The 72089-nt window shown below is 36.1% G+C and overlaps 4 protein-coding genes across 6 annotated transcripts; 2 read left to right on the top strand and 2 right to left on the bottom strand.

Annotated features, from left to right (window-relative positions):
* The first annotated feature begins 38543 nt into the window (after positions 1 to 38543).
* LOC119082840 (organic cation transporter protein-like) lies at positions 38544 to 50499 on the top strand. 2 transcript variants are annotated; one of them, XM_037192497.1, is made up of 7 exons: positions 38545 to 38779; positions 38874 to 39264; positions 47647 to 47778; positions 47841 to 48073; positions 48133 to 48276; positions 48334 to 49123; positions 49187 to 50499. In XM_037192497.1, the coding sequence occupies exons 2-7, from the start codon at positions 39244 to 39246 to the stop codon at positions 49409 to 49411; spliced, it is 1545 nt and encodes a 514-aa protein (XP_037048392.1). In that variant the 5' UTR covers positions 38545 to 38779; positions 38874 to 39243; the 3' UTR covers positions 49412 to 50499. The 2 variants fall into 2 exon arrangements, with proteins under 2 accessions (XP_037048393.1, XP_037048392.1); XM_037192498.1 differs by having other exon boundaries at positions 38544 to 39265; positions 47654 to 47778.
* LOC119082841 (bacillopeptidase F-like) lies at positions 45127 to 56589 on the bottom strand. Of its 2 annotated transcripts, XM_037192499.1 has the most exons (3): positions 55152 to 56589; positions 51966 to 51971; positions 45127 to 45136 (listed from the first exon to the last, which is right to left on the bottom strand). In XM_037192499.1, exon 1 carries the CDS (start codon positions 56559 to 56561, stop codon positions 55152 to 55154), a length of 1410 nt encoding a protein of 469 aa, XP_037048394.1. In that variant the 5' UTR covers positions 56562 to 56589; the 3' UTR covers positions 45127 to 45136; positions 51966 to 51971. The 2 variants fall into 2 exon arrangements, with proteins under 2 accessions (XP_037048394.1, XP_037048395.1); XM_037192500.1 differs by lacking the exons at positions 45127 to 45136; positions 51966 to 51971 and adding an exon at positions 48492 to 48503.
* On the top strand, positions 52306 to 53800 carry LOC119082842. The gene is made up of 3 exons (XM_037192501.1): positions 52306 to 52522; positions 52868 to 53020; positions 53088 to 53800. The coding sequence occupies exons 1-3, from the start codon at positions 52514 to 52516 to the stop codon at positions 53709 to 53711; spliced, it is 786 nt and encodes a 261-aa protein (XP_037048396.1). The 5' UTR covers positions 52306 to 52513; the 3' UTR covers positions 53712 to 53800.
* A 7462-nt stretch (positions 56590 to 64051) lies between the features above and the next one.
* Positions 64052 to 65461, bottom strand: LOC119082855 (bacillopeptidase F-like). The gene has a single exon (XM_037192519.1). It carries the CDS (start codon positions 65459 to 65461, stop codon positions 64052 to 64054), a length of 1410 nt encoding a protein of 469 aa, XP_037048414.1.
* Between the last annotated feature and the right edge of the window lie 6628 nt (positions 65462 to 72089).

Raw genomic sequence — 72089 nt, 5'->3', positions numbered from 1 at the left:
CTCTGCTCTGCTTGCGATCAGGTCTAATGTTTCTCTGCTGAGTTTTGATTCTTTCCCTTGGACGGATTTGCATTTGGATTTCATGAAACCCATTATTGTATCGACGATTTTGGTATTCAATTCGTCCAATGTTTCACATTGATTGTTGACGTTATCTAATTCGGCAGTCATTTTCGTAGCAAATTCTTCATTTTGTGTGTAAAGCCGTTGTACGTCAATCCTTTCACTTTTCTGAACTAGTTGTGATCTTTGAAATCTGGTATTTAACGTGACTCTTGCACGAACCATTCGGTGATCACTACCGGTTGAAAAATTGTTTAGGACCGTAACGTTCTTAACGGTTGACTTACAGCCAGTTATGATGTAATCGATCTCATTTTTCGTTACACCATCTGCACTAGCCCAAGTCCATTTCCGTTGAGGCTTTCCTGCAAAAAATGAATTCATTGCGTACAAATTGTGTTGCTGTAAGAAGTTGAGTAAAGTATTTCCACGCTCATTTCTTTGATCGTTGCTAAAACTACCAACAGAAACTTCGGAGTCTTCTTCTCGTTTTCCCAGCTTCGCATTGAAATCACCGATTAGATATTGGTAATGTGAAGGGTTTTCGTCCAGAGCTTTCTCGACATCTTCATAGAATCTTTCTACTTCTTCGTCATCATGGGTGGACGTGGGTGCGTAAACCTGAATTAATTTGACACTGTATCTGTTATTTATCTTCAGGCTTACGTATATCACTCGATCGGATATGCTTTTCGTGTGAATTATGCGATCCGACCACCGCTTGTTTATGAACAATCCGACACCGTGCATCAGCATCTGACTGTCACTTCCTCGGTAGAAGAATGTATGCCCTGATTGTAATTTCAGGCATTCCTCTCCAGGTTTTCTCACTTCGCTCACTCCCACAACATCCCATTTTATCTTTTCTAGCTCTTCTTCCATTTCTTGCATTTTTTGTCTTGACGACAATGTTCTGGCATTATATGTGGCAATGTATAATTCGTTATGGCTTCGTTTGAAGGTTTTTAGCATTAAAACACCACGCTTGCTACTGCGAGTTGGTGAGTATGAAAGCTTTACTTTGCTCGCCCCCGGTAATCCTCGAGCTCTGACCCGCACATTTCTGCACGTTCCGGGACCACCGTGCCTATCAAAGTGCACAGTGCCCGACGGGGTAGTGTTACTCTTTTTGAACATTCTTTTCCATAAAGCTTTGCCCATTCTTTTGAACCTATCTGAGCAAAAGGTTATTCGTCCTTTAAAAGCTTAACCTAGTAGCTAATAAGAATTCTGGGATCGTTCTATCCTTTGGCTTCCTGATCGTGTTGTTTCACCTCAACGTTGGTCCCTTAACCCCAATTCTTTCGGCTTCCAGCTCACGATTCATTCAACCTTAAGATTGATCTATCTAATCCTATCTTATCTACTGCTACGTCCTCGTTAAACTTCATTCCCTCCACTCTTTTTCAAACTGGCTTGGGACAGTCTTTGGCGGTGTTGTACATCTTTGAAATTGCGCAATTACGAAGCCCCTTCAAATGTAATATAAATTTCAAGTAGCCCTACAATTTTAATTTATTGAGTATAAATAATACTACACTTATCGGCCTCAGACCTAAATTTAAAAAAAAAATAACAACATTCTATTCGGTGTTCGATTACGTTCCAAATGAAACAAAAATTACGAAAAACGAAGGAAGTTTACTCAAGTTATATGCAAAATACACATAGGACACATAGCGGCCTTAGTCCAAGGACCCAAATTTAACAATTTTTTCAACAAAATTCTATTCGGTGGTCGATTCGCTTAAAAATGAAACAAAAATTCGGAAGAACGGATGACTCGTGTTATATGCAAAATACACATAGAGCCGAGTAGCCTTTCACTTCTAAGGCCCTAACTCACGGTCCACTCACCCGATTTTAAAAAACGCGTTTTTCCTGGATTGATATTGACAATAACTATCATTTGCCGTTTCATTCACATTTTCATCGTTTATTTTGGCGTAGATATCCCCAAAAGACATTAAAACACTTAGGCGGCCCTAACTCATGAAGTACCGACCCGAATATGCCCATCTTCGAACTTAGCCTCACTATTTCGACTATCTTTCAGGGATTTTTTTTTTTTTTTGAAATCGGAAATCGGATTTTCCTCAAGACATCGACGTGACGGACAGACAAATTTTTTTTATTGCGGATTCTTCATCTATGAACATAGGCAAACACTTTGCCCTTACCGTATGCTTCGAATTCCATCAATTACACACGGCATCGTAATCCTATGAGCCCCTTCGTACTTCGTACGGGGCTAAAAGGGCCCCAGTGAGACAGTAATGTACTATACTGCGTGATTTTAGATTGACTGGACTTGTTTTGTTTTCGTTCTACTACTTGCCGATAGCAATGGTGAATAGAGTGAGGACATTTCGACCTTTTCGACTCAGAACGTTATTCTAAGCAAGAAGTTGTTCTGCGGTATGTTGGTAAAATTAATTTTGTCATAATTCCCTTGACTGAAAGTCAAGGGTCTTACGCCAGAAAATACCCTAAAATGTTGGTTACCACACAATGTATGAAATGTTATCAAAAACGTAATTGTTTGTTACCATTTTTTTTTGTCATCACGATAACTTGAGTAATTCTTAACCGATTTTGATGATTTTCTTTTTAATCGACGAGGAATGGGATTCCTGAGGTTAAGTTCGAAGATGGGCCATCTCGGAATAAGGTTCTGGAAATTATTCCAGAAAAACAGGATTTTACTCTGTTGATAATTGATAATTTAATGTGTTATTCTCCAGTGACTGGAGAAAATAGTGAAAAATTTAGGTTCCCAAAATTATCGATTTGACATTTGGAAGGTCAAGTTCGACGATGAACTATGTGTGAACAATTCGTCAAAAGGTTTGCCAGAAAATACTAGGTCCCACCTGTTGGGCGGGTCGGGTCCCTTGACTGATAATTTTTCCAAAATAATTAACCAATTATATTACACTATTATAAATATCTTAATTTATTTTAACTGATTTTTTCATCTCATATCAGATTAATCGTCTACAACGTGACAAAGAAGCGCATCCGATAAAGACACAATGAAATTCTATTGTGTTTTAAAGCCTTTTTCAGTGATCACATTTTCATTGAAAGAACGTTCGTGCATATTTTTCAAATATACGTTGGCTCTCATCGCAATTTTACGAGTGTAAAAATCTTACCAAATCAAAATGACATTTGACACCGCCAAAATTAACTGCTTTATTTTTTTCTATTACTCTGCTTGATACTTTGCCGCAAACTGCTCGCTCGTCCGAGCTGTCTAATATTGCAATACGATACCGCAACTCGTGTGAATTACGACCCTCGCTTCGCTCGGGCCGCAAACTTCACACTCGTCAGAGTTGTCTAATATTAGGTTTGGTCTAATCGCAAACTTCTCGCTTGTCCGAGCTGTCTAATATTGCAATACGATACCGAAACTCGTGTGAATTACGACCCTCGCTTCGCTCGGGCCGCAAACTTCACACTCGTCAGTTGTCTAATATTAGGTTTGGTCTAATCGCAAACTTCTCGCAAGGCCGAGCTGTCTAATATTGCAATATGATACCGCAACTCGTGTGAATTACGACCCTCGCTTCGCTCGGGCCGTAAGCTTCACACTCGTCGAAGTTGCCTAATGTTAGAATTGCTTGACTTTTGTAATACTATATACTCACTGTATAGATATATGCTGCTTGTTAGTTATCAAATATAAAAATCAACTATCAATTATCAAATACCAATAATCGAATATCAATGATATTGTTCATTTATTACATTGCATTTCTATTTTTTGGGGTAACTTCCGAAGCGTTGTTCACACATAACTTATCGTCGAACTTAACCTTCCAAATGTCAGATATATAATTTTAGGAACCAAAATTTTTCACTATTTTCTGCCAGTCAAGGGAATAAGACATTAAATTATCAATTGTCAACAGAGTAAAATCCTGTTTTTCTGGAATAGTTTCCAGATACTTAGGCCCACATGACCTATCTTCCAACTATCTTTGTGTGGTTACAAACATTTCAGTGAAGGGAATTATCAATTACCAATAATTATCAATTATCAATTATAAGCAGCGTAAAATGAATTTTTCTGGAATAGCTTTCAGATCCTTAGGCCCGACATGGCCCATCTTAGAATTCCATTCCTCGTCGATTAAAACAAATTTTATTAAAATCGGTTAAGAATGACTCAAGCCATCTCAAGTCGTGACAAATAGATTACAAACAATTACGTTTCTCATAACATTTCATAAAATGTCACAACACATTAAATTATCAATATTAATTTTCAATTAACATGTATTATCAATTATCAACAGAGTAAAATCCTGTTTTTCTGGAATAGTTTCCAGAACCTTATCCCGACATGGCCCATCTTTGAAATTAACCTCAGGAATCCCATTCCTCGTCGATTAAAAAAAAATCATAAAAATCGGTTATGAATTAATCAAGTTATCGTGATTACAAAAAAAATTAGGCTACAAACAATTACGTTTTCCTTCACATTTCATACATTGTTAGGTTACAAACATTTTCTGGCGTAAGACCCTTGACTTTCAGCCAAGGGAACAATATTATTATTACCAATTATCAGTTATTACAGTTACATTTTATATAATAATATCACCACAACACATTAAATTATCAAAATATCAATTATCAGCACTGTATTATCAATTACAATTATCAACAATTAAAATTATCAATAAAATCATGTTTTTCTGGCATAGTTTCCAGAACTTTATCCCGACATGGCTCATCTTCGAACTTAACCTCAGGAATTTCATTCCTCGTCGATTAAAAAAAAAATCATCAAAATCGGTTAAGAATTACTCAAGTTATCGTCGTGACAAAAAAAAAATATTTCAAACATTTAAAGTTTTGATAATTTTTCATACACTGTATGGTTACTAACATTTTAGGGTATGATCTGGCATAAGACCCTTGACTTTCAGTCAAGGGAATAAATGCAACAAAATAATCGATTTGATAATTGATAATTAACAAGCAGCAGATACCTAAAATTACATATACAGGGTAAGCAAATAGAATGCTGTAAATACAGCTAGGTCTTTTTTTGATTTTTGTTGTGATTGATTCATGCCACACATTCAAAACTACAACGGAAGCATCATTTCGTCTAAACAACTGCAAGCAGAGATGTGGCTAAACAATGTTTCATGATCAAGAGGTACTTTATGCACGACGAGCAAATAGCAGCGGCCCAGAAGTACAGCACTGTTTGAAAGTTGACCATACTTTGACAGAGATGGCTCAATCCTACAAAGTTTTAACTTATTTGCTTACGTTTTTGTTACAATTACAAAAATCTATTGAGAAAATATCAGTCACTCAAAAGGTGCATTAGACAAAAAAAATAGTTGAAGATCTGCAAATTTGTGTCCACACATCAAATAATTTTCCTTGGTGCTAAATCGCTTAGTTCTCTTCTTTCAATCAACTGTCTTCAATTTGTCCATAATTAGTGATCCTTAATTAGTAATCGTCCGTCCATAATTCCTTTCGCCTTCTCGCTCGTCCGTCGCCATGTAAATAAGCATCTAACACACTAACGCTAAATTAAGTTGGAAAGCCGTCCGTTGCTGCAAGTGAAATATTATATTATATTTGTAATTTGTATTTTTTTGAATAATAAAGTTCGTTAAGTTAAGTTAAGTCATCCGTCCATAATATTTAAATGATTCAAAGTTATTTGTAAGCTAAATTTTGGTAAAATAAAATTTCAAGAAAAAAAGAATAAATAATTTTTAATTAAACATAAAATATGTCCTCAATTGTCCTTTCCTTCCGGACCTACTCTTACTTCACTAAAAATGTTATTTTAGAACAAAAGAAACGGTTAAGCTTAAAGCTTTACATCGCTGTTTCATACATATTGTTGTCTAATGGATTTTTAATTAAACCAAAAATTTGTCCTTTCTAAGTACATTCGACTAAGTATTTTTTTTCTCAAATTATTTATTTCACACGCAGAATGCGTCACCACAAGAGAAATCAGTTACTTTGTAAGTTATAACACAAAGAGGTGCGTCACCTTCACCCTGATTTTATATAATATTGACAATTATGACGCTTTTTTTATGAGATAAATATTTCATGTACTGATGTTGAAAAAGATTGTTCACAGTTGAGCGCACATGGGAACTGCCCCCAAGGCCCTGCCTGTGCCCTCTTTTCTTCCCGTAGGAATCGGCGAGGAGTTAGGTCCGAAATGTGGCAACTTTAAGGAGAGTTTGCTTATAACTGATACACAATGATCGTATAAACAGTTTCTCATTGCCTAACAAGGAGTTAGGTTAATTGATCACCTATCGAATGATCGCTAACCCGAAAGAAATTCAAAACTAATGTGAACTATATACAACGTATACCGGCGGCAATGAGTGGTAAAACAAGACACATTCGCTACACATGTATGTGCTATGCAAATGGATCAAGTAAGGACACCTATCTTACCAATACCGGCGGCAATGAGTGGTAAAACAAGACACATTCGCTACACACTTATGTGCTATGCAAATGGATCAAGTAAGGACACCTATCTTACCAGTGGAAAGTTCACATTAGATACGAATTTCTTTGTAAAATTTGCTGTTACACATCGATGGGTGACAGAGAAATGACAACAGATGGTGTTGTCCCGGCCCAGACATCCGTTATCATTTCTCTGATGGCTTACAATTGACCTAACGTTGCGTCCTATCTACCCCACCCAATGTGGCAATTTTAAGGAGAGTTTGCTTATAACTGATACACAATGATCGTATAAACAGTTTCTCATTGCCTAACAAGGAGTTAGGTTAATTGATCACCTATCGAATGATCGCTAACCCGAAAGAAATTCAAAACTAATGTGAACTATATACAACGTATACCGGCGGCAATGAGTGGTAAAACAAGACACATTCGCTACACATGTATGTGCTATGCAAATGGATCAAGTAAGGACACCTATCTTACCAATACCGGCGGCAATGAGTGGTAAAACAAGACACATTCGCTACACACTTATGTGCTATGCAAATGGATCAAGTAAGGACACCTATCTTACCAGTGGAAAGTTCACATTAGATACGAATTTCTTTGTAAAATTAGCTGTTACACATCGATGGGTGACAGAGAAATGACAACAGATGGTGTTGTCCCGGCCCAGACATCCGTTATCATTTCTCTGATGGCTTACAATTGACCTAACGTTGCGTCCTATCTACCCTACCTAATGCGGCAATTTTAAGGAGAGTTTGCTTATAACTGATACACAATGATCGTATAAACAGTTTCTCATTGCCTAACAAGGAGTTAGGTTAATTGATCACCTATCGAATGATCGCTAACCCGAAAGAAATTCAAAACTAATGTGAACTATATACAACGTATACCGGCGGCAATGAGTGGTAAAACAAGACACATTCGCTACACATGTATGTGCTATGCAAATGGATCAAGTAAGGACACCTATCTTACCAATACCGGCGGCAATGAGTGGTAAAACAAGACACATTCGCTACACACTTATGTGCTATGCAAATGGATCAAGTAAGGACACCTATCTTACCAGTGGAAAGTTCACATTAGATACGAATTTCTTTGTAAAATTAGCTGTTACACATCGATGGGTGACAGAGAAATGACAACAGATGGTGTTGTCCCGGCCCAGACATCCGTTATCATTTCTCTGATGGCTTACAATTGACCTAACGTTGCGTCCTATCTACCCCACCCAATGTGGCAATTTTAAGGAGAGTTTGCTTATAACTGATACACAATGATCGTATAAACAGTTTCTCATTGCCTAACAAGGAGTTAGGTTAATTGATCACCTATCGAATGATCGCTAACCCGAAAGAAATTCAAAACTAATGTGAACTATATACAACGTATACCGGCGGCAATGAGTGGTAAAACAAGACACATTCGCTACACATGTATGTGCTATGCAAATGGATCAAGTAAGGACACCTATCTTACCAATACCGGCGGCAATGAGTGGTAAAACAAGACACATTCGCTACACACTTATGTGCTATGCAAATGGATCAAGTAAGGACACCTATCTTACCAGTGGAAAGTTCACATTAGATACGAATTTCTTTGTAAAATTTGCTGTTACACATCGATGGGTGACAGAGAAATGACAACAGATGGTGTTGTCCCGGCCCAGACATCCGTTATCATTTCTCTGATGGCTTACAATTGACCTAACGTTGCGTCCTATCTACCCCACCCAATGTGGCAATTTTAAGGAGAGTTTGCTTATAACTGATACACAATGATCGTATAAACAGTTTCTCATTGCCTAACAAGGAGTTAGGTTAATTGATCACCTATCGAATGATCGCTAACCCGAAAGAAATTCAAAACTAATGTGAACTATATACAACGTATACCGGCGGCAATGAGTGGTAAAACAAGACACATTCGCTACACATGTATGTGCTATGCAAATGGATCAAGTAAGGACACATATCTTACCAATACCGGCGGCAATGAGTGGTAAAACAAGACACATTCGCTACACACTTATGTGCTATGCAAATGGATCAAGTAAGGACACCTATCTTACCAGTGGAAAGTTCACATTAGATACGAATTTCTTTGTAAAATTAGCTGTTACACATCGATGGGTGACAGAGAAATGACAACAGATGGTGTTGTCCCGGCCCAGACATCCGTTATCATTTCTCTGATGGCTTACAATTGACCTAACGTTGCGTCCTATCTACCCTACCTAATGCGGCAATTTTAAGGAGAGTTTGCTTATAACTGATACACAATGATCGTATAAACAGTTTCTCATTGCCTAACAAGGAGTTAGGTTAATTGATCACCTATCGAATGATCGCTAACCCGAAAGAAATTCAAAACTAATGTGAACTATATACAACGTATACCGGCGGCAATGAGTGGTAAAACAAGACACATTCGCTACACATGTATGTGCTATGCAAATGGATCAAGTAAGGACACCTATCTTACCAATACCGGCGGCAATGAGTGGTAAAACAAGACACATTCGCTACACACTTATGTGCTATGCAAATGGATCAAGTAAGGACACCTATCTTACCAGTGGAAAGTTCACATTAGATACGAATTTCTTTGTAAAATTAGCTGTTACACATCGATGGGTGACAGAGAAATGACAACAGATGGTGTTGTCCCGGCCCAGACATCCGTTATCATTTCTCTGATGGCTTACAATTGACCTAACGTTGCGTCCTATCTACCCTACCTAATGCGGCAATTTTAAGGAGAGTTTGCTTATAACTGATACACAATGATCGTATAAACAGTTTCTCATTGCCTAACAAGGAGTTAGGTTAATTGATCACCTATCGAATGATCGCTAACCCGAAAGAAATTCAAAACTAATGTGAACTATATACAACGTATACCGGCGGCAATGAGTGGTAAAACAAGACACATTCGCTACACATGTATGTGCTATGCAAATGGATCAAGTAAGGACACCTATCTTACCAATACCGGCGGCAATGAGTGGTAAAACAAGACACATTCGCTACACACTTATGTGCTATGCAAATGGATCAAGTAAGGACACCTATCTTACCAGTGGAAAGTTCACATTAGATACGAATTTCTTTGTAAAATTAGCTGTTACACATCGATGGGTGACAGAGAAATGACAACAGATGGTGTTGTCCCGGCCCAGACATCCGTTATCATTTCTCTGATGGCTTACAATTGACCTAACGTTGCGTCCTATCTAGCCTACCTAATGCGGCAATTTTAAAGAAAGTTTGCTTATAACTGATACACAATGATCGTATAAACAGTTTCTCATTGCCTAACAAGGAGTTAGGTTAATTGATCACCTATCGAATGATCGCTAACCCGAAAGAAATTCAAAACTAATGTGAACTATATACAACGTATACCGGCGGCAATGAGTGGTAAAACAAGACACATTCGCTACACATGTATGTGCTGTGCAAATGGATCAAGTAAGGACACCTATCTTACCAATACCGGCGGCAATGAGTGGTAAAACAAGACACATTCGCTACACACTTATGTGCTATGCAAATGGATCAAGTAAGGACACCTATCTTACCAGTGGAAAGTTCACATTAGATACGAATTTCTTTGTAAAATTTGCTGTTACACATCGATGGGTGACAGAGAAATGACAACAGATGGTGTTGTCCCGGCCCAGACATCCGTTATCATTTCTCTGATGGCTTACAATTGACCTAACGTTGCGTCCTATCTACCCCACCCAATGTGGCAATTTTAAGGAGAGTTTGCTTATAACTGATACACAATGATCGTATAAACAGTTTCTCATTGCCTAACAAGGAGTTAGGTTAATTGATCACCTATCGAATGATCGCTAACCCGAAAGAAATTCAAAACTAATGCGAACTATATACTACAACGTATACCGGCGGCAATGAGTGGTAAAACAAGACACATTCGCTACACATGTTTGTGCTATGCAAATGGATCAAGTAAGGACACCTGTCTTACCAGTGGAAAGTTCACATTAGAATCAAATTTCTTTGCAAAATTAGCTGTTACACATCGAAGGGTGACAAACTTCCCTAACGTGATGTCCTATCCTTCGCTAAATTATTCATAACAAACTAAACCCTACAAATACCCTACTCTACCCCTTTGCGTTTTCACGGGCTTGGGACTGTTAAATAACATGTGAAGCGTGCTATTTAGCCGCATTAGTAGATATTGCTGTCATTCAAGCGACCGACATTAAAACCTAGATCGCAATATAAGTATGCACACAACACATATCAACTAGCATAGCAAACAATATCAGCACAACCAAACATACAACACAGTGCAACAATTCTCTTCTGTATCCTTATTATACATGAGTGGCTCTCCGGATAACAAAAACAGCAGTACTTTGCTTTGATTGGTTTACTCTTTGACAGCTGATCACCGACTAAAGTATGTCCTTGTTTCGGCAGAGATGTTTACTCTTTGACAGCCAATCATCGACTGAAGTATACCATTGTTTTTCAGAGATGTTTACTCTTTGACAGAAAATCATCGACTAAAGTATGTCCTTGTTTTGGCAGTGATGTTTACTCTTTGACAGCCAATCATCGACTTAAGTATGTCCTTGTTTTCAGAGATGTTTACTCTTTGACAGCTAATCATCGACTGGTAATCATTGTTTTGGCAGAGATGTTTTCTCTTTGACAGAAAATCATCGACTAAAGTATGTCCTTGTTTTGGCAGAGATATTTACTCTTTAACAGCCAATCATCGACTGAAGTATACCATTGTTTTTCAGAGATGTTTACTCTTTGACAGCCAATCATCGACTGAAGTAAACCATTGTTTTTCAGAGATGTTTACTCTTTGACAGACCATCATCGACTGAAGTATGTCCTTGTTTTGGCAGAGTTGTTTTCTCTTTGACAGCCAATCACCGACTAAAGTATGTCCTTGTTTTGGCAGAGATGTTTACTCTTTGACAGCTGATCACCGACTAAAGTTTATCCTTGTTTTGGCAGAGATGTTTACTCTTTGACAGCTGATCACCGACTAAAGTATGTCTTTGTTTTGGTAGAGATGTTTACTCTTTGACAGCCAATCATCGACTGATGTATACCATTGTTTTGGCAGAGATGTTTACTCTTTGACAGCCAATCATCGACTGAAGTATGTCCTTGTTTTGACAGAGATGTTTACTGTTTGACAGCCAATCATCGACTGAAGTATACTATTGTTTTGGCGGAGATGTCTACTCTTTGAGAGCCAATCATCGACTGAATATCCTTGATTTGGCAGAGATGTTTACTCTTTGACAGCTCATCACATATTGAAGTTAGTTTATAGCATATCAAAAACTAAATTATTGTATCGCTGATAGTGATTTAAGATGCTTAGGAAGTTTAAGAATGAAAAATAAGCTGATCAAAATTACATTGCAATAATTGTCAGTCAAGGGACCTGACCCACCCAAAAGGTGGGACCTAGTAATTACACCGCACTGCACCTCATTTTGTCAGCCGCCGAAAACTTGACGACGGACGGCTGTTTGAAACCCTGATAAGAAAAACTTTGTTTGACCTGTAGCTAAAACTATATGTTTTGCCACATTTTTGATCAACAGAGTACCTTAAAACATTGTAAAATCGAATATATATGTGTCAGTCACGAGTACGTTTCGATGTTTGGATGTGTTAGGTGCCTTAACAAAGTAGCAATATATTCGTATAAACTTAGTACTACTTAGTAGTCCTGTCTATTAAATCCCGATTCTAACAAGAAGAACGTCTAAAGATTCTTTAGTAAAGAAATGGGACGACTAAAAATAATTTGTCGAAGCAAACTGCTCAAAAACACACGAGAAAGTCTACGAGTATAATATAATTGTTTCCGAATTCATGAATTACGTATCAGAATCCAATGTAATCCAACGAAAATCAAACCGAAAATATTTCACATGTAATCGATCATTTTCGCAAGGGGCAAATTGGTATATAATGTTCAGTTTTCGCATGGGGCCGGCAGTAAAGAATATTTTTGCGTCCACAACACAGCCACTTGTAAGCAATTAAAACATATATTCCCCATGATAACGAAATCGAAATTACCTGTCCTCCTGTTATGCAATAATTTTACATTAAATTGAACTGCACAAAAATTTACCAAACACAAAGCCTTAAAATTACATATGTTATGCGGGTTATATGCGTGATTGCGACGTATGCACAGTGCACTGCACACACATATTTATATGTATAAAAAGGGGGATACACTTTGACATTGTGACATAACATTTTATCCACACAAAACATGACCGCAATCCGCAACTAATTTAGATAATGGAATAGTGAATTAATGTGTTTGAAGCGAAATTGTGTGTTGGATTTAAATTTAAAAAAAGAAAAAATAATTGAAATTTTTTAGTGGGCATAATTAGTATGGCATGACGGTTGGTTACGATTCCGAGAAATTTCCGAGGTTTTGAGTTTGTACATGTTTTGAAGGCAAATTGCACAACGAAAGGACTGAAACAGCCATTCGGATAAATAATTATTTAATTGAATTGTTTCCACTTAGTCATTATGAACGAATATGATTCGATGCATAATTTGCAAATTAATAAACTTTTAAGCAGCGATTTATCAATCGGACCGTATTCAATTTTATGAAATTGGGTCACACCAATTACCCAAATCGTAACATGAAATACACTTGTAGAAAAGCAGACCGGGAACCTCAAGAGATGATGCAGTGTTATTCGCATTTGTCGTTTTGTACACACTCATTTATACTGAACACTGTTGGTATATGAATATTGGAATAGAAATTCGGAAAGCATCATGGGACAGTACATATACGTACTGCAGAGCAGCAAAGCTAAAGTATATTTCGCAATTAAAATGTGTAGTACGAACGAGCATGTTTTGGAAGTGCACTTATCTAATTAAATTGTCATTAGTTGAAGTCTTTGTTAGTGCTTGTTGAATATGAACGATGTCCGAACGAAACAAATAAATCGAATCGATCGGAATCAACCAATTAGTGAAATCCATTTTCGAGTTCATTCTAATGTTCCTGATAAAAGTGCAACGGAACACGAGCGAGACTATTAGTCTAACTCTGATTTCTTATGAGACCGTTAGGTTTTTAGTTTAATAAAGAATTTCTAGCTGTTTCCCATTAATTAAGCTGTTATCATTGACACAATTTCAGAGTAATTCTTCGGAATCCTATTACACATTCATTTGCCTTAATTGCCTTAAACCGCCTGATTGTAGATAAAAATAAATATTTTTTTTTTGTTCTGTTGTTGTTATGATTAACATTTTGCTGGAACCGTCATCAAATACCTAATTATATTTGAACATATGTTGTGTAATATCTGTTGCTGAGCAATTTAAAATGCCCCGCGTATATTATACAAAAGAAAATCTGTAGCATTAACAGGTCCAACATAGCCTACAGGAAAATTACATGTTTCTTTTATTATAATTTAGTCGCGGAGACATATTTATCACACCGTTTGGATTATAAGGATAATTATGCGTTATGTGCCTACGAAGCCGTTTATAAAATATATTGCGATAAATATTACAATATATTAGAATGGGAAAAAGGTGGAGAGGTAATTTAATTTCATCAAAAAATTCGAATAAATTAGATCGTAATCATAATAAATACGAGAATGTCAAGAAATGCTTTTACGCGGCTATTTACCTTCATAATACGTTTAATTATCGGAATACTTAATACTTGAAATTTTTTAAAAAACCGGATTTTCCGTCACACAATTCGGTTGCAAAGTTAATACGAATTTTGCGAAAAGTTTTCCTATTCATTTTACCGTTTTGGCTCGAAGCTGTAGATTCTTTTTTTTGATAAGACTCTCGATAGAGTCATTTTGATATGTTGTTTCACCTTGAATAATAGACATAGACAGAGATGTTTTCAATTTTTATATAGTTTCCAGATGGTGCGAAATAGCTGTTTGAGTTCGCACAAAAATATGATGCCAATATTTGAGGCAATATGACAGCTCTAACAGATCTGGTTTGGCGAAAAGACTTGGAGAGTCATAAAATATTGCGAGTCATATTATGTGACGTCATTTGTGGTAGATGCGGGAAAACAGGAAAATTATCCCCTTCAAAGACCTTTAAATACTCAAATTGTGGCAACAACAACTTTCACATCATTAACTATTTACAACAATTATATCATCTGAAGATTTAAGTAAGAAAATTGCACAAAACGAGGAGATCCGCTGTTTTCCTGACTACTTGCTACTGTTCCACGAACCCAATTTACAAATACCATAGAGTTTCTGATAAGTCCCGTCAATACATATCATTTGACATAAAACATAAAAAAATCGGTATTTTTAACCCTTGTATGAAGCGGAAGATTTATACATTGTGCTCTCCAGTGAGCGGGATTACGGCATCAATTCTCTCGACATTGTATAATTCACCATTACACTGAAAGATGTCGCTGCAACAGAGCCAATGTAACCAATGTCAACAGAAAAATATTTATTTTTTTACTCAACGGATTTTAGTCAAATAAAATGTCATCATATAGTATAGCGCATGACCTTTGGAGTCCGGAACAGTAATCAGTTTTTTGATATCAACAGATCAAAAACTTGATCGATGGAAGTAATAGACTCGATAATAATACTGGTCAGATGCTTGCCGTCTGTAACAGGTTAATGTTCCGGAGTTCTGTGATCCTGAGCTATAAATACGTGGAGTTATTTTTCTGTCGACATTCACTTTGTTACGTCGACCTCTTTCATTGAAATAAAGAATCGTATCTATCGGTAGAGTTATTATAAAATAGAGAATTGAGGCCGTAATTCATCTCCTGAAGGAAGAGGATTTATTAGGCGAAACGCGCTGCTATAAAAGATTCACACAACTGTAAAAACAATCAAACAATACAATCGAAGGCATAGCTTTGGAGACAATACCACAGGAAGATGGAAGAGGTCAAACAGCCAAAACTAATCGGTTTTTAACCCTTTAATGAAACGGAAAATTTCTACATTGCGCCTGCCGATAATTAATTGCAAAGCACCTAGCAGGGTAATAGAAAAAAATAAAGTAGTACTTTAATCGAAGTATGCGAATATTTCCATATCTTTTTTCTCATAATGTCATTGCAAAATTACCATTAAGGCTGCTAATGGTATTATTGGTATCAAAAAACTACTCTATTTGACGTGTAAAAATCTCTATTACCCTGCTAGGTGCTTTGTTAATTGGCTTCAAATATGTATGCCCAAACCGAGAGGCAAACCACTCGATTTGCAACTCTTAGCAACTCTTTTTTTTCATGTGCAACTCTTTGCAACTCTTTTTCTGTGCAACTCTTTTTCTGTGCAACTCTTTTGCAACTCATTTCGTATTTAACTTGTTTTCATCCAAAAAATGTAAAGAAAATCAACAACATTTGTTAAAAACAAAAAAAAAATTAAAAACATTAAACGTTCCTAGTAGGGATATTGTAAAATGCCGACATCGATGTTCCTAAATATGAAATGGAACCGATAAGGGTAAAATTTACAACGATTATCGGTAAATTATCGGCAAATCCCATTGATTTCAACGATGTGGAATGCAAAATCAATGGGCGGGCATTCAAATTCAATTTTTCTCATCTTGATTGTTCTATTTTTGTCAAAAACGGACATATATTCAAGGCACTTCAAGCATGAGCAATACTCTCAATAGAGCACTTAAAGTCGACAGTGTATCATATAAATTTTGGCACTGTAAAAAAATTTGGCAGGCTGACAGCTGTCGCTCGAAACACTTTTTCTTGAAGTGCGTTGATTTGATCAAAGAATTTTGCAGTGGTGAAAGAGAATGTAGAAAATAGTGTGCCCTCATCGAGCTCACTTAAATGAACTGGTTTATTCCTAGTAAACTGGACTTTTACATACAAATTTTGATATATCAAGACTTGTTGAATAACTTTCTATTTTCTCTCTTTTATCGCTCTTTTAACACTTTAATAAAGTTGAGTCAACAGTGTTCACTATTTGTAGTTCAAGTAATCGTTTGAATAACATTTATTTATTTATTTCTTCCGCGTGCAACTCTATTTTTATTCTCGAATGCAACTCTTTTGCAACTCATTTTCAGCGTGCAACTCCGGTGCAACTCTTTTTTTTCGCGTGCAACTCCGATACAACTCTTTTTTTCGCGTGCAACTCCGATGCAACTCTTTTTTTTTCACGTGCAACTCTTTGCAACTCATTTGCAACTCTTTTGAGTGGTTTGCCCCTCGGCCCAAACGCACTGTTATGTTTTGAAGACTACTGTAAAAATAAGCAATAAAAACGAAGTAATAGATTAGGATATAGGACCTCAGGAAGAAGCCAAATATCGAGAAATAATCGGTATTTTAACCGGAAAACGGAAAATTTCTACATTGTGAGTTCTGATGAAGACCTATTGGCTTATAATTGCCATACGGCCAAACACAATAAGCGTTAAACGACTGTTAAAACATAGCTAACGCCGACCCGTACGAAACACCTATTTGTATCAAAAGCCTTTATTGTGAAACTCTTCATTTCTCTTACTTCATTTTCTTTTCTGCTGAAAAGCTATTCGCGCTTTAAAATCACTTGCTTTATCCACTCTTTGCCTTGCTATCATCAACAAATAAATTGCCGGAGGCAATATAGACAGCCCCATACGAAGTCAAATTTCATAAATTCCTATTTAAACAGCTATTTACCGCTATATTTACCTATATTTCACTATAAATAAACATTCCACAAATGAATTTGCTATTATATAGCTATCCATGCCTGTATATTGCTCAATATAGCTGTATATAGATATATATAGAAGTCCACATACGGGATTCCTAAAACCCCACACACATAATCAATTACTTCTCTGTTAACATAAACTCTCTAAGTACCATTTTTCCCAAGATATTTCAATTTTACTAAAATCCAATATGGCCGCCGGAAGCCATTTTGTTAGGAGACCTGAAATAGTACTGACGATTCACATTCGTTAATACCTTTCAAACAAAAAAAAATTCACGAAATTCGGTCAAAATTTACTCGAGATATTGACAAAATACTCCACGTTCACTGTACGGCCGAGTAGCCAGATAAGAGCTCACTCCAAGAGACCTAGCTCACGCTCCGGAGAACATAATTTCATAAACTTTTTTTTCCCGATTGGTACGGTACCTATCCAATAAAGCTAAAACAGACGAAATATGTTCAAATGTGGCCGACCTACAAGCAAAAACTGCTTGCCGCCCTGTGCCTGTTTCACACAAAGGGCTCTAACTCACGAGTCGGTCATCCGATTTCCATATTTTTTTTTTGTCGATCGGTATTGTAAATACCTTTTATTGTACCATTTACAAGTGTAACGTTTAATTGTCCGCAGATATCGTCGAAAAACACTTAGGCACTTATTGGGCCCCAGCTCTGGAGAGGTCGATCCGAAATCACCCATCTTCGAACTTAGCCTGTCTTTTGATAATATCAAACGGGAAAAAAAAGAATTTTAGAAATCGGACGTGTTTTACTCAAGTTAGAGAACGGACAGACAGACGGACATTTTTTTTTCACTGATTTGGCATCTCTGGACAACCACAATAGGTTTCCCCTTACTCAGGGAGTCCAATTCGACGTGTTACAAACGTATGCGTAAACCTATGAGACCCCAGTACTTCGTACGGGTCTAAAAACACCATACAATTGAAGGCATAGATTACAAACATCTAAAACTTATCGGTATATTTTACCGCTCCAAGAAAGAGAAAATTTGTACATTGTGCCTACGGATGACAATTTGTTCGTTTTTAATGCATAAGCCAACAGCTCTGTAATAAGCGAAAATGACTGTAAAAAGAAACATTATTACTGGGAGTTGCGGGAAGAAGAACAACTACATGAGTAGTAAGACTTAAATTATTTGCCGCAGCATTTACGTGTACCGATTGTTCAATATTCAATTATAACCAAATCCATACAATAGTACCGAATTGGCAATATACTCACCGAAATTCGTCATTTTACTATATTTCAGCCAAAATAAGAAACCTTTTTTTCACGATCCTGAATACAACGCGTAACTCGATTTTAAACACATTTTGGTTAAAACGTAAGCACTATGAGTGCCATTCAAGAATGTTAAGAACTTCCTGAATTCATTGTTTTCCCAGCAATTTGTTACTGATCGATCGATCGATCCGAAAGAAGACAAATTTTGTTGGGATAAAACATGGAAAACGCGGAAATAATGATTATAAAAAACACACTCCACTACAATGAATGTCGGATAATTTCTTTTAAAAACGCCTTTTTTTATTAAGTATGACCCGACCTGACAGTATCAATTCAAATTTGTTGAATCAGAAATTTGCATCTGAGAATGTAAAAATTTACAGAACAGAAAAACAAAATCAAATTCATCGTATGCGAAATCCGAAATAAAATATGAAAACTAGTAATTGGTGTATCGTAACATCACAACAATAATTCATCACATTGGTATTTATAACATTGAGCACCACCCGATAATTATTTTCAAAAGAAAACAAAAATTCTTTAACATTAATTTCGCACAGTCAATAATCAAATATTCGAATCCAGCCCGCCGCGCCGTACTGACAAAAATACGCAAATTTAGTACACAATGACATCAAAGTTGCCAACGTAAACCGTCAAATGCGTGTATAAATCATGTCGAAGTTGTTTTGATTTATCAAGTTGAAAACAAATTATTTGTTTCAAAGATTTGCTCTGAAAATTTTAAAAACGCAAATTTGCGAACTTATCAGTGTTGTTCTTTATAAAAGTGTTCAAATCTGTGAAGTGTGTGTGGAAAATTGCCGAGATTTGCAAAGAAAGTGATCAAGTTAATTCAGAAATTACGCAAATTTGCCGATCAAATATTGCAAATTTGTACTGAAAAAGACAAATTTGCCAACCTTTGCTCGGCAAATTTGCGGACTTCCCACAATGATTTGCTTAATCTGATGGTGGATTTGTATTCTCGCATCCTTGAAATATGGAGATTTGCCCAGAAAATATTGAATCATTTCCTATTTTCCTTAAATTTGCCACTTAACCATTCGGTGGCAAAGCCATTTGTTCTACGACATTATAAGTAAAAAAAAGCAAATTTGTTTCAAATCTTTTCGCTCAAATGTCTCGTTTTTTCGGTATTTTTCCTTAAGTTCAGTTAAGTGTAAATCAAAAACTTGTGGTAATTGATGGTATTGAATGAGCATGAGCGAATGGTTTTTGTGCGAAATTAAAATCAAAGAATTTTCTTTTCTTCTGAAAGTAATTATCGGGTGGTGCTCAATGTTTTAAATTCCTAAGTGATGAATTTTATTGTTGTGATGTTCGGATACACCAATTACTAGTTTTCATATTTTATTTCGGATTTCGCATACGATGAATTTGATTTTGTTTTGCTGTTCTGTAAATTTGTGCATGCTTTTGTCAGATGCAAATTTCTGATTCAACAAATTTGAAATACTGTCAGGTCGGGTCATACTTAATAAAAAAAGGCGTTTTTAAAAGAAATTATCCGACATTCATTGTAGTGGAGTGTGTTTTTTATAATCATTATTTCCGCGTTTTCCATGTTTTATCCCAACAAAATTTGTCTTCTTTCGGATCGATCGATCGATCAGTAACAAATTGCTGGGAAAACAATGAATTCAGGAAGTTCTTAACATTCTTGAATGGCACTCATAGTGCTTAGGTTTTAACCAAAATGTGTTTAAAATCGAGTTACGCGTTGTATTCAGGATCGTGAAAAAAAGGTTTCTTATTTTGGCTGAAATATAGTAAAATGACGAATTTCGGTGAGTATATTGCCAATTCGGTACTATTGTATGGATTTGGTTATAATTGAATATTGAACAATCGGTACACGTAAATGCTGCGGCAAATAATTTAAGTCTTACTATTCGTGTAGTTGTTCTTCTTCCCGCAACTCCCTGAAGGCCCTTCAGTAATAATGTTTCTTTTTACAGTCATTTTGAAGGCAAAGATTAGTAGAAAACACCACATTAAGTGGGAACATCTACCCTACCTGTTCTCATCAATATCATTATGAGGACTCTGGTTCTGAACTTTAAAATCTCTTATTCGTTTCCAGTATAAAATTGACTACGGAAATTGACTCCACGAAATACAATTTCACTGTCAGAACAACATATTCCGTTTGAATAAATAAATGAGAATCAGGAATAACTTTTAACAATAATTAGATATTCATAAAATGTCACCATGGACATAAATATTTGTTTAGAAATCTTAGCTTGCAGATTTAGGCAAAATTAAACAACTGAAAAGTGCACTCAAATACTCCGTTCATTTGCATAAATAGTTTTGCATCTAAATCAAATTTGTATACAAGTTCAAGTAAAGTTTAGCAATTACACCATAGAGGTATATACACAGCACGATGATGCGATGCATAAACGTATTCCATATATTTTATGAATACCACAGAGTTATTTTCAGCTTATGTTTACAAACATCAGCGTGATGATGTTCTTGTCTTTTACAATATCTGAATGCATTCATTACTCGGTGTAAGTTTAAAGATAAACCGAGAAGTTTCAGTAATTGAGAAAGTATTTATACGTCTGGTGAATGTAAGAAAAACTCATGACTTTCAGCGAGAGAGAAAAATTAACATTTTTACAATGAGCTGTGTGCTGAAGCAAATGAGCTTGTCAGTCTTGATGATGGGATATACCAACAGAAAGAAATGTGCCAATAAGAGGACGTTCATAAATAGAGGGAAGGTATGGTAAAGAAGGGAAGAGGAGTGCAGGTCGACCAAAGACCAGATGGTGCGATGCAGTCCTATCAAATACTTCAAACAATCGGTGTCACACGTTGGGAAGCATTAGCCGCGGATAGGTCCGGTTGGAGAATCATGTTGGAGAAGGCCAAGACCCTTAATGGGTTGTAGTGCCGGTATAGTAAGTAAGTATGGTAAAGAACTCAACTGCTGGGAGGTCGGTCAACAATGAGTTCAAATCATGAACTACATACCAGAAAAGTATTACAGTTGATGTCGGTGAAATTCAGGAATAAAATACATTCAGCTGTTTATCAGCTGGTCCACTTATACAAACAAAACCTCTCATACACCTTCATACGGTCTTACTACTACCGTATAATTTCGACTGTATGAGGGCGTATGAGTAATTTTGTTTGTGTGAGTGGACCAGCTGAATGAAATTCATGTCTGAATTTCACTGGCGTCAACTGTAACCTAAATTTATGCCAAAAAAATAATGAAAAAATCGTCTGAGCATCCTTATTGAACTGTGTTGAACAGAGCTTGCCTTGAGAGATAACCGAAACCGAAACCGGTATTTACGAACGAACCCTAAAATTAATTATTTGAAAGATCGGAACCATTGAAAATCGAAAAGTCTGCCAGTTGCATTTAATTTCATTCAGAGATTTTACTTGGCAGCTGATGCTACACTGCAACATCCTACGTGCGGTTTAATTACTTAAGACAAATTCTTAGCTTCTTATGAACTCAAAACAATTTTTTAATTACATTTAACTCTTTAAAATGGAATCCATTCGAGACTCCCGTGGCCAGTTCATGTGGGTGCTTTTGTTACATCGACCGTTCATGAATAAAGAAAAAAATCCTTCTATTATATTAATCAAGTAAAACAGCACCGAGTTGAATATTTGAAATTTCCTTTTACAACACCGAACATACTTTGTACCTGGTACCTATTTGTTAAATCACGATACAAACAACGAACATATTTTCTTAACAATCCGTACAACGATGCATATGCCTCAATGTGATAAAACCCTGAATAACAAAAGCATTTCCATTTTCGATACAGTCCTATATAACATTCATCTTGTGCTACAAATTTAATAATAGTTTCACTTTAACATCCGATTGTTAATTGTATTGAACGGAAACGGTATAGCACATTAAACTGACATCGTATGGGAATCTGACCGGTAGCAATATATAATGTGCTGGAACAATACACATTGAACATAATATGATAGGAAAGCATTTCGATGAGTGTTGCTAAATACGTTTATCCATTACGTTCATCAAAATAAATGTGAGGGTATGAGCCACAAAACCGAGAATAACAGAGTTTCGGCTCCGTTATTCTGCCTTTGAGCCAATCTTATGCTGATTGAGTGGATGTTTGTTTTGATCTAAATGTATTTGAGGAATTCTCTGGATGATTATATTTGCGTGGTTAACAGCTGCACATTTCTCAGAATGTCAGGAAGTTTTGATATTCTCACAGCCATACGAAATACCGTGGTTAGTGAATTTACAAGAGAGTTAAAGTTGAAGCATCAATTTCGAGCCTTGAACTAATCATTATCATCCTTACGATGTCAATACATTCATTTAATTTTCTACGGCATTTTCTCTGCAAATCTGTATACCAGGGCCTATTTTACGGAAACATGTTTCTCAAGTTTTTGAAAGTTTCCAAAATGTTTCTGAAAAGTTTCTTAAAGTTTCTAGAAAAGTTTCCTTAAGAAACTTTAAGAAACTTTTTGGATTTAGCTTGGAGTTAGTGATATGTTTGATGCTATTTATAAATCTATTAGAAAGCCGTTCAACCAGTATGTAAAACACAACCGACCTTTTGTAACCACTCCAAGAAGTAAAAAACAACAATTCCAGAGCTATTTCTAGTTCCAGAGCTATTAATTTTCTTCCATTTTAGATTGGGTGAATTTTTGAATACATGCGCAATATCATAAAAACACTGAATAAAAGAGTCAAAATTTACGCGAAACAACACGTTTTAGTCTCTCTTTATATGGACGCAAAAAAACTCCTAGGACGGGAAATGATGTTTTTCTGAACAATGACATCGTGAATGTACAAAAGAATCATATACGACATTACATGCGACATCAATAAATGTCAATTAGGTTTTTTCGAGAATTACTTTAAATTACGTATGTGTGTGTTGCCTTGGCTTCGGTTCGAACAAACACATACATACTTACGTAAAATTAATCCTCTAGAATAGTCACACTCATCCAGGAATTTCGTATGTTCACTTTATGTGATGTCCCATTCGTCCTCTTTTATGAGGCCATGTCCTCTTTTTTCGCCTCGTTCTTCAATTTCGCAATAATTCTAAGAACATCACTTTTTTCGTAAAATTCTTTTCTCTTTTGTCCTCTTTTTCCAAAAGAAACTTTTTTTAAGTTAATTTGACGCATGACCAGACCACAGACCAAAAATGTAGCTCGATCCGTTCGCCTTGTACATTACGTTATCTTATATACTCGAACATAAAAGTTAGGAATTTTACGAAACAGAAAATTGTGTGACGTTTTGAGAGACACCCAAATTCTCGCAGGAAAGAAAATGAAATAAAGAAAATTTGACAAGGTAGAAAATAGTACTTAGTTCGCATAATATTCGGCGGGTGATATCACAATCTTCTAGATTTCAATGTTTAATTGTAGAGAGATATTAGAATTCTTGACTTACAACATGAATTGCTGTGTGAATTACAGAAGACCTGGACATAGTGCATGAAAAAGTTGTAATTCCTCGTTGAAATCTCTACTTTTCCTCCACTTTTACTCAATATTTCATGTGATTATTGACTTCGGCCTCGCCACGAATCAACAAAATTCACACGAAAAGTGGAATTTTCAACTTTTTATTCTTGCTATGTAATGGGTATTTACATGGCAAGCGATAAAAAATGGATGTGTAATCGAGTGGCGTCCATACAAAAAAATTTTTAGCCCTATGAGGTTACCAAAAAACATCTCTTTAGTTGAAAATATTTGGAAACCTTCCTTGTGACAGCTCATTTCCATAGCGAATACAGGAATAGAAAAACTTCCAGAAATAAATTGAAATTATTGCGAGTTGTCGCTGGTGCACATATTTCTGAAAGAGTTTTCCCTTTAGCGTTTTTATTTATGTGACGAAATCAATAAACTAATTTTCAATAAAGCACTGCAAATCTACTAGTAGCTTCCATCATATCGACAATAAATTTATTTAAATTTCGAATGCAGTTTACGGTACGAATATTTTCAAAAAAAAAGGAAAATAAATGTACACACAGGCAAGTATATATTGGGTTGGGCTTCTTTGCTCTACAGTGAAAATATATCAAACAGCAAACAGCAGTAAAATACATCCGTGCACTGAATTCGCCATATGCTTATAAGCATTTTTCCAAAATAAAATAATGTTTTTTTTCTTGCTTTTTATAAACATTCTCATCGTACGTAACTAGCAACAAAGTTAATTTTCCACTCGACGCTTCTTTAAAATTTTGATATTCAGTTTTAATAAATGTTGGCTGTGAACGCTATGTAGAACTTTTTCCTCACATTGTTTTACTGGTGTGCACTATTTTAATTATTTTTTTCTCTCTCCTTCGGAATTTATTATTAAAGGAGATAATTTAATACATTCCAACATCACATAGTTGAGGTTATCATTAAACAAAACAGAAAAAAAATAAATAATTTCCTTACTGTTATTTAGAACATTATTGATCGTTCGTTGCATGCTGCATACAATGGAATTGGTTGTATATGGTATGCAAAATGAAAACATAAATAATGTTCCATCTTCTTCGTCTTCCGAAAAAAAACATGGTGAAATGATGTGGTGCAATTTAATTAAATTACAGCACTAACTCCTGAAAGCGAACGAATGATGTGCTTGCTATTTTTATTTGCAAATTTTGCGCAACATTATTTTAATCGAAATCTACTCACAAAAATATACACCCCAAGGCCTTAAAAGCTACCATCCATCTGTTATCGACAACAACGACGTAGGCTTCTAGCTAATATTACCTTATATAGCGAAAAAATATGCGAAAACAAATGACGTAAAGAGGGACTCTTCTGAAAAACAGAACACCGAAATCGGACGCATTTTCTATTGGAATTTTTTATACGTGCCCAGTAAGGTATTTGACCCCAGAAGCCAAAACCACTTTCAAAACAAGGCATCAGAACATTTGGAGCTTTTGCGGAAAGTAGAGCTTACGGAAGTTTGGTTGCATCTGCGATTCAATATAAGCACTTAAACATTTCAACTTCTCATAATTCGTCGTAGATGCTTCCAAACCCCAATAAGACCCTATTTGCCCTGAAAGTATATGCAATTACCATTCTAATGACACCCCACACGACCATGTACGTTTCGTGTACCTCGACAAATTTCTGTAAGAAAAGTGTAAGTTTTCAATCTTTTTTCGGTTGAAAACTTCAACTGTACATATCTCAGTGTGGATGAATTTTAAACCCAATTTTGTATGTACTGTATTTGACCGGAAGTACATGTAAGTACCTTTCAAATGACACCCCACACGACCATGTACGGCTCGTGTAACTGGAGAAATTTTTGTAAGAAAAGTGCAAGTTTTCGGTTTTTGATGACCTTTTACCAGCCACACAAGCTTCGAAGAATTGTTTTGAAAGTGGTTTTGGCTTCTGAGGCACGTATAAAAAAATCCAATAGAAAATGCGTCCGATTTCGTTCTTCTGTTTTTCAGAAGAATCCCTCAAAAGACTTATTACCGAACATTCGGGTATACTGTAAACGAATGAAGTAGTAGATTTGACGAATGTGTTTGCTATAAGGCGAGTTTGTACATTTGGTAAGATGATAAACGCGTGGACTTTGGATATGTATGCACGCGCAGCCAACCGAAAACTTAGCGACTGCTGTTTTGGACAGTTTTTCACATCTAAAGTAATAGACTAGAAATTTAAATCAAAATAAAAACCAAGGGAACATGTATCCCAGCATTACGATTGACGAGTACAATTTCGAAGCCATCCAGACATTCAAATATGTTGACTCTATTCTGTACGTTGAAAATGATATAAGGGAAGAAATCAAGACGAGAGTTAGTAAAGGGCACAAATGTTTCTACCCAGTCAAATACTTATTCAGAAGCACACTTTTAAGTAGGAAGTTCTACCCTGGTCCGACCCATCGCAAAGCTCAGTCAGAAATCTTTGGGGTTGATACGACAGTTGGAGCGGTCCAGCCAGGCAAAATATGATGGGCATGTTACATGACTCGAATAAATGGAAAACCGTATACCACAGGAAAAGTTGTAGAGAAAAGTGTTGACGACAACATAGCAAGAGTAAGTAAGTAGGAGCTAGGTCCATTATCAAAAGAATCTTATCTCGTTGCTATTTTGACCCCATTATTATCCATCATTATCCCATTTGTCCATATCCTTCCTCTTGGTCTTTTTATCGGTGGTCTCCAGTTCATGATGGTTTGGGTCCAGCGGCCATCTGTTCGTTTCGCAATATGTGTACCTTGGTCACAAACTGAAACTAGGTTTTGACAACCAAACTGCTGAAACAAGCGTAGAATAGGCCTTGGATGGACAGGTTTCGGGAAACTCAGACTAATTTTCAAAAGCAAAGTGAATAATAGTCTGAAACGGAAAATAATCAAGTTGTGTGTCTGGAAGGAGTGCTAATGTATGGAGCGGAGACTTTCATGTTAACATATGCATCCGAAAATAAACTGAGAGTAGCACGAACAGTCATGGAAAGAAATATGTTTGGAATTCCGCTCAGAGACAGAAAGACAAATTAATGGATACGACAACAAACAAAAGTCGTTGATGTCGTGTAAAGAATAGCGTTTTTAAAGTGGTAAGTGCAGCTGGGCAGGACATATTGTGAGACAATTTTTGAACAGGAAAATTTGTGACCATTGCCAATAATTTGGCTATCATAGGCGCCAATAACTCAATCAATTCGTGTGTCATCGAAAAGACAATGTAAGAGACAGATTTAAAAAAGAACGAACAGGAGAAAAAAACAATTAGTGAAAGGCAAATAGCTGATCTAATTGATATTGATAAACGATTCATTGAACAACAGAATCTATTTCAATTCATTCACTTGAATTAATTTTATTTTGATTGAAATGGAAAACGGCAAAATGGATTGGCAAAATCAATACGGTCTAGCTCATATTTTTTTCTTCTTTGCAATCCCAAATTGATGTTTCCTTTTGTAGCACAAATAAGATAGCCATCAGGGAGTCTATAAAAATTTCTACTAATCCGGCTATATCGAACCCAATCGTATACAGACGGTCGCATCTATATAATACAGTCGTTGAGCAAAAGGATACGCTGTAGTATTTGCATGAACTTGTGACTAACACTAAAATTAATGGTTTCGAGTCTCCATGGAAGGAGTGCCCATCATGGTACGCATATTTTACGTAACAAAACGAAACTAAAAATTTTCCTTTTGAATGTCAAATTTATCGGTTCGGTTCATTGCAAATTTTAATTACCCATCCTCCAGGGGAGTCTACATTTTATCTGCAGTTCACAAAAGTCAGTGAATTTAAATGTAATAATAACAAGCCATTGTTACTAATTCGTTAGACAATGGTCTTGCATGTATAACCTTCAATCATAGCGCACTCGATTGCAACAGAAATGGTACATTACTGACATAAGGATTTATATAAGAGCCGTGCACGCATAAGAGCGCTTGCGCGAGTACTAGTACGAGGCTCTTAAATGGCAGTTTCCACGCTCAGTGAGAATTCACAATTTGTACTAACACACAGGGACTGTCGTACTAGTGTTAAAAATATACATTTACCGGTATTTTACAGAAATTTGTAGGATTTTTGGTTGCTACCGGTATTTGGCGTCATTAATCTTTTGTTTTCAATGTAAAATAGCGCGCAAAGCGCTATTTGTATACCAATTTAATGCACTTTAGTAGCGGTTTGTTCGAAAAATGTTTGCCTATCGGTATGATGTTTTGGATTTTTTTACTAAGGAAACGTTCGGAACGGTGATATTTTTAATTATTTTATATTAATTTTTCAATCAAATTTAACTTAATCCGTGATTAAAATAAAGTTTTGCCCTTCTTCTTATTTTTAAATTAAGTAATGGTTCAAATTTAATTATGAAACTATAAGAAAACACCTTTGCCGTCGATGACTGCATACAATTTTTCTCACTTTAGAAACGTTCGGAACGACGATTGATTTTGTCGTACTTGGCAGATTTTGCATAAAAATTTAGATTTTTTTGTCTTAATATGAAGATTCATCCTCATTTATCATTAAGAAACAGTTTTCAAATCATTTCCAATGTTTGCAATATCTTTATTTTGTATTGAAAAAACACCATGCACGAAAATGTTACAAAAGAACATGCCAAATACATCCTTATAGTAAAGAGGTATTTTATCACAGTAGGCAACCAACTCTATTTTCATTTCTTGGGGATAAATTATGGAATTTTTCTCGTAGCTTAGGCTCTCGGCATGAAAAGTATACGCATCTGTTGTAGACGGTAGATTTTAGGCATTTTCGCGAAATTGCCTAAAATTAGATCTACCGTCTACAACAGATGCGTAAATTGCTATTCTAGTGACATAATTTTGTTTGAAAACCCTTAGCACTCTAGGGTAAACTTGAATACATAACTAGGGATGTAAAGTGGCGTTTCACTCACTTAAGAAAAGTCTTTAGACCGATCGTAAGCTAAAACGTTATACTTCACTCGGGAAATAATTTCACTCGGACTGAAGCCCTCGGACACATTCACTCAACTGGATACGAAATATCAAATTACTACCCAGATAAAGTAATGTACTATTACTGTTATGTACGTTGTGTATAGCGTCAATACACAAACACCATATGGGTTAAAAAATAAGAAGTTGAAATCATTTATCACAAAATCACCAAACAATTACTTCCATCACCGGTTTCCAATTCCTATTTTAAAGACGAAATGGCGTATAGACACTCCGCACATACGACTGCACCAAGAAAAACTAAAACGAAAAAGGATTTAATTTTCTGCAGATTTGATTTCTCTTTTTTCAAATTTCATTTATAAAGAAAATCTTTTTTTCTGAAAAATTTCCAGAGATAAAATTCTTCGTTTTGAAAGGGAAAAAATGACATTTTTATATTTTTCCTTTATTTTATTATTCATGAATAAATTGTGCAAAAGGCAAGAAGGCATTTGAGAAATTTTAATTATCAAATGAAAAGAGGGGATTTAAGAATTCACAAATAAAACAGAGACAATTAATTTTGATTTATTTGTGCAGACAAACGACAAAGGATTACATTTCTCTTTTTGCGATTTTTTTTTCTTCCTCTTGGAAAGTTGAACTTTCTTTACAAATTGAATAAACTGTAAGCTGATGGGGATGAAGTTAGTTTATTGACTGTTCGTTCGTCAAAATAATAAAAGATTTTTACTATTTCCAACGGATGAATGAATTTGATAATTGATTTCGATTCAAACTTCCGTAGATGGACACATAACTTTGTTGGTTTTACGAAAATTAATTAAAAAGTTACGAATTTGAATGAGGTGAGAGAGGACTCATGAATAGTCATTTGTGTACCTGTTTTGGGCGATTGATTTTAGGCAATTTCGCGGATTGTGCCTTAAATCAACCGTCCCAAACAGGTGCACATGTGAGTTTTCATGCAGAGGGCCGGAAACCCGAGAAAATTCGAAAAATTGCCCTCATTTTCGGCCCCGAAGCATGAAAAGTTAGTTACTAGGTACTCTGAGTACCGTACTGCGTACTCAATCACATAACAGCACAGTAACAATAGAAAAAACACATTTTACCATGTACGTACATACCTCACAATATCAGAGAAATGATAAGTTGGTACGCCTGTGTCGAGATAGAAGGAACATGTGAAAGGAATATGTGAATGACAGTTGGCTCCTGTGGGAGAGAATGTGAGAGAATTTGTATGCAATTCTCTCATATTCTCTACCATAGGAGCCAACTATAGGCGTACCAACTTATCATTTCTCTGCAAAATATGAAAATATGAATCTACATTTTTTTGAGAATGTCAGTGCGCGACCGAATCTTTTTTAGAATTGAAATGTAATCCTTGAGGGATCACTTGAACTTATCCCCAAATGAATAATCCCTAGAGGAATTGCATTATAATCTTTTGGCGTTTGTATATTTACTATCACTGAAATGAAAGTCTCTTTTTAACCGAAGCAATAGTATCATCGTTTTGTTTAGTCCTACTTTTAATCCCTGAACGAATTAATTTTTGGCGGAGATTTAAAATCTAATCCCGACAGAATTACTTATTGCCCTTAGATCTATGTTAAAAACGCCTGTAGAGTTAAATTTAGTAATCTAGATTGCCAGATCATTGTGGTCAATTTAGCAACCTGAACAATAATTGCGTTGCATTTTTTGTCTTCAAACATTATTATCAGACGAAGAAAAACTGTTGTGAGATGGAATCAGTTGCCGTTTGGCACTAGAAGTTTTCAAGCGTATTATGCTGAAATAAATTTGTAAATTTTGCTATAAAAAAGAGTTTTCCTTTGGAAACGAAACTAATTCTGTTGGCAACAACCTAAAAATATTAATAGCCACACATCTATTAGCGAGACAGTGACGTATATACAAGCAATGAGATCTGTGTAGCTGTCTTATGTAGCAAAATGTATGTTAAATTGAGTGAAGTAAAAGATTTAGAGTTAAACGACAACAGAAGAAGTAATAGATTTAGCTGTCTTATATATCAAAATGCATGTTAAAATGAGTGAAACATAAGATTTAGAGTTACGCCTTCAAAGAATAGATTCAGAGCTGTGGAAGCAATAGATTCAATAAGTGACGCTTGCCATTTCTTATTCGACTTTATCAGAGCTTTGTAATCTTTGGTAAAAATCTTGTAGGGGATTGTTGTACATAAGCAAACAAAAATTACACAAATGGTTCATCGTTTAGTGAAAATTCGTGACATTTTAAGACATCAACCTTAAGTCAAATGTAGAACTAATTAAAATTATTTTAATTATGACAGTTGGTATTTTGACTTTTGAGTCGGTCTATTCCGTATGTCAAAGTGACGTTTAAAACGTCAAACAAAATTTTTTATGTGAAATGTTCATAAAATCGGTAATTTTTTCTCAATTCAATTCCACAAATTGCATTGAGGCAAAATGAACGATTTTGTGAACATTTCACATAAAAAATTTTGTTTGGCGTTTTAAACGTCACTTTGAAAGATGGAATAGACCTATAGACTGACTTTTGATCCCAACTGTCACTTAATTAATGTTGCGTAATGAACCATTAGTACGAATAATAGTCGTTATACGGTCTGTCCATCTATCCTTTTGAGCATAATTGCATGGTAAATTCTTGCGACCATGATACATGGGTACGAACATTTTAGAATAACCCACCCACGTAACGAAAAAAAAATTGTAGGATTTTCTACCTAAGACGAAGAAGGATTGTTAATATTGTACAGAAAATTCAGATATACAGTTTGTTCAAAAATGAAATGCACAGTTTTTAGTATTTCGAGACAGTTGAAAATTTCAATCTGTCAGATAGTAAAGGATGCGTTTAATTACCCGGCGCATTAACAGATTTGAAATTTGAATGGTTTTTTCCACAACTACAGATTTTTGCATGTTAAGTTTCTTACATTTTTTGCAAATAGCATTTTAATAGTAGGAAACTTAGATTTCGTCAGAAGAATTTGCGAACGGAAAAATGTAAATTTATTTTTAGTCCGAGTATTGTACTACATCTATAATTTCTCTTAGATCGTGTCTTTATTCAAAGAAATCGATGGTGTTGTACAGCGGCTAACTGTTCAACTTCAATTAGCAGCAAAAAATCATCACGGAAAAAAATTCAATTATTCGAAGCAAATTTAATGTTGAAAGTTTGGTTCGAATATTTAAATATTTGTCACAAATATTTCAAATATTTACAGTGACTGACACTTAGAGTAATTATACCTAGAGAGGAAATTGGTACGACGAAATGTGGTCCCAACATCAGTTTGTATAAGATACACATTTCGTATAATTTTACACCAATACATGTATGCTTTTGCTTTGTATTGTTCAATTTGCCCTCTTAATTAAGAGGGCAAACACATATACCAATAAACATTTCGTATTTGATGTTGGGACCACATATTTTACGTAATTTTGTTCGAAATTTCCTCTCTAGGTATAATTACTCTTAGGACTGACATCTCAATTGTCTCACTGTCATTTTTTTCAGAGAATGTCATTGTGAATTTGCAATGACACAATAAAATTCTCAGAAAAATTTGACAGTGAGACATTTGAGATGTCGTTCACTGTATGAGAAATAAATTCAAAATTATTTGTCACAATTTTTTTTAAATAAAGCCGGAGCATTATAATTTGATCGATTCTACTCATTTAATTCATTTTTAAATAATTGTAGTTTTCGAAGAAATCATTTCGAAAACATTACAGTATAAAAGCTTAGACACGTGCATTTGAACGGATTACCCGCAGGTATACGGCGAGTAAACAGCTCTAATGCGCATGTGTAAGCTTTTATACTGGAATGTTTTCGAAATGATTTCTTCGAAAACTACAATTATTTAAAAATTAATAGAATCGATCAAATTATAATGCTTCGACTTTATTTGTGACAAATAATTTTGAATTTATTTCTAATAAATAATTTAAATATTTGTTGCAAATTTATAAAATATGTGTCACAAATAATTTAAAATTATTTTATATTTTATATATTTGTCACAAATAAATTGCGAATTTATTTGTTACAAATATTTACATATTTGTGCCAAATATTTATATATTTGTAGAAAATAATTGTTGACAAATTTTTTTTCCCTGATGCTTATTCGTGTTTCCAATATCGTCACTTCAAGTGCTGATAAAACTTCTTGTAAAAAATTTGCTAAATGTATGAAGCAGACGGTCTTTCTACAGATTTGAGTATTCAAAGACCATTTGTTTGAATAGAAACACGATCTAAGAGAAATCATAGATGTAGAACAATACTCAGACTCAAAATAAATTTCCATTTTTCCGTCTGCTATCTGCAAAAAATGTAAGAAACATGCAGAAACATGCAAAAATATGTAGCTGTGGAAAAAATCATTCAAATTTCAAATCTTTTAATGCGCCGGGTAATTAAACGCATCCTTTACTATCTGACAGATTGCAATTTTGAAATGTCTCGAAATACTAAAAACTGTGCATTTCATTTTTGAACAAACTGTAATACCGCTAAGTGTTCAAGTAGTTTAATTGGAGCTAGTAAAAATCGAAACGCCTGCTTCGGAAAAGTGCTCTTGCTGTGGTGACTGTAGTGACTGTCGTAATTCTAATAACTTGTAATTCGGAAAATCGGAGCAAAATATTCGATCGAATGTAAAAGTTATTCACATAAATAACGGAAGATGATTTTGCATTTTTGAATTGCAACGTTTCAACTAGTTGTCCTCTAACGTATTACACTCAAGACACTATACGTGAACGTGTTTTAAGTAGTGACATTGTTTCTGTAATTACACATTAAATCGGAAAACTAGCTTGCTCATTCACCTATCAGCTAACAAAAAACCTTCGATTCTGCGAATCGTTCGTTAGTCTCGCTCAAGCAGTTTAATCAGTTAACAGGTCTGTGCGATCTGTAAATTACCCGTGACTGCTTCATGCAAATTTAATTCACTCGAACGAGGTCTGAAACTCTGTTAAATATGCAAAATATGTGGAACGTATGTGAAACTTATATGTTACCGAAGAAAATTGAATAAAGGCTTTATTGCAATTTTCGTCTACGTTCTCCATACACTACACCCCTTACCGACATTCCAAACTTCAATATTATTCATATATAAAAATATATTGAAAATTGCCTCAGCGCGTCACAGTATACCGTCTATTATTAAGAATTTTGAATAAGTCAGTATGGAACGCAAATGCCAATAAAATATCTTACGAAATAATGGGAAATTCCAACTTTAGAATACCCGCTACATTATCAGAATTTACTATCATTTTAAAGAAACTGATTCGCAATAAATGCAAAAAAGAAAATATTCCACATCGGATGTTCGGTTCAAGCTCTGACTCTGACAATCTTTTTTTTCTCTAAATTTTCTTAACAAATGCAATATCCACCAATCTTCAACATTCTGCGATGCATTTTCATTTGGTATCCATACAAAAATGTGACTGAAAATATAAATTCAAATATTCCTGCTAAAACTTTGTGTAAAGCCACTTATACGACGGAAAATGTAATAAAATTCTGTAGTTGTTTTAGTTCCGAAGTTCACTATAAAAATCGATTTGCTCTAAAATTTTCAAGGGAAAAATGTATATTTTTTTTCACCAAGCATCGCTTCACGAAGTTATGTATGTAAGTTATGTATGTGTGTGTGTGTATATGTGTACATATTTAGATATTCCCTTTTATGCTCCGTCTATCCATATGTATAAATTCTAGGCTATATTTGCATTCTGAATATGTGACAGCCTGTAAAGGAATTTGTTTTATTGAAAATGGATGTGACAACATTTTTCTCAGAAGGAATATATTTGGTATACACTTACTTTATACCTCGCTTTATGCACATCATACTAAGATAATTTAATTTTTTTTCTTCCATCTGCCCTAAGCCATGACGTCAAGACGTAATAAAAGAAATTACGAATAAAATAACTCGAAACATTTCACCGCAAACTTTATTTCGTTTTTATCAACTCCACTATCGCTGCACTTTAGAATAGTTTCGGAAACCGCTAGTGATTGAATACAATGCAAAATATAGCTTTCTAATCGAAACATTTTGGTTGTTGTTTGGGTACAAGGTACAGGGCTTGAATTTATTAATTTATTAGATTTACCTTAGCCCCGTTGATGGCTATCAAGCCTTTTATAATAGTTACTAAATAGACTCAATACGAACAACACACACTCTACGGCAGAGTCAGAGTCAAAATGTCCCAAACTTATATCGGCTAAATTTGAAGTTTTTGGACAAAATGATGTATGGACGACTTGTTCATTATCAAAAATAAGGGGCGCCTTTCATACATCCCTTTTCGATTGGACCATGGGAACCACCCGTAACCACCTGGAACCACTTGCACAAATCAAGCAAAATTTCGACTTTGCCGCCCGGAACCACCTGGAACCACTTGCAAAAATCAAGCAAAATTTCGACTCTGCCGCTATTATCCGTAGAGTGTGTTGTTTTTATTTAATAGTTACAGAGTAGTTGCAAAAAAACGGAGTCTGACAACACTGCAGTCAAGGCTAGATTGTAGGCTAGATACGTTTTTTAGCCGTTCTTCAGCATTTCGACAAAAATAGAGCTTATAAGATGGTTTTGCCACTACTTGTACTAAGCAGTTCAAAGACAGTTCTCAAAGTTTTGCCAGTACTTCAGCCTGAAGTAGTGTCAAAAAGACGTATCTGGCCTTGACTTAAAATTATTTGACTCATGATAATTACAAGTGAAGACCTAAAAATGCCATCGTGTTTCAATCTCTAATTTTTTTTCCCAATGCTGATCGAACTGTAAACGATGATAACATCATCAGTCAATTAAAATCTGTATTTCAATTAGCTGTGATACCGACTGCTGTACTGTCTGTATTAGCAACCTTTTTCGCTGTTACACGCACTTTTTAGTATTATTTCCACATTAAGTCTTTAAAACCGCCTAATTGAATTAATCAATACACAACATGAGCATTGTGTATTTTTGGCTAAACGATGGTTTCTAATTGAAAGTTTGAATCGAGTGATAATTGTTTCCACAAATATCATCCACGAAAAAATGATCACTTAAATATTGGTGAATCGTACAAGATACGGCGGCCATAGGCACATATGTAACTACCGTGCTGGCATCCGATAAACGTGGATCGCGTTATTCTCGTTAGCAAGTTCATTAAAAAGCAATCAACACTTCAATCATCTTCAGTGAAGTCTTTGTTTCTTCTTAAAATTGCTTTTTATTTTAACCAGGTCGGAAAAGGAAAGAGTTTTTAATGTCCATCTAGAAAGTCACACCCATAGAGTTATACCCGAGAGTCGGCAAGATGTCGTTTTGTCGTTTTTTCATCTACCCTTGTGGCCTGTACGTGGACAACTATATGGCATGTTCTTTTGTAACATTTTCGTGCATGGTGTTTTTTCAATACAAAACAAATATATTGCAAACATTGGAAATGATTTGAAAACTGTTTCTTAATGATTAATAAGGATGCATCTTCATATTAAAATAAAAAAAAATAAAAACTTTTATGCAAAATCTGCCAAGTACAACAAAATCAATCGTCGTTCCGAACGTTTCTAAAGTGAGAAAAATTGTATGCAGTCATCGACGGCAAAGGTGTTTTCTTATAGTTTCATAATCAAATTTGAACCATTATTTAATTTAAAAATAAGAAGAAGGGCAAAACTTTATTTTAATCACGGATTAAGTTAAATTTGATTGAAAAATTAATATAAAATAATTAAAAATATCACCGTTCCGAACGTTTCCTCAGTAAAAAAATCCAAAACATCATACCGATAGACAATTTTTTTTCGAACAAACCGCTACTAAAGTGCATTAAATTGGTATACAAATAGCCCTTTGCGCGCTATTTTACATTGAAAACAAAAGAATTATGACGCCAAATACCGGTAGCAACCAAAAATCCGCTACAAATTTCTGTAAAATACCGGTAAATGTATATTTTTAACACTAGTACGACAGTCCCTGTGTGTGTTAGTACAAATTGTGAATTCTCACTGAGCGTGGAAACTGCCATATACATGCGATATTTAGTAACCCTGAGTCATATGCCAAACTGTCAAAAAGAACATTATGCTGAGTCATCTTATGCTAAACATTCTACTCATTATGATGGATCTCTCAAGCACAAACTCAAAAAATTCACTAAATTTCTTCCTCCCTTCAAATTTTTCACCTTTGGATGCTATTTACACTCAGTTTAGGATTTGTAATCGGTTTTAACAAAACAAAAAGCAAAAAAAACAACTCCAATTAATAAACACACAAAACACAAGTAACGTCACAAAACGTCAGACAGTAAGCCAAATAACAACAGTAAAAACAACAGCTATTGGCAACACAGAATACAATTATAAGTAGCATCGGTACCCAAAATGCTAGTTTCCTCTTGGAACTAGCATTTTCATAGAAAAGCGACATCTTGCCGACTCTAGAGTTTGACTCTATGGTAACACCTCCAGAAAAAAAACTGGGCCTTAATAATAGATGTCTTCAGTTGGCGAAACTAATGACAGTACCCAGTTCACTTTGACTATTTTGTGTGCTAACTAATTACCACCAACATCACTGGAATATTTTTTAAATTCCCGAGAAATTCAACAAATTTTAGCTTCAAATATAAACGTTTCCCTGTTACTTCGAGTTGTTAAACACACTTTTTAGTGAGAATTTTCAGTTTTTTCATTTTCACAACAAAACTCAAAAATTACCCCGTTTCGTGAAGTTTGCTGTTAGTTAGGTAGCACACAAAATTAGGCATACGATTGCAATAACAGTGGTAAAAATTTTGAATATCTGTTATGGACAAAGTTGACAAAAATAAGCAAAGACTTCAGGCTACGGTGCTATTATAATCTAATCGCTTGGTAAAATTAAAGAAGTACAAGATTTGATATCAGACAATACGCTTGGAACAGACCAAATAATAGATTTATTCGATAGATCTTTTCGTTATCACTACCTCTGACATTTATAAACTGGTTAAGGGTAAAACTCCCGGGAACCAGATAGTTTTAATTCTGAAAATTCCGAAAACATGCAGAAAAATGCTGACTCCGAATTTTTTTTGAATTTTTCAGAATTTTTCCGAAGTGAGACAATCTTAAATCTTTTGTTATTAATTTCCAATCTAAATAATTCCAAATAATCGTCCCACCAACGAACACGAAAAATGGACCTCGGTCCACAACCCATGCATGCAACGATATATCTCTCGCACGTTACTATTCAAAATTCGGGAACATGTTTGTAAACATTCAATGCTACACACAATTTACACGAAAATAACTAGTAATTCATGTTAGTATAAAATCACGCGGCTCGCAACGCGAGTGTTTCATATCAACTCACAATTTACATCATAACCGAAAAATATGCATATTATATGCGCTTACTAACACACATTCTGCTATATTTATACGCGCACATAACCATTAATCGTGGCAAAGCTGTTTTGCAGTAGTCATATAAAGTAATTGATGAATCTGCTTTTACTTTCAACAATTCGATATATTTGTATGTTATATTCGGGAGCGCTCTTGACTCGACCTCGTAGACCTTAAGTTTTTTTTTTGTGTCTTTCTTTTGAGAGTATAGATTAAAACAAAAACTTGATTATCGAGTTAGTTTTTTTTGGTAAATTTTATCTTTTCAAAGTTCATTCCAGTGCATGTTGTCCAAATTGATGGACATATAAAGGAAAAAGTGTTGAGCGTTACAGGTGTAACAGTGATAAATACGTTTGAATCGAAAGAACGTTAAATTTTTGGATATAATTGCACGTCCGTATGTGCAGTGCAAAAGTTAATTAAATTGAGATCCAACCATTCGTAATAAAGTTAAGATTTAATAGCTCGACATTAGCATAGAATTTCAAATTAAAATTTCTATAAAAAAAGTTGAAAAGTTCAGACAACGTTGCATCCGAGGGGATATTGATTAAACAGCACTGCACTGCTGCACTAGGAAACGATATATAATATTCTACAATTTGAGACGCAGTGCTATTCAATCGAAGTGAAGTTTCATGGCGGACACGGACATTAATCGTAAGTAAAACCAAATTTAATGTTCTACTCAGAACAATGTTTTACTTGTCTTGTACGTTGTGGATCTTGTAAATGAATGTTTTGGGACATGGTAATAAAGCACGTGTGTGTGTGAGTGTATTATGTTCGATTTCCGTTCACATGTCAATGAAGGGAGATGTAATAAATTGGCATCCCGTACCTTATTACCTCGACTGTAAGTCATGGGTCTTACAACAGAAAGTACACCGTTCGTAACACCCTCATTATGATTAAAAACGTGTGAAAATGTTATTAGAAACGTTAAATGTAACACTTTTCTGCTCTTTGTTAACACGATAAATGAACTAATTCTCAACCGATTTAAAAAGAAAATGTTGAAGAATGGAATTCCTGACGCTAGATTCCAGGATAGATTATGTTGATTTCGAATTGCTAAACCAATCTTTGTGCCTATTTCAATAGTTTATTTATCTTGTCATGCGATTTTGCCTTGTTAATAAAAGCGAATAAACAGAGCGAAGCGAGGTTCACACAAGTTTAAGTTTTATTGAATACAATCGCCATTTTATAACCGGGGCATTTTATAGACACTAACACTCTAGGGTGAGCATAAAACCAGATCTGTACACCACAAAATGAAGTATCGAATGTTTCGAAGATTTTCAGTGAAAATAAACAGAATTAATTAAACAAAAGAATGAGAAATTAAGCCCGTTCTAGTAGTTCTTCTTCTAATCATGATTTTGTTGTCATCAAAATTACATTTCTTGGAAATAAATCCTAAGTTCAGACAGTCAAGGGATCTGACCCACCAACCAGGTGGGACCCAGTATGTATATATTGTCGGAATTGCTTTTTGCTAAAATATTAATGAGAAATTGTGGTAATTAGAGAGTATTCGCTTCGAATTTCCAGCAAATATCGTCAACGAAATTAATATTCGAAACTTAACCAATCAAAAGGAAAATATTCGCTATCAGCTCTATATACTATTAACGTTCAGTTGTCGGTACCGTCAAGACACCTCATGCTCTTATAGCGTTTGCATACATAAATAACATCACAAGTCAATTGGTTTTTTCTACGGTTCACTACAGTTTCCATTCCGAGTCAATAAATTAATTGACTCCATCCGACGGTATTGAGAAGACATGAGAATAATTCATCAACTCAATAAAACCATTAAAATTTTACAACCGAATCAGTGACAAAATCCAATGAAATATACAGAACATCGCTTATTATGCCAATGATGCCAATAAAACTATGTGTGCCATAAATAAATTTACTGCGGTGAAATGCGCTGAGACAGATGTGAGGGGAAAAAATCGTCGGAATTTGAGTAATTTGTAACTGATTTTAACTTTGGTTAATATTTATTCAAACAGAATCAGTATTCGGTAATTGTGGAAATAGCGCTGCTATCATTAAACAAATTAAGTATTTGGTAACCATATCAAAGTGTGCCACTTTTATTCGAAACACTTCACGTTACTTTTTTCTAATCAGCTCTTGAACCTTATTTTCGTGACAATATATTTGAAAGAGTAGACTAAGAAGAAAATGTCATTGTTCAAGTCACCAAATATTATAAAAAAAAGTTTTTCTTATCATAATTTGTATGGGACGGGTTTTCTCATTTGCTGTGGGTTTAAAGGTATTAAATAATACTTTGTTCTGGCATATTTACTCTTGTTGTTTGATGCTTTATTGAGTAAATAGCTACTTTCCTAACTAGGGTAGTGAATGGGGTACGAACGAACGAGTTCGGCAACACATCGTGTGCGCAAAATCGCCATTTATCTTGTAATGTCAAAATCACCATAAAAATACAAATAAAAAAAAATATTCAAACTAAAATGACGGAAACCAATACCCTCTCTAGCAAACAAAATTCCTTTTGGCACTGTCAAAATACCACCTTATTCCTTCGTTTTTGAAAACATACACTGTTGACTAATTTTACATGTAAAATGCTAAGGGTACGTTGAATTTTTACCACCGTAATGAATGTAGTTAGGTTGCTGGATATTGCACAAACTTATAGGTTTGTTCCAAGTAACTGTAAAGACGAACGTTGACAACCCGAACAACGACAATTTCATCCACAGCAAGGTCGCTTACGTGATATTTCATACAAATCGAGCAACATCGCCTACGCGATTTACACAGAAATATTATTGAGGTTAAGGTTCTGTGGATGAAATTTGACCATTCATATGGCCTTGGAAGAAACCTATACCAACACAGATTATCATGCTTCATGACAACTTTAAATGCCGAAAATATCGGAGTCTATTCTCGAAATACCGAAAGTACCGGTATCACAGACACGGTGAGGCTTAAAATTTTTAAATAAACGTGTAAGTTAACATCCAGGTTTTTTTCATAAGTGAATTGGGGGAGGGAAGTGCTGTTGAAGTAAACAAGTTTTAGCAAAATCCCTTTAGCTGTTCCTGAGAACAAGCACCAGCGTCAGCCAGGGCTTGTGAAGCAGTGAGGACTTAAGATTTACATTGGAATTGGTAGAGTGACAAATTCTAAGATTTACAGTGTAAAAATTATGGCTCTCGATAATTTCTTCATCGAGCAATAGTAGCTAAAAGTAAAAATTTCACCATTTTAAAAGACTGATATCTCCTTTACAAAGCAACCGGGGAAGCCTTTGAATGATGATCCCAGACAAGTTTTGCGAACCCTTTTGAATCGAAGTTTTCTGTTACATTTTCAGAAATTGCACTTTTAGGCTACCCTCGGTGAACTTTGGACGCTTCAATACCTTACTGGTATGAGTATTTCCCGTCAATTTGGTTGCTTATATGGTACCTTAGAGTCTCAGCTTTACAACGATACCAAATATGCCATTCTTTGTGCTTTACAAGAATTATTGATGAAAAAGTTTTGCATTGAGGTTGCTCTACTCGCAAATCTAGAGCTATCTAGAGTAATTATCTATTTTTAAGAAAAACAAACACTTTAAATGTTTGATAGATATAAGAAAGACATTTATTTGTAATGTCGTCTTGAAAATAGATGGACCCAACTCACTTATGAAAAAAAAATGGATGTTAACTTACACGTTTATTTAAAAATTTTAAGCCTCACCGTGAGAGCATATTCCCAATTAAAAAAAACTGCCTGTCAGTGCGCAAAAGTACAATATCGAAATTTTCCGTTCGCAAATGAACAAGCATCGAAATAATCCGTGCTTTAATTGACAATTCATAAATGCCATGCTCAAATGTACCGTATTTAGATACCGAAAGATGGTCCAGTCAGAAGCAGTCGCAGTTAGTTTGGGATTTCTGAGCGTCTTATAAAAAAATCCAAGGCTGTAAAGATGGGGAGGTCACGCAGGTACCCACCCTGTATTGTCAAAATGCCTTTAGACACATTCCTAATTGTTAGATATTCGATGACTTGACTTGTCGAATGAGTGGAATTTTGCTTTCTAGTTACTGTCAATATATATCAGAATAGTGGCCAGACTGATGGAACCTTGACATTTTTCTAAAAACAAATTCCTCATGAAACCTGTTGACGGAATCCGTTGTGAATGCTAAATAAAAATTAACCGAACTGGATCCAATTTTCCTTTCCCAGCTGACTGGGAAGCATATTAACAGTTTTACTATTCAAACTATTACTTCATTTGATCGAAGATTTATAGAGATTGGTTTCAGAAATTTTTTACTTCATTTGTTTTGAACATGATTTTTGCTACATAAGACCTTAGCAGTCAGAGATTGTCGTTTATTCTTGCTGTCTTTGTCGATAACAGATGACAGCCGTCTGTAATGTAAAGTCATAAAGTTAACAGTTTTGCAACTGAGTCGCTATATTTTATTGCAAATACATTGCTGGTATGGGCTTGTCGAAATTATATTGTCAATCTGAACATTTTTTTTCTTCTTATATTTATGTACCTTGGCGCTGCGCTCTTAATACATGACTTTCCAACAATTAAAAAACGATAGTCCTTTGCAAAAATCTAAAAAGTAGGTAGGAGTGTTTTTTATGGTGGCGAGATGGGAAAAAGTCGAGTTCGGACCTATAGGCTAGGACTGAGGCCGTACCTCGGACCTAATGATTTTATCATTGATTTCAGTAGTGCTTTGGATGCTGATTTAGCAAATGTGAGTCAAAAAAAAATTTATGCGTCGCTTGGCCGCTAGGTGGCTTCAAAGTCGGAATTTTTCAAACGAAAAATGACTGTCATTTCGCGTAAAATTAATGGATTGATTGGCGTGAAATGAGTCTAAAGGCCTGCGCTTCCAATAAAACACATTTGGGAGCTGTCAGAAGCCTGTGAGCGGCCGCAAATAGGAAAAAACTGTTTTTTCTGACAGTTCACTGGAAATACCTATCGATTGACGGCGACAAGATGGAATCGTAGAGTTTTGGCCTCTTCGGAGAAAATGTTCACAAAAGAAAGTCGAGGGGGGTCACAGAACAAATTTTTGATGGGCGTGGTCAGTAGACCGATTTGAGTGAACTTTCAGCATGAATTTGCTTCAATCAAAACTGTTTTTTGAATGGCGTAAGTGGCTCATTTTTTTACAAGAAATTCATGAAAACCATTCAACCATTTGTTTCTATTTTGAAATGTGAAGAAAGCAAGGTTCTGAAACAACAGGTTAGGACACCCCTGAGTTGATCACTAAGATAACACACAAATTGCGTGAACGACTGCGAAATTTATATGAAAAATGCAACTTAACAAAAACAAAATTCTGAATTTTCCAAAAAAAATAGTTTCTTGAAGTTGATTTCTCAAACTATCTGTAGTGAGTGCGTTTATAAAATTTGGTGTCACCCGCCTCCGTGGTTGTCTTAGCCTGTTCTTTCAGAACTTTGGAACAAAGTGCCTGCTCATATTTTCAGGTATGGGACTCTGTGGATTATTTTTGACATTTCGAATAACCTTGAACTTGATCTGATGTTTACTTTTCTCATAACGAACTACGTCATCAACGTCATCTGTTATCGATAGCTACAACATAATAATAAAGGCAATAACATGTATCTAATGGCCAAAATAGCAAAATGAATGTTAAATCGAATGAAGTAAAAGATCGATCTGGTGGAAATTTGTTTTATAAAAAGCAGCAACAGATTCAATAATAACAAGAAGAAAGAGATATGATTGCGTTTTATAAAATGTTTCATTACTCAATTCTATTGTTTAAGTCATTCCGTAGTGCTTCATTTAAATTTATGTGCAGTGTGTTCTATTGTTTGCATGTACTAACTTACACATATTTCCAAATTTTTTAAGCACACTGTACCTACTTCGTCTATTTAACAAAACGATGATTGGTGTAAAAATCAGAGTAGGTATTTTGCTAAATGACCTTGAGACTTGTCAGGTCATTTCAGTATCACGTAATAATCACTTCATGGTATCACAGTGTCTGCTAACAACGACATCGGTATTCAGACACCACAAAAATGTTGTTTTAATGGGAAACACGTTCCTCTTGTCGTTTTATCACATAAATATTAAAATATACAAAGCAAACTGTTGAAATTTCTTATCAAATCAGCTGAAAATAACTGGTGTTCAGATTGCTGTTTAGCAATTGCATTGACTCTACGTCGATAAATCAACAAGTTACTTAATTACGTTTGCCTGCTAACAGCCAAAGTTATACCAAGAATTCCTTCTTCAATTCCTAGACCTCTTATTAGAGAACATGAAAGTTATTTTACGGTGTTAAGGAATCTCGCGCCGCGTCATTCAAAATAATTCACAAAGTGACATCTTCCTAATACAAAATGTGTCAAAATGTGAATTATTGTGAATGACGCGGCGCGAGATTCCTAGCAACCGTGTACCCTGTGTCTTTCACACCGCTTCAAGGTCATTCGATCAGAGTAAAACCTACTCTGTTTGACATAGGCAAAATTTGATTTGTTTAGATACCTCACTAACAGCCTTTTACGGCCAATAACAGTTAATGTTACTTTTTGACCACGCCTAGAAGTATGCAAATACTTTCTAAGAAAAGTTAAGTGTTAATTGATCTCTTGGCTAAATGTATGAATGAAGACAACTATTAACTATTGTGCGATAACACATCTTAAAATAAGAAGATTTTAGATCCTCGGTTGTATGTCCTCTATTTTATTTGCTATTCAATTTTTGTGAGAGTGCCTAGACTTTCAACCTTCGAGTGGAACGAAATAGAGAACACGCTTTTACCGTAAAATCGTCTTTGGGTTTTCTAAAAATATTCGACTACGAATATGAGCAACCGGGCCGGCCTGGCTACCTTACAACCGATCTGGCGATCTCTGGATCGACAGTCAAAATATTTTTACCGGCCCGAAGTGCATATAAAAAAGCAAGCAGCCGATTGGGATCTGCCCCTATGACCGGTTCGGGCCTGATGAGCAACAACCATATTTGCACATAGACAGCCATTAACATATATTATCTGAACATTAGCACAGTTCCATAATATTAAAATGATAATAAAAGTCACGTTTCGGTAAAAAAAATCAGAAAAAAAATGTCAACAAACTCGAGTAAGATTTGAATAAATTAAAAATGAATTTGTAAAAAATTGACATTCTCGTCTGTTTAAATTTTTTTATTTGTGTTGAACACTCGTATAGTGTTGAATAACTGCATTATTTTCATTTTTAATCAAAGATGTTTGTCTTTTCTCAATGAAATGCCAAATGTTTTTGCGTGAAAAATTTCTTCGTTACGTATGCTATACTTCAACTAGTATATTAACAAACATAACCATTGTTAAGTTGAAGAAGTTAAGCAAAGAGCCAACGTACGTGGTCATTCATAAAAACGGTGTCTAATTAATGTATGACACTTCAAGATTACAAGGGATCGTTCGTAAAGTATGTCACGCGTGCGAAAGGGATGTAAGATACGGTTAAGAATGTGTTAGAAAGAGATGAAAATAGCCGTCACGCGAGACATACTACGAATGATCCCCAAGTACAAAGCAATCAGAAAGACGTCTAACATGTCAATAGAACAGTGTAGTCGCAAACAATAGAAGCTCACTATTACGCATACGGTATCACATTTTTCATGCGCGCGTTGTGTTTTGAATGACATTTCTAGTGAGAAAAGTGCAGCACTTTCTCTTCTTGGGGAGAAAATAGAAGTTTTCTCATTCGAACTTTGTTTATGTTTTCGAAAATTTCGATTCGCCATACCGATGTTTTTGCTTCGTGGAGAAAAACGGTAGACAGAACATGCACGCATGAAAAATGTTGTGTTCATTTCTGGAAGAAATAGGAAATTCCGACTCGAGCGAAATTGCGGCCCTCGCTTCGCTCTGGACACAAACAAAATCGTAGCTCTTTCGAATTGACTTCGTCACACTAGAGCTACGCAGATGTTTTTTGTATTTGTAATCACATTTAAACTGAAATAAATGAAATGAAATGAACATTGGGAATTCCTATTTTCTTCCATCGGTAAATAAATAACTATTTCTATTGTCTGTTCAGTTGTTTACGTGTTCGGCGCCTTTATGACATCATTGTATAAAAAAACACGAAGCTTAAAGAGAAGGGGCCCAAGACTTACATAATAGTACATTACGTCCTTGTTTGGAGACATTTATTTTGCCGAGAGGGAGACTTGTCATCCCTCGTGGCAAAATAACAATCCTCAAAAATTACGTATTTTACTTGCAAAGCTCTGTGAAAATGAGAATGATTGCAAGTGCGAGTGCTGCAGCTTTTATTTAACAATGGGGAAACCCTATCGTTAGGAATGTACCGACCGTAACTGTGGATTTACATAGCAACGTAAAAGTGACAGATGCAAAAATTTTCTCATACGGCAACTCGAAATTTCATTCATAATTTTAATTTTATGAATGAAATTTCGGGTTGCAGTATTTAAAAAACATTGCATCTGTCACTTTTACGTTGCTATGTAAATCCACGGTAAGCGATCAACAATTCACGCCGTAAGTGCGGTCGAAATTCAAAATGGAAAGTGCGGAGGTCTTTCTAACGCAGCGTGATTTTCATAAAATGAAGCGTTTAAATGTATTTTTCGGTTCACTTTTTCATCACTTACTGTGGATTTACATAGCAACGTAAAAGTGACAGATGCAATGTTTTTTAAATACTGCAACCCGAAATTTCATTCATAAAATTAAAATTATGAATGAAATTTCGAGTTGCCGTATGAGAAAATTTTTGCATCTGTCACTTTTACGTTGCTATGTAAATCCACAGTTAGAATTAAAATTGTATGCATACTTACGGCGTGAATTGAAATATTGAGTCTGAATTAATAGTAATGGATACCAGGTGGAGCCTTTAATTCTCATTGTTGAATAAAGGTACCACTTGGTACCCATACCCACTATGATTTTAAAAACCAAACGATCAAACATGTCTGTTACATACTTTCAGCTGCTAAAGATGAAAAAGAACAACAAAGTGATCCCATTCAACATGCAATGGGAGCATTCGGTAAATGGCACATCCTCACCTGTTCGACGATATTTCTGATGAAATTTCCGGTTGCTTGGCATCAAGTTCGAATACTCTATTGACTCGCAGAAATGATTTTAGTTTGACAAGAAAATTTTACTTTCAGCTGAGCATCATCTTCCTTGCCCCATCATTAAACTTTACCTGTGCAAACAATTCGATAGCAAAATGTTCGGACGAATGCGTTGAATACGATTACGATCGGTCAATATTCACTGAGACAATTAAGACAACGTGGAACTTGGTCTGTGAACAGGAACACTGGGCTAATTTCTCACAAACGGTTTTTATGTCGGGAATTTTAATTGGCAGCTTCTTATTCGGAACACTATCGGATAAGTAAGTATATTAAGTTTGTTAACGAGACGAGCTTCTAGCAAAATGTTTAATTCTTTTAGATTCGGTCGTCGGTCACCGCTAGTGGCTGCCGTATTCATTCAACTAATCAGTGGAGTTTGCACGTCAGTTAGTCCATGGTTTTGGCTATTCTGCCTTTGTAGATTTATCACAGCGGTAGCTACTGGAGGAACGATGACAACAAGGTTTGAATCACACAACCACGCACATTAGATAAGGCTCTCATCCATTTTTCCTTACAGTTTCGTTTTGGTAATGGAAATAACTGGAGTGAGATGGCGTGAATTGATCTTGGTCCTCTATCAAATACCTTTCAATTTGGGCCATTTAACTTTGGCCGGTTTTGCTTATTTTATCCGTGACTGGCACAATCTACAATTTGCCTTGTCGATACCGTCAGTCGTGCTAATTTCTTATTACTGGTTGGTCCCTGAATCACCGAGATGGCTATTTGCCGCCGGTCGTGTCGAAGAGGCGTCCAAACAGTTAGAAAAAGCTGCTCGAGCGAATAAGCTTCCCGTTGAGAATATACATAAGGACTTGCTGGCCCTAAAGAAATTGTCAACGGATGCCGATGACCACAATTCGAAGGGCAACATTTTGGATCTATTTCGTACGCCTAATATGCGAGCGAAAACCATTTACATATGCTTCAACTGGTTCGTTTGCGGTCTCACCTTTTTCGGTGTTGCTCAATACGTTGGTCACGCTGGCGGTGACATATTCACTAATGTTGCAATATCGGCTGCACTGGAATTGCCAGGCACGATTTTGTGCATCTACACAATGAAACGATTCGGCCGAAAGAAAACTTTGATTTATGCCAACTGCTTGGCTGGCTTGTCGTTGATTTTGATTGCATTCCTTCCACCGAGTCAAAGTTTAATAATCGTAACGTTGGCATCGATGGGAATCATTGGCATGAGCATCTCGTTTCCAACCGTATATTTGTATGCCGGTGAACTATTTCCAACAGTTGTGCGTAACGTTGGCGTAGGCACTGCTTCGATGGTTGCCAGAGTGGGCTCAATGGTAGTGCCAAATGTTTAAATTCAACTTTTCTTGCTGAATTGCTTGAAACATTTTTTTTTAAAGATTGCACCATTCGTTGCTGGGCTGTCATCAACCACTCATTGGCTACCACCAGTAATTTTTGGCGTGGCACCCTTGGTTGGGGCACTGTTAGTGCTATTTTTACCGGAAACTTTGGGTTGTCCACTTCCGGAAACATTGCAGGATGGAGAGGATTTCGGGAACAAGTCGCCTGTAAAGTTCCAGCGTGAAGATAGTGAGACGAGGTCATCACATTTAGTTGATTAAATTATGTTTTAGTGTATGAAAGAGCCCGTGTGAATGGATTATTCCTAATCAAATGTATGAATGAGCCATTTGCAGTGAGATCGTAAATTGCATCAGTGGAAATTTCTATGTTGAAGTCGTATCGTTGTACGAGTTTCGTCGAATATTTTTAAAATCGATAGTAATATCGTTCAACCGTGGGACGTATACTATAAGTCTTGTGTGCTTAAATCGGTGCCGTTACCCTATAATAGTATGATCGTTTAAGCTGTTGAAGCTTCCGCTGGAGGTCATACCGTGATCGATTTGAGATCAAGTCAAAAAAAAACAAAAGCTAATTAATTAACTGGTACCGAGGCATGCAATTGATACATGTTGTGAGTTACTTCCTACTACACTTAATAAACTGCTTTCACAGTACTTACACAGCGGTCAATGCAAAGAAATGATCTCTAAATTTCTACGTGACAAGTCTAATTTCACTTGGTGGTTCAATATCACACGCTCTCATGGCCTTGACGAACAGCAAAAGCGCTCATTAAAATCATAAAACCTGTCAGTTCTTCTAAAACTAATTTTTCACACAGATACTTCAAATGTTAAATGTGTTAATATAACCTATTGCGGAAGGCTATCAACTGTTATCGAAAGTCTTCAGGAATAAACTACAAGATCTGACTAATGCGTATTATGTAGCAAAAAGCATGTCGAGTCCACAGAAATAAAGTAGAAGATCGAAACTGAATCTCTTGAGAATTTGAGTTAAGTAAAGAAGTAACAGATCCGATAGAAATATCGTTCGCCCTCTGTGAAAGGATATTTTGTTGCTCTTATCGCTGATCATGTAGTTGGCTGTAACGAAATAACCACTTCCAAGAACAGCAGTACTGACACATTTGCACATTGCAAGCAAGTAAATCCATAATCCAATCTATGCTTTATCCGAAACAGTTATGTTAACATACCGACCACTGATGCAATAAAATTTAATTAGGAAATTAGTGTAATGTCACCTCCCAACAAAATGATTTTTTTTTTATGCTCGCAAAGACTAGCTGTACGTACCTCTGTACATCGAATTTACACTTTGTTAATAAATACTTAAACCACAAAATTGAATAGTTATTTGTTCATCGAGGGGAAGAAAAGATGGAAATGTTGTTTCGAGTGTGTTGGGAAATAATTATTTGTTTACCAAGGGCAGAAAATAGGAAATTCCAACAAGGGTGAAAGTTTCGATCTAGTTGGAATTTCCTATTTCTTCCCGAGGTGAACACGTAGTTTTTCATCCATGCGTGGCGTGAATAGCCGAAAGATGCAGGAAAACAGGAAAAGTAGAAAAATATGCGGTTTTGCCTGCTGTCTGGTGAATAGCTACTATTGTATGTACAAAAGCGATGTTCTTAAAAATTATAGTAGATTGTTCACCTCTGTCCACATGTTTATTCAGACACTTGGGGAGTTAACCCCAAGTGTCTAAATAAATATTTGGACAGAGGTGAATACGCTATTTTATCTACCGACGGCGAAATAATATCACTTTTTCACTGCTATTATTTCACCTAGGTAGATAATAACTCCTCAAGTGTCTAAATAAACATGTGGACAGAGGTGAATAATCTACTATTATCGCATACGCGGTGTGATTCCCCGAAAAAATTATTCACCTAGGATATATAAACAAACATTATACTTCTGTAAATTGTCAAAGTGTCATTCGCATATCTTGTTGTCTCGCAAAAAAAAAATTCAACCACATTCTATTCGGTGTTCGATTACCTTCCAAATAAAACAAAAAGAAGAACGAATGAAATTCACTCGAGAGGCATGGGCGATAATGATAATGATTATCGATAATTATCGACTTTTTTTATCGAAAATTATCAAAAAATATCGATAATCGATAATTATTGATATTTTGATAATTATCAAGATATCGATAATTCGATATATCGATATTTCGGTCCGAAAATCCGATATTTATCGATATATTCCGATATGATTAATCGATTATCAATAATTTCATTCGATTGATATTATCGATAATTTTGAACGTCTACCATCCCTACTCGTGTTATATGCAAAATACACATAGGACCGAGTAACCTTTCACTTCTAAGGCCCTAACTCACGGTCCACTCACCCGATTTTAAAAAACTTCTTTTTCCTGGATTGGTATTCACAATACCTATCATTTGCCGTGTTACATTTCCATAGGTTATTTTCCCATAGATATCCCCAAAAGACCTTAAAACACTTAGGCGGCCCTAACTCACGAAAGGCCTACACGAATATGCTCATCTTCGAACTTAGCCTCACTATTTCGACTATCTTTCAGGGGAAATTTTTTTTAAAAATCGGATTTGATTTACTTAAGATATCTACGTGACGGACAGACAAAATCTTTATTGCGGATTCGTAATCTATGAACATAGGCAAACACTTTGTCCTTACCGTCTGCTTCGAATTCCATCAATTACACACGGCATCGTAATCCTATGAGCCCCTTTGTACTTTGTACGGGGCTAAAAGCTCTCGTTCACTCTATGGGAACAACAAGAATTGAGAAAATAACAATGTTCTCATCTGAACTGTCATTGGAGAGAGAGCGTCAACAAAACGCTATCATCGCATCCGCATTTGAGTGGAGAAAATAAGGTTATTCACGCCGCACGGATGAACAATTTATTGTAATGCGAGAGGAAATGCGTACACGAAACAATAAAATGCATTTAACGACGGTATTATCGCCGTTACATCGAACGCATAATTATTATCCAATTATTCAATAAATTGGCAGTGTAGCAGGTAAAAGAAGTCCATCGGAATGGACTGTATAAGAAACGGTTCGCACTCTACAATTGAAGTGATAATTATGTTCATACCATCAGAACGATAATTATTATCTAATTTAGCAAAATTCGTACAAGTTCCGTTATGCTGTAAAACCTTATTTACAAATGAGCCGTAATCGCTGCACCGAAGATTATATAAATGGTCGAAACTATACGTACCAGCTCTCAGTATACGTTAAATATTATGCAACAAACCAACCACTGAACTACACCTTGACTGCAATTTATTTTGATAATTCGGCTGTGATAATAATACTGCGCTAAGATAATGTCTAAGGTATGCGGACTTGACAATTCTCTAACTTTGTGCGATTTTTAATGTGAATGAAGTGATCAACTAAGAGTGAAAGTGCAGGATATTGGTTTCGATTGACAAAGTTATTCCTGAATGTGTTACCTTAATTGATCATAGAATCTGTAACTTCTTTTGATCTTGTGCTTACACAAAATCTTTTACTTCATTAGTTGTTTCATAGATTTTGCTGTATAAGACAAAATTACCCGGAATCCGTATCTAATGTTTTCCGCTCTTGACAATAACAGATGTTTTTTAGTTCGTTATAAAGTCAGTCCGCGAAACTTTTGTTTCTTTCTGTACGAAATTTTTGCTTTTATTTTTCAGAAATTCGTCATCGCTCTCTACTTTTTAACATTCACATACCAATCTCAACGGAAAGTCGATGCAGCCCCGTTCGACAATGATGATGGCAATGCCATTATTATAATTCCATTTAAGGCTTCTACCCAACAAGTAGTTAAAATTAAGAGTTTTAAGGTAATGACATTGAAGATGTTAGGGCATCGTAACCTGATTTTAATGTTCATCCATTTTATCTACACAGATCGATGGTCAAACCGCTGTTAAAGAATTAATCACACGCGTATCGGCCGAGAAAATTCTTCGAACATTGTCAAATGTTCCGGAATTCGACATTCTCGTTGAAGGGTTGGATGCAATAACACTGGGTGATATCTATAAAGCTGCATTTCCGAGTGGAATTCTTCAATCGATCAGTGAACACTTCCTGCGGTCACCATTGTTGATTGATAATGATGTGGGCCTTGTGAAGCCGGAAACTGTGGAAACAACTAAAACAATAGAAATTCTATCTGGTGATGAGAAAGTAGACGAGGGTATCGCCAGCGAAACTGAAATTCCGCACGACGAAGTTCACGAAGACGATTTTGAAGACAACGATGAAGAGTTGAAGGAAGAACCAATAACTGACGATTACGTGTACGATCAGCCTATTGAAGATAGATTTTATGGAGAACGGGAATACGTCACCAGAGAAGATGCTGAAAGCGAAAAGAAAGTTGAGAATGAAGATACTAGAGATTCAAAAAACTTAAATTTAGAGAAACGTCCTAATGAGGCGGTCGCTGACGAGAAGGTGAGAAAGAATGAAGTGTCGCTGTATGGAGCACAGTTTCGTAATTGGATAACGAAATTTTTAACCGGTTAGCATTATTAGCAATTTTGTATTTTGTATTTCCCTGTTATACTAAACTGTATTCAAAAGTATACCAAATAAAATATGAAGTAAAGTGATTGGTGTAGCCCTATGATGACATATTTAACAAAGTTTCGTATGTACTGCCGAAATTCCGTAGTTTGACCCTGACATAAAAGGTCGCAATTAAGATTTTTTTTAAATTAAAATCACACCAAACCTTTCGACAGCTAAGCTCAAAATTATGTTTACTGCGCCGAAACAACACGTATAGTTATCTTAACAACTGAAGATACCGTTTAGACACAACTGGTAATATATCACAAATAGCCAATCGTATGTTGAACTTAATGACGTGTAAAGATATTGTACCGAACACTTGGCGGTAATTTTATCGGAGAAAATAACTTGGTTCTCTGAAATCGCTTCGATCATTAGTGTGAACTCCGCGACGGTCAAAGTACTTCGATGTCCCAAGGTGAAACATTTGTTGTTTAAATTCCGTCATGGTTTCCGTCATATCACTCAAGGCTGGATATTTACTGGATTCTGCTAAATATGGTTGTGGGAAGCACAGTTTTAAATTTTGACTGGAACTTTTCCAAAAATGTTGTGAAAACCGTTTTATATACGAAAACTTCATTGATAAACTGATAGTCTGCATTCAAATTCGCTCGAATTGACGATGGTGGTTTCATTAATTTCACAACAACATTCGTCTCCATAGTAGTTCTAAATTTGTAGAAAAGAGAAAATTTTTCCTCCTGTGAATTACTTGTCAAGTGTTTTAATAGCATATTGCGACTCGACAACAGAGTTGTGTATCGTTGCAATAAAGTTTAATTGACCTCAATTCACAGCTACGTGTCAAATGAATAAGTAATTCGTGTTGTCTCTTTATTTATAATCTTCAATATCAATTTGACAATTGTTAGTCAAATTGAAAATTATCAAGTTATCAACACTGTAAAATCCTGTTTTTCTGGAATAACTTCCGTAACCTAGGTCCCAGATACAGAATCTTCGAATTTAGCCTCAGAAATGCAATCCCACGTACTTAAAAAAGTCATCGAAATCAGTTCGAAATTACTCAAGTTATCCGGCGCGGCGCTCAGAAAAATTTGTTACACAATTTTTCGGTATTTTCTGCCGTAAGCCCATGACTTAAGGGAATAATACTTGTGATGTTCATTAAAATAAGAACAGATCAAATTAAATTCTGTTGAAATAAAAGCTTAATCTCATCAAAACACTGCAAAGATATTGATCAGACCTGAGTGGTCAGCTACTGCATCACTTACATTATATCACTAATTTGAAATTAACTCGACCCAATTCACATCAATTGACAAAATTCAAAATAGAAGGGAACAGGAAGCAAAAATGTCAATTCGGTGTAAAATTTGTTGAATTGAAAATTAAAAATTTATTGAATCAAAAACGTAGATAGACTTAAGCAGCACCATTAACATTGATACGTCCATGTCCAACGTGGTGATTTGGTCGGCTTCCTTCTGGTACTCCAGCGCAAGTTCTGCCTCCGGATACGTGAGCCAAAGCTGAGCTCTGAATACGGTTTTGAATAGCAACAACACCAGCACCAGGAGTAGATTGTCTGGCAACAGCATAAGCTCCAGCAGCATGTGGGCAAGCCATACTGGTTCCGGACAAAGTTCGAAGTCCAGTATCGGCTAAATGGGAAGCAGATGCAACGCTTGTACCTGGAGCAGCAACATTGGGCTTGATTGCGCCAGCTGGGCCTGGACCAACACTGGAGAATGTTGAAAGTGTATTTGTGCTTGTGATTGATCCAACGCCGAAAGCAAGAGGTTGATCTGCTGGTGATCCAGCAGTGTTGCATGCAGTTCCAGAGTTACCTTGGGCAAAGATACCAGCAATGCCAGCGTTTCTCCATGCAGTCAGAATTGGATTGTACCATGTTTGACCGCCACCACCACCCCAACTGTTGCTTACTAGATGTGGAGCTCTAGCACATTGAGCAGCACCGCCAGCTGTGTTTGTTGGGCAGGCCATGAAATTACCGCAACCGTTAAGATCGAAAGTGGAGCAAGCAGCAGTAGCGCAACCACGACAAGCTGTGAAAAGTGATCCTGGTGCAACACCAATGCCTCCAGTACCAGAGTGAGTTCCAATGCAGTGAGTTCCGTGTCCGTTGGTGTCTGAGGGTACTGCAGCGCTACCAGTTGGTGCACGCCAGTTGTAATCGTGATTTTCTCCGGGTTGATTACCACGATATCTTGAGGCCAATAAAACGTGAGTGGCACGTACTCCAGTGTCAATGTTACCAATAACCTGACCTGCTCCATTGAATCCTCTAGCCCATGCAGCTGGAGCTTGAACATTCACGATTCCCCACTCGTTTTGAATAGTGTTGTTGTAGTCTCTTAGGTCAAAGCTTTCTCCTTCTTCGGTCTCTTCCAATTGAATGAATTGTTCAGCAACCAAGGACTCAACGTCTGGGTGGTTTCTCAACAGTTCAACGGTTTCTCTGTCGACATCGCGAACAATCAATTCGGTTGTGATCCAGAGTTGCTCGAGATAGTGTCTCTTGCCAGCAAGTGCAGTTTTCTCCAATAATGCGGTAACATCGGCTTGGATGACGTCAGCGTGATCCTTAAGGATGGCATGTTGAGTTTCCAAAATAGCTTCACGGGTAGTAAGTCTCAACGAATAGAAACGGTCCCATGCAGCCTTGGTTTCTGCTCTGCGGAACGTAACCATAACATTGATGAGATCTGATTGTTCAAGATCTTGGTAGATTTTTTCCTCTACTCTTGCGATTGGGTTGGCAAGCGCAAGGCAAGCAAGTCCGAAGACAGCCAAAGCGATTTGGAACTTCATGCTCGTACAACTCTCGTTTCTATTATGATTAAAACGTTGGAATACGCGCTTTAAATACACTTTTTCGTTCATTCATTTTTCCACATAAAAAAAATCTTTTCAAGTACCTCAACAAATCAATGAAACAGATCTGTGATTACTTACAAAGAATAGGCGACGGAAAATCCAAAAGATAACATTCTTAATTTGGTCTCAAATATTTTAGATTTCGTCGTGTATTCTTTTCCAATTAATTGCATGTAACGCTACGAAATCCGTATTAGATTAGATTAGATTTGGATTTTGGGGATCCCGAACCCGAGAACTGCGACAGCACCTGGATCCATAATCCTTTGTGCTAGTCCCTTTCCTTGTTTATTTAACATAAGCAAAACAATACAAAGAGGTTGCGCTAAGCGCTCATAAGCAATCAAAAACTTATGTGATTACCTTTCTAATGACGGCGTGGGGGTAATTTGGCAAACCATACAAATTGATGATGTGCCAGATTCACCTCTAAGGAGCGAATCTGGCACAGTCATGACTTTTCGTTCGACTTTTCATCGAAAATTCTGATTAATATCAGCGGTTTGATGTTCTCGGCAACATAGCAAATACTGTCTGTACTGTGGTTGCTTGCAACCCCCGACTCGTACAGGATTTCTTTTAGCACAACATCCGTTTGTATGTAAATCCGTTTCTATGAAAATGTTCTGTTAGGTCGGTGGCAGGACGATTCAACATCGGAAAATCTTTGTTCTTGAACTATCGACGCTGGCATATCGATTCATCAAATGGTCCACTGAATTCGAAATGATTTCTATCCGCAGACAATTTTTTAACAACAAAATCGACATCTGGGTTGTAAGAGCGATCGATGGACTTCATCTTCAAAGCGCCATGCGAAGATCCAGAGGTCCAATGCCGGCAATTTGCCCATGTTTGAATTCATTTGATCACAGTGTACGAACGACAAATGTTAAGAGATTTCGTTTCAAATGAAAGGACACAAACCACAACACATCCGTTGTAAATTCACTTCACTGATGTTTCATGCCATTTGGGTAACATTTCACGACCAAAATAAGTACATCGTGAGAAATCGAACCTCCCAGTTACACCTGTCATCGTTAATTGAACGAAACTCAGTGCAAGAAATTTCGTTTTTGAACGAGCTCTTAGAAACGAGCTAAAATAACCGTGTTTTTTCGATTCTTTATACAAACAAGCTAAATTTTATAATACGCTAAAAAAGACTTTTATTCCGTGGTACAAATACTATTTTTCATATTGGACGGGTCCTAGGTATGAAAAAATGATTTTGACATTGAAAAATAGATAAAAAGTGACAACTTTGCTATCACAAAAATATGTCGTCGATTCATCATTCATGTGCATTTTTTCAAGCCAGGAACATGCAACGTAATATTTGTCTAACATGAAAGTTGGTCGCACAACTATAAACACCAAAATGGTTTTGTGAGTATTCTGGACAAATAAATATTTGGATTGAAATTAAAAATTATTTTTCTTTTCGTAGTTTCAACGATTTATTTCGTAATTTTTTTTAAATTATAGTTTCTTTTTTTTTTGTTGGAATAGGGTTTTTGCTGCTGGGAGAGAAAACGTACTAAAACGTTAAAAGCTGTCAAAAGATGTGATAGAAGGATAAACTAAATATACTGAATCAAACTAATTTCGAATGTTAACGAAAGAATCCAGTCTCGTTTCAGCCATCGGCCGGTGAGGACTTGCGGCCCTTGGTAAATACTTCGGGTTCCCATGTTTCCTCAGTGGAGTGTCGTATGTTTGAGCCAGTCGTGTGGACTGGAACGAGCTCAAATTGTGATGTTGTCATGGTTAGCCCGCCACCTTAATGGGCCGTGAAGTGAACGTGTTTTGTGAATTAGACTTTGGTTATCCTACCATCTAAAAGGGAAATACGTGAAAGACAAATAATTTAGACTTTTGTTTTACAAAATACCGGGCACGCCATCTTAAATTTTGTGAAAATTTGTACGCGTGATCGACATTAGCGCGTACGATATCTTAGACTATTTTGTAAATTGACCTGGCTGATAACGGATCAGTAGATCCACGCCCTACGAGACAACCACAATAACAACGAAAGAATCCCTCAACATTCTTTTACAATGGGATTCCAAACATCGGCTCTGGTCCAATGAAGTCCGAGTCTGCTCCTTTGTTAGCCAAAAGGTCAGCTTTTTCGTTTTCAGCAAAACCTTTGTTGCCAGGTACCCAGACGATCGTGACAGAGTTGAATACCTCTAGAGCATTAAGCGCAACCTTACATAGGGTGAACTTACCGCTTGTATCTCGGATTGACTGTCGGTACAGATATACACATTCTCATTGAACATGTAAGTCCGCTGAATTTCTGTACAAACCTCTGAGACAGCAAACAGCCCTGTTTAGAATACAGATGTTCAGATTAACGATCGAGGAGTGGCCTACATCATTAGTTGAGGACCACCAACCATTATAACGTACATTCGCAGAGGAGTTAAAAGCTACAGACTTGACAAGAAGATCTAAGCTTTGACTCTCTGAGCTCTGAGCTTTGACTCTCCTCAACAACTAGAAAGAGCAATGCAACATGATGCGGCAATTCTGCATAAATGGATGTGTCGCAATGTCCTTACGGTTTCCTTACGGAAAAGACATGTTACATGACGTTGTTTTGGTGCTCAACAAGCAGGCCCGTAGCTACTAACAGGCAAAGGTGGACATTGCCCACCCTGGGATTTTCTGTGCCCGCGCTGAATTTAGTTCATAAATTCAGATGTATTGAAGAGTAGTTGAAATATTCAATATTTTTGAAGTTTTATATTTGAAAAAATTGCCTGCGGCGCTCATAATTCAGAATATATATCGAACATTTAGAATTGTTTTGAATGTTACCTTATGTAAGCATAAATTATAAATTGTGTTAAGACATCAAGACAAGCTATTTTTGATTGATGGAAAACGTTGTTCTAAAGAAAAAGTTGTTCCACGGTATACCCATAAAATGCACCGATTTTTTGCAAATTCGCTTAAACATCAAAACGGACAGCCGCTCAATAGAAATTACGAAATAGCGGAACCATACGCTTTTGATTTCAGCTTAACGCTTCTAAGAAATTTTTTCATCGCGACTACAAACTGCCTCAATCAACTTTTGAGCGGATGACAAAAAGAGGTACAGTGTTGTTGGTATAACAAAATGAATTTTATAAAAAAAATCTACACATTTTTGAGGCCATAGAATAAGTTGTTTACTGAGAATGTCGTTGTGCGCCAGAAAGTTCGAAATGCGCATGTCTAATTGCCTCCGTGAATTGTGTAGAACCAAATAGGTTTACATAATTATTAACTAGTCAACTAGTCGTATCAACGATAGGCTTTAAAAAATTATCGTTCGCTTCGCTCGCAATTTTCTAAAATTAACTACTCGAGGTCATTAGACTCTTGGAATACATGCAACAAATCCCATGAACCTTTTCAAAACATTTCAAAAAGTGATTCGCCCTTCGTCAATTCTGGAATTCTTGTATGTCATAAAAGAAACGTTTACAGATGTTCACAATCTACTTAGCTAAAATTGTAGCCTACATTTGCGTGTTTAGTATTTCCTTTTTTATATCTTTTCATCAGAATCTTTTTCTCTGCTATAGACTGACTGACCTAATAACTTTGTAAGTTCTTCCATCGATCTGTGTGCAGTCTGGAAGGCGTTAACCATGGTGGACTATAAGTGAAGCATCTCTCGCCTCATAAGTTTGTATGTTCTCTGCTCTAGACGACCGCAATTCCGACCACGAAAATAAAAATTAGTTTGCTTGTGGTCGTTTGACCAGCTCTGAGAAAACTGCTGGTCAAACTGCTAAAACCAAATCTAACACATTCGTGGTCGGAATTGCGGTCGTACATTTTTGAAAAAAAACTTCTTTGAATTGCTTGAGCATGCTGGAGCTATACATTGTTTTTGTTAATTAATGAATGAAATAAAGAGACAGAAAAAAAGGATTCTGTTGGAAAGATATCATCGAAAGTAAACTAAAATCCAGTATTTACAAAACGCCCAGCCCAAATGTATGCTTTTCAGCAAAGTACCGGTGCCTCTTAATATCATTGTTTTTAACACAATTTGTATTTACATACCTAGCATACCTTGTTGTCGAGGAATAAAACACTAATTTACTGTCTGCACTAAATTTTGAATGCCCACCCTGGAATTTTCCCCTAGCTACGGGCCTGTCAACAAGTATTGCGGACATGAACATACTTGTCGATGGCGTAAACATGAAGAGAGTACGGACATTCAAGTATCGTGACTTGATCATTAATAAAAAACTTTCGTTGGGGAGTCATATTAATCACGTGAAGAAGTGTATTTGGCCATTTATTTATTTAATGTGGCGTCGTGGAAAGTTTCTTCCAATTGAATAGAGAAAATTCATCTACAATGTTCAGAGCAACCTGTTATTCATGCTTCCGATGTATGGCGAAGGACTCAAGGCAAAAATATAGCAACTTCAGCGTGTTCAGAATGGATGTCTGAAAGTATTGTACCGGCTCCCTCTGGATCTGGATACTCCTACGACTTACTTGTATAGTATTTACGAATGGATAAGTTGATCGTAGTTGAGAGTACAATTCAAATACATAAGATGGTCAACAACGCGTCAAAGCATAATTTCGCTGATCATGCAGAGCCGGTTAAGACTCCGGGCGCCACTGGGCTATTTGTTTTTCAGCACTAAGCAAAGACATATCGTTGAAATTTCCAGCGCCAATTTTCACCAGTTTTATTGAGCGCCAGGGGGCTAAGCCCATCATGTTATTACGGTTCTGTGTTCATTTAAGAACTACTAGACGTGGAAATGACATTTTCGTTGCTGATGGCCATTGGCCATTCTAGCATTTTGAAGGCCTTTACCGTTGTATTAGAAATGCTAAATCTTTTAGAGAAAAGCTAAGGATCAAAGTGATGAAGGACTGGGATGAATTCGTATCTTTGCAACTTTTTGAACTGATTCGTGATGTTTTTATTGATTTGTTTATTGTTTTTATTTATCCAAAATTGATGATCTGTTTAATTTTTCTATAAATTCAATTAGACGATTTTTAGCCCCGTACGAAGTACGAAGGGGCTTATAGGATTACGATGCCGTGTGTAATTGATGGAATTCGAAGCAGACGGTAAGGGCAAAGTGTTTGCCTATGTTCATAGATGACGAATCCGCAATAAAAATTTGGGCCGTCTGTCCGTCTGTCCGTCTGTCCATCTGTCCGTCTGTCCGTCTGTCCGTCTGTCCGTCTGTCCGTCACGTCGATATATTGAGTAAATCAAATCCGATTTCAAAATTTTTTTTTTCCCTGAAAGATAGTCAAAATAGTGAGGCTAAGTTCGAAGATGGGCATATTCGGGTCGGCCCTTCGTGAGTTAGGGCCACCTAAGTGATTTAAGGTCTTTTGGTGATATTTATGGCAAAATAAACGATGGAAATGTAAATGACACGGCAAATGATAGGTATTGTCAATACCAATCCAGGAAAAAAAAGTTTTTTAAAATCGGGTGAGTGGACCGTGAGTTAGGGCCTTAGAAGTGAAAAGCTACTAGGGCCCTATGTGTATTTTACATAGAACTCAAGTAAATTTCATTCGTTTTTCGTAATTTTTGTGTCATTTGGAAGGTAATCAAAAGCCGAATAGAATGTTGTTGAAAAAAAAATTAAATTTGGGTCCTCGGACTAAGGCCGCTACTAGGGCCCTATGTGTATTTTACATTGAACTCGAGTAAATTTCATTCGTTTTTCATAATTTTTGTGTCATTTGGAAGGTAGTCAAAGGCTAATAGAATGTTGTTGAAAAAAAATTAAATTTGGGTCCTAGGACTAAGGCCGCTACTAGGGCCCTATGTGTATTTTAGATTGAACTCAAGTAAATTTCATTCGTTTTTCGTAATTTTTGTGTCATTTGGAAGGTAATCAAAAGCCGAATAGAATGTTGTTGAAAAAAAAATTAAATTTGGGTCCTTGGACTAAGGCCACTACTAGGGCCCTATGTGTATTTTACATTGAACTCGAGTAAATTTCATTCGTTTTTCGTAATTTTTGTGTCATTTGGAAGGTAATCAAAGGCCGAATAGAATGTTGTTGAAAAAAAAAAAAATTTGGGTCCTCGGACTAAGGCCGCTACTAGGGCCCTATGCGTATTTTACATATAACTCGAGCAAATTTCATCCGTTTTTCGTAATTTTTGTTTCACTTGGAAGGTAATCAAAGGCCGAATAGAATGTAGTTGAAAAAAAATAAATTTGGGTCCTCGGACTAAGGCCGCTACTAGGGCCCTATGTGTATTTTACATAGAACTCGAGCAAATTTCATCCGTTTTCCGTATTTTTTGTTTCATTTGGAGGGTAATCAAAGGCCGAATAGAATGTAGTTGAAAAAAAAAATAAATTTGGGTCCCCGGACTAAGGCTGGTACTAGGGCCCTATGTGTATTTTACATACAACTCGCGTAAATTTCATCCGTTTGTCGTAATTTTTGTTTAATTTAGAAGGTAATCGAAGGCCGAATAGAATGTAGTTGAAAAAAAAATAAATTTGGGTCCTCGGACTAAGGCCGGTACTAGGGCCCTATGTGTATTTATACTCAATAAATTAAAATTTTAGGGCTATTTGAAATTTTTGTTTCATTTGAAAGGAACGTCGTACGGGGCTTCGTAATTGCGCTATGCGCAATTTCTAAGATGTACACATTCCATAATAATTTTACTTTAACTACATTAACCGGCGCAATAGGCTTACGGTCAAAGTAGGGTGACAGACGCACTAGGGTCACGTACGCAATAGATATACGGGTTTGTACGGGGCTCAGTCGCAGCAAACGCTCCGACTGTTCTGATGGCTCGTTTATTTCGATTTAATTTTGTTTGACGAAGTGTTTTTTACAGTTTCCAACTAATCGCGGTCCACACTTAGAAAAAAGGATGATAATAAAGTGAAATTAGAAAAAGAAAACGTAAGCTAACGCCGACCCTTCGAAACACCTATTCGTATCCAAAGACTTTAATGTTAAACTCATCATCTCTCTCATCTCACTTTATTATCTTCTCTGCTGAAAAGCCATGAGCCCTAAAACCACTTACATTACCCATACTTTGCCTTGTTATCATGCATGAAGAAATTGCCGGAGGCAATGTCGTCAGCCCACGAAGTCCAAATTTAATAAATTCCTATTTGCCGCTATATTTTTTACTATAAATGATTATTTTACAGATAAATATGCTGTTATATATCTCACAATAGCTATGTATGCCTATATAGCTTCTTTTTGGTTGGTGTTATGCCTGTCATCTTCTTCCAATAGTTCTCTCTCAGTCTCACTATCGATGCGACCATCAAGATCTACATCTCTTTCGAAAGCAATATTAAATAGCCCTCCATACAACATTGAGTCATTGAAAATTAAAAATTTATTGAATCAAAAACGTAGACAGACTTAAGCAGCACCATTAACATTGATACGTCCATGTCCAACGTGGTGATTTGGTCGGCTTCCTTCTGGTACTCCAGCGCAAGTTCTGCCTCCGGATACGTGAGCCAAAGCTGAGCTCTGAATACGGTTTTGAATAGCAACAACACCAGCACCAGGAGTAGATTGTCTGGCAACAGCATAAGCTCCAGCAGCATGTGGGCAAGCCATACTGGTTCCGGACAAAGTTCGAAGTCCAGTATCGGCTAAATGGGAAGCAGATGCAACGCTTGTACCTGGAGCAGCAACATTGGGCTTGATTGCGCCAGCTGGGCCTGGACCAACACTGGAGAATGTTGAAAGTGTATTTGTGCTTGTGATTGATCCAACGCCGAAAGCAAGAGGTTGATCTGCTGGTGATCCAGCAGTGTTGCATGCAGTTCCAGAGTTACCTTGGGCAAAGATACCAGCAATACCAGCGTTTCTCCATGCAGTCAGAATTGGATTGTACCATGTTTGACCGCCACCACCACCCCAACTGTTGCTTACTAGATGTGGAGCTCTAGCACATTGAGCAGCACCGCCAGCTGTGTTTGTTGGGCAGGCCATGAAATTACCGCAACCGTTAAGATCGAAAGTGGAGCAAGCAGCAGTAGCGCAACCACGACAAGCTGTGAAAAGTGATCCTGGTGCAACACCAATGCCTCCAGTACCAGAGTGAGTTCCAATGCAGTGAGTTCCGTGTCCGTTGGTGTCTGCGGGTACTGCAGCGCTACCAGTTGGTGCACGCCAGTTGTAATCGTGATTTTCTCCGGGTTGATTACCACGATATCTTGAGGCCAATAAAACGTGAGTGGCACGTACTCCAGTGTCAATGTTACCAATAACCTGACCTGCTCCATTGAATCCTCTAGCCCATGCAGCTGGAGCTTGAACATTCACGATTCCCCACTCGTTTTGAATAGTATTGTTGTAGTCTCTTAGGTCGAAGCTTTCGCCTTCTTCGGTCTCTTCCAATTGAATGAATTGTTCAGCAACCAAGGACTCAACATCTGGGTGGTTTCTCAACAGTTCAACGGTTTCTCTGTCGACATCGCGAACAATCAATTCGGTTGTGATCCAGAGTTGCTCGAGATAGTGTCTCTTGCCAGCAAGTGCAGTTTTCTCCAATAATGCGGTAACATCGGCTTGGATGACGTCAGCGTGATCCTTAAGGATGGCATGTTGAGTTTCCAAAATAGCTTCACGGGTAGTAAGTCTCAACGAATAGAAACGGTCCCATGCAGCCTTGGTTTCTGCTCTGCGGAACGTAACCATAACGTTGATGAGATCTGATTGTTCAAGATCTTGGTAGATTTTTTCCTCTACTCTTGCGATTGGGTTGGCAAGCGCAAGGCAAGCAAGTCCGAAGACAGCCAAAGCGATTTGGAACTTCATGCTCGTACAACTCTCGTTTCAATTATGATTAAAACGTTGGAATACGCGCTTTAAATACAATTTTTGGTTCATTCATTTTTCCACATAAAAAAAATCTTTTCAAGTACCTCAACAAATCAATGAAACAGATCTGTGATTACTTACAAAGAATAGGCGACGAAAAACCCAAAAGATAACATTCTTAATTTGGTCTCAAATATTTTAGATTTCGTCGTGTATTCTTTTCCAATTAATTGCATGTAACGGTACAAAATCCGTATAATCTATAAAAATTGACAATAGAATCTCATATCACATCATATCAGAGTAAGGCCAAGGCGTATTGACAGTCTACAGAACTTTGTGCGCAATAGATATGAATTCCATTTTGTTGAGTTTTGAGTTCTGTCGTTCTGTACAATTTTTTGGCAAATGTAAATTTTAGGAAGAAATTAAGTAGTTTAACTTGATTTCGTATTTAAACTCTGTTCGAATATATCAGAAAACGATAGATTGGAATGAAGAGATAATTTAACAATGACACTTTCTCAAGTTGATTGTGAGATTGGTTCGGCTAGGATCAGTATTGATCAGATCATGAATAAAAGAAGCAAAATTTCTTGTTTCTTTTCAGTATATTTCGGATGTTGTTTTGTCATCCATCTTCAGCTATAAACATAAATAACATCGTAAGGATATAGGCTAAATGCATAGCATTCTGGTCTAGTCACCTTCTTATCAGTTCCGAATAAATCACATTGAAACATTCGGTCTAATAAGACTCAGTCTTATATAAACAAATTGATTATCAAAGATACGATCGTCAACTAAACAAAGCAATGTCAGATGATGGCCACGGCTGAAAACTTTATATCGTACGTAGTGGCTTGAATGAATTCATCACAATGGAATACTTCGTATGCAATCTGTTACACGATTTGTAGTTCTGTGCTATCATAGTATACTATACTATCATTTGAGATAATTTTCTAACAATTTTTAATCAACATAACGACTTAAGGTTGAATTTGCTAACCTTTACCGTACTTTTTTGAGTGAAAAACATTATATTTCTGTTGGAGAAGTGAATTCTCCAATTTGGTGAACTCTCGCCGTTTCGCTTGGATCAACAACAAATTTCACAGAAGATGCAGCATTTCCATCATTTGTCCCCTATGAACTGTAATGTACTATCACTTACTTTAAACATTGTCCAGACGATCTTAATAAGTTCAAACATTCACAATTTTCGACTAATTTCATGAATTCTCCATAATTTCTACGATTTCCACATTTTCATTATTATAGGTTATGCTCTGCTTATGTAAGTGAACATAATAAAGACCAACTAGAACTTGTCGTTTTGACTGACTAGCTGTTTTGAAAATGTACAGTTAATGTTAACCAAACGATGAATGTGTACTGCGACTGGGGACTGGTTGTTGCTTTAGCTGTTTTTTAGCTCGCTCATACAAGCACGCTGCTTATAAGGCCGTGCAAATAACAGTAAATCTCTTATATAATATCTGATTGATTCAAGCTAATCATGTCAGGTAAATCTTTGACATAAGGGGTAAACCATTATTGGTTCGTAAAGTTCTAAATATGACAATTTGGTGAACTTTTGACATTTTACGCTCATATTTTTTGACCCCATTGTTTGACTGGCTTGTTTAGAGGGATTCTTTTGAAAAACGACCTTCCGAAATTGAGAGCATTTTCCAGCGGACTTTTTTATATGTGCCTGGATAGGTACTGGTCCCTAGAAGCCGAACATATTTTTTTTTTTGAAAATTCGTCGATGCTTACCCCCATGCATGTTTGGTGTCATTAGAAAGTTAAGACCTGTAGCAATTAGGGAAAACAGGTTTTTGTGACTTTTCGGATGCACAGGAACAGTCAGAAGTTCGCATAAATAATCAAACTTTTATCCATACTTTCAACTGCTAGTAACTCGTCAGGTGTGCGTTTTACCCCACATATAAGAATATTTGCCCGGAAGTACATGCAATTACCTTTCTAATGACAGCTCACACGACCTTGTACGTGTCGTGTAGCCGGGAGAAATTTTCATAAGAAAAGTGGTTTTCGACTTTCGATTTTATAACCGTGTGAACACTTACAGCTGTGTAATTGTATTAGTGGACCAGCTGGTAAAAAAGGTTGAAGCAAATTTCCTTATTTCACATTTTTCTCCATTTAGCCAAAAATGTGCCATCATTGTTTCACGGTTCAAAATCGATTTTAAGAATGTGTTGGCCAAAAATTGACATTTAAGTGTTAAGGTTTTTTGGTTGCCATTTATTTGATAATTATAATTTATCTGCGTTTACTTGTTTTACTCAATCCGTCTGCTTCTTTTCGTATAATGTGAAGGAAGTTTCGTGTGTTTTCAAGTGTAATTAAAGTAATGAATCCTAAACGAAACTAAACTCAACTATACCCAAATTACATAGACCATCGAAGAGAAGGGCAGATGAAATGCAATTTATTCATTGATTGCATCATAAAAGATTTAATTTTTTCCATTAAAAATTAAGTGGATTCTCGTAAAGCTTAAATGGATGTTATTTCAATCATTGAGATCGTAAATTTCCTGATAAAATATGCACAGAAAATGTTTACTCTGCTTCAATCTCAATCGCAAAATCTATGCGATTCAAGTATCCGATACAAGTACAAAATAACATTGGGTGGGTTGTGTTGCGTTGTTTTTTCTTGTTTCTTCTCTCTCGTCCAAACTTTACCTCTATTATGCACAGAATCATTATCCTGTAATAAACTCACAATCGCAACATGAAATCGGGATCGTACGTGACCTGGATTATGTATGAATAATTTATGAAATTGAACGTAAAAAAAACACAACCAATTGCAACTAAACAGACTTGAATATTGATCATAATGTCGACTCAAACGCAGAAACGGAATATTGATAAAGGAAAAGTTAAACGACTGTATAACGATGAGAGGAATTATGTAAGCAATCATGTTGGAAGGTTTTTCCTTTTTCGGTTTAACAAATAAAAAGGAGAAGAAAAAATTACGAAAATCTTCCCCCACAGTTTGAATGTACGTAACACCAAATATTCTTTTATTTGATGTGTTTTGGTCGGACGTGCTGGAAGAAAATTATTTGTGATTTTTCCTGCTCTCATCTGAAAAAGTTTATTTTTTCACAAAATTTGACAGACCTACGACGCGACGACACATATTTAACTGAAGATATCAGTGGAAATGAATGAAATCAAAAATGTCATTAACACGTTGACTATTTCCTTTTCGTTCAATCCGACATGTTACCATTCTAAAAATTCATTCATCTGGTGCAGATGGTTATCATCTAATTTGTCTGCAGGATACATTACGACGTTACGACATTACGTAAGATTTTTTTATTCAAAGAACCCACTACAATATAAAAGTACGACCGCAAAGATGTGATTGTCTTACCTACGCAAAGAAGAATTTTCATTTGCTAGGTAAACTTTAATTTTTAACATTGCAAAGACTTTAAGTATACATAGTTACTATCGGATCTATTACGTCAACTGTTCTAAGTATTTTCAAGACGTTGATTACAAATCTTTTACTTCTTTTTTTTAAATATTCGTTTTGCTATATCAGATCACACAGTTTGTCATTTATTTATGAAGTCGTTATTGATAACAGATGACAGAAATTCGGACTCAGATGTTTTCTTTAGTTCATATAGAAATAAAAACTTGGAAAGAAGTCGTAACTTTATTCATGTGTAAAGTTGTCAGCGAAGATAAATAAAAGTGATGACCTCTGAGTAATTGGGGAGTGGTAATTAGTAATAAGTATAGCAAAACATTTGTTAAAACAAATGAAAAAAAAAATTTTTACTAAAATTATTCAAAAATTACGTCATACGATTCCTTTAAATTTAAACGACTTTAAACACAAACTCTTCTATAACTCTTAATCACTCTACTGATAACACGTAACGTTCTTGTAGCACTCTTTGAACATCCCTAACGATAACAATTTGTTCAGATTGTAAGACATGCCTTGGGTAAATGACATATAAATAGATTCATGATCATGAGTCTACAACAGAAATGCAGGATGACGTCTCATGTACAGTTTTATCATTTAACATAAATTACGACACAATTACAGTCGGTGACGTTGAAATAAGTGACGTATTTCGTTTCAGCTGCTCCACTCATACAAACAAACGGTACATTGTTCACCGTATAAACAAGCATTAGTATATTTGTTTGTATGAGTTCATCAGTTGACATCAGCTGTCTTAAGTAACAGATTCGTTAATTATTATATGTACGGGATCGCTTAGTGGTTACGTGCTAGCCTTCCACAAAAATGATCCGGGTTCGATTGCCAGTGCCACTTGAAATTTTTCTTGCGATTATATCGCATTGGTAACGTCCTAAAGATCACCAAAGCTTCATAACTTGGGTACTTGCAGTGTGTTTTGGTGGCTGCAACGATGTACATACTGAATGACTCGTATGACGTAACGCAAATACGATAAATTTCTGTGCATACGCCTAGCCCAGATTTAGGCAGGCGTGGCATCAATTAAGCACATAAGTTTCCTTAGAGGCGTGGTTCAGAAGCCACATTAAGCCGGTGGTCCAGATCATAGAGGTATTTTGAATTATGACCCAAAATTCATTGAAAAAATTTATCACACACACCACTACACTAAAACGTCAGCTTTGCTTCTTTTGACGTTATGAGTCCCTTTACTTTTGACTCTTGAGTCCCTTTTTACGGTAGGTACACGAAGCTGTCAGACACACATTTAAATATCTGATTTTTCATTTTAATTTGTCAGTTTGTTCTATTGAGAGGGCCCTTGGCCCAGACTGAACTTGTTATTGGCCGTAAAAGGCTGTGAGTGAGGTTTAAAAACGAGCAAATCAATTTGATATGTTTGCCGTCCGTGAAAGGTTAAAGTAATCTTCGAATTAAACGCTTAAATCCGAGATTAGCAGCGTCTATGTAAAATTGACAATAATTATTACACTTTTCGGAGATAGTTTCGGGAATATAAATCAATTTTCGGATAAAGTTTGAACATAAACCACCATTTACACAGTGTTATCGCAAACACAACTGAAAACAGTTGAAAATAAATCATATCAATAAATCTCATTATTAGAATAATGTTTTGGTTACTAGTTTCAACATGAACGAACGTATCTTTATATGCAAATTTAAATGACGAAAAGTTTACCGCACAAATTCCATTATTGCCAAAGTTAAATTGTAAATTTATATAATATTGAATAAGGATGCATATAAACGATGCTTCTGTATATGTTATATCTGGCGGCTTTCCATATTCTATAAATTTCTATAGTCAGAGACGTCGGCATTTTCGGGTACATTTGTTTAGCATCTCACAAAGAAGGAAATTGAAAAGTGCCATTGTTTCGAGTGGATTCATAATTCGAATTAGTTTTCATTCTAATTTCGGAAATTTTATACAATTTTATACTCTCAATACTCATTACTCAATAAAGAACCCTGATGATGACTGCATGGCAGTTGAAACCGTGGAAGGTTAAATAAAGTAATTAGCACAATTTTAAGAAAAGTGTTTTATTGACCCGGTTTGGTCGAAGATTAAATCAAAACGTACCACAATTTTATACTGGAATACACGCTATAGATTGATTGGATTAACCATCTGTTATCCACAACGAGGACAAAAAAAGCTCCGAACTCTAGCTAATGTGATATTTTATATCGAAATATTTGCTAAAACGAATGAAGTAATAGATTTTGTTTGAATCTGTCGAAATAATATCAACGAATGAAGTATCAGATCCAATAATAATTCATATGATAATTTAGTGTAGATAAGTTCGACGCAAGTGAATGGAATGAAAATCGAATTTAAATGGAAAGTTGGTTAATTGAAGCAATCTTTCAGGACTTATATCACAGTTGTGTTTGTATGGACGGAGCCGAACCAACTGTCGGAAGGTACGCAGGCTCTGGTGAAGAGGCAAACGGAAAGAATACACTAAAAGAGATGGGAAGCTCCTTAGAATTACTGTTTAGCATACTGGAGCTACGAGATGTTCATTTGAATTTTATTAGACTAGCTGCGGGCAATCGAAGGAATTTTTACGCTGCATCAGAAAGAACACACAGTTCCTTCTTGGTCTGGACGGAGCCAAGCTTCGCACACTGATCAGTATTCTGACGGGAAGCACGAATCTGAGCGATAACCTCAACAAGATGGGAGTCGGTAAATAATCAGTGTGTAGATGGTGTGGTATAAAGCCAGAGACGGCGAGACACTTAGGGCATTTAGGGGATTTGCATTATGACTCCTGTATAGTAATTGGAAGTAGACCTAGCTAACTTTCATTGTAGGAACCGAATGGCTGATCGGACCGCAAAGGGTAGTTTTATCAACAAAGGAGAATAGTACAATGGGCCCAACATAGAATGTCCTAAGTGTTTTCGGTGAATCGCATGCTGAAACTAGATAATATTTTCAATTTTGTATATTTTCAGCAAACTCCTAAATAAACCTAGCTTAATCCTATGGACGGACTAGCTCCTAAGACAGCTGAAAAAAATTTCGATATAGATTTTGTTCATTTTAACTGAATTTACTTTTAATCAAAAAACAAAAAAA

Source organism: Bradysia coprophila, unplaced genomic scaffold (assembly GCF_014529535.1).
Source record: "Bradysia coprophila strain Holo2 unplaced genomic scaffold, BU_Bcop_v1 contig_494, whole genome shotgun sequence".
Taxonomy (NCBI): domain Eukaryota; kingdom Metazoa; phylum Arthropoda; class Insecta; order Diptera; family Sciaridae; genus Bradysia; species Bradysia coprophila.
Note: the sequence above shows the minus strand (reverse complement) of the source record. Positions and strands in the feature narration are given on the sequence as shown.

Coding starts and splice junctions, on each gene's coding strand:
- LOC119082840 (XM_037192497.1), top strand. CDS start 39,244: ATGGCGGACACGGACATTAAT. Junction 47,779..47,840: donor TTCCGGTTGCTTGGCATCAA/GTTCGAATACTC, acceptor TTTTACTTTCAG/CTGAGCATCATCTTCCTTGC. Junction 48,277..48,333: donor GGAGGAACGATGACAACAAG/GTTTGAATCACA, acceptor TTTTCCTTACAG/TTTCGTTTTGGTAATGGAAA.
- LOC119082842 (XM_037192501.1), top strand. Junction 53,021..53,087: donor TTAAAATTAAGAGTTTTAAG/GTAATGACATTG, acceptor TTATCTACACAG/ATCGATGGTCAAACCGCTGT.
- LOC119082841 (XM_037192499.1), bottom strand. CDS start 56,561: ATGAAGTTCCAAATCGCTTTGGCTGTCTTCGGACTTGCTTGCCTTGCG.
- LOC119082855 (XM_037192519.1), bottom strand. CDS start 65,461: ATGAAGTTCCAAATCGCTTTGGCTGTCTTCGGACTTGCTTGCCTTGCG.